Source organism: Pempheris klunzingeri, chromosome 19 (assembly GCF_042242105.1).
Source record: "Pempheris klunzingeri isolate RE-2024b chromosome 19, fPemKlu1.hap1, whole genome shotgun sequence".
Taxonomy (NCBI): domain Eukaryota; kingdom Metazoa; phylum Chordata; class Actinopteri; order Acropomatiformes; family Pempheridae; genus Pempheris; species Pempheris klunzingeri.
The window spans coordinates 1125552-1189294 of NC_092030.1; the positions used below are offsets into that span (position 1 = coordinate 1125552).

General features: G+C 45.6%; 3 protein-coding genes across 4 annotated transcripts in view; 2 read left to right on the forward strand and 1 right to left on the reverse strand.

Annotated features, from left to right (window-relative positions):
• dbh (dopamine beta-hydroxylase (dopamine beta-monooxygenase)) overlaps positions 1-6909 on the reverse strand; it is a 12867-nt gene extending 5958 nt beyond the window's left edge. Inside the window, exons 1-4 of the mRNA XM_070850997.1 lie at positions 6541-6909; positions 2854-3000; positions 1845-2102; positions 1340-1516 (exon numbers count right to left, since the gene is read on the reverse strand). Of these exons, the coding sequence (XP_070707098.1) occupies positions 1340-1516; positions 1845-2102; positions 2854-3000; positions 6541-6909 (951 nt within the window). The remainder of the gene's footprint in view (positions 1-1339; positions 1517-1844; positions 2103-2853; positions 3001-6540) is intronic.
• A 22264-nt stretch (positions 6910-29173) lies between these two features.
• Positions 29174-32984, forward strand: fam163ba (family with sequence similarity 163 member B, genome duplicate a). The gene is made up of 2 exons (XM_070851092.1): positions 29174-29266; positions 32432-32984. Exons 1-2 carry the CDS (start codon positions 29174-29176, stop codon positions 32867-32869), a joined length of 531 nt encoding a protein of 176 aa, XP_070707193.1. The 3' UTR covers positions 32870-32984.
• Positions 32985-41281: 8297 nt separating this feature from the next.
• slc27a4 (solute carrier family 27 member 4) lies at positions 41282-60669 on the forward strand. Of its 2 annotated transcripts, XM_070850676.1 has the most exons (15): positions 41282-41376; positions 45370-45464; positions 49183-49344; positions 51917-52127; positions 52387-52570; positions 53579-53737; positions 56164-56233; positions 56353-56444; positions 57136-57245; positions 57467-57676; positions 57981-58107; positions 58337-58474; positions 58574-58738; positions 59240-59386; positions 60312-60669. In XM_070850676.1, the coding sequence occupies exons 2-15, from the start codon at positions 45427-45429 to the stop codon at positions 60467-60469; spliced, it is 1971 nt and encodes a 656-aa protein (XP_070706777.1). In that variant the 5' UTR covers positions 41282-41376; positions 45370-45426; the 3' UTR covers positions 60470-60669. The 2 variants fall into 2 exon arrangements, with proteins under 2 accessions (XP_070706777.1, XP_070706778.1); XM_070850677.1 differs by lacking the exons at positions 41282-41376; positions 45370-45464 and adding an exon at positions 47407-47770 and having other exon boundaries at positions 60312-60668.
• The last annotated feature ends 3074 nt before the right edge of the window (positions 60670-63743 follow it).

Genomic DNA, 63743 nt, shown 5'->3' on the forward strand with positions numbered 1-63743 from the left:
ATGGAAGAAAGGATTGTTTTATTTCATCATGTCCTAAAAGCTGGATCCTTTAGAGACTTTCTTTCTCCACTGCACACACACACACACACACACACACACACACACACACGTCTGTTTCTCCCCTCTTTGCATTCTGACACTGTCATGCATTATTGTTTCTCTCCTTCTCTAAACTCCCCCCCTCCACTCTATTGTCCCCGTTCTCTCTTGTTTTGTGTTTCTGCAAGGCCACGTTTCCCGTCTGATGCGGTGCCGGAGAGAATGAAACAACACTATTAAGAGGTGATGAAAGAGGCCTGAATATTTCCCACCTAATCTTGTCTTCACAGCTCACAGCTCACAGAAGGCATCCTGCTTGTTTTTGTTTGGCTGGCAGATAATCCAATCAGAGAGGGGCCAGGCGGGCTGTGATACAGTGGGGAGCAGAGCAGAGAAATATGGTGACAGGCTCACCGTTCCCTGTCCTCTCTGCTTTATGTGACTAGCAGGCTGCTTGCTTGGTCAGCCGGCCGGTCGCTAGCCGTAGTACATGAGTGGGTGATTTAATGCCGGATACACGAGCGACTGGCTGAGCCGGCTGAACAAACAGGTGCCTTTCTCCTGTGCTGAATATTTCAGCGGGAGCTCCACCTTGAAAAGGCAAAGCTGCAATGTTGGGTTTCCCAAAACAGTTCAGAAAAAAGTTCATCATCATCAGTTGTTTCCAGTAAAATTCAGCTGATCAGGTCTTTTCTGGCTTTAGCAGTGCCCATAACTGTGGTTGGTATGTTATCGGTTGAATGAGGATGTCAGCCATGATGAAGTCTCTTTCTAAGTGTGCGTGGAAATGTGGTTTTTAGTCGTGTTTGTGTTGAGTGTTGAAGTTTGTGAATATGTGCATGTGAGTGTTCTTCCCACATACAGACTGTCTCTAAGCTCTTAATAGACCTGCGCTGCGTGTGGGATCATCTCTACAAGGCTCTCTGCTCGCAGCTCCAGGCTTGGATATCACTCTCGTAGGAGTTTTTGTTTATCTGCTATAATAGGACTGGACCAAAGTCGGGCTTTATTCCAACTCTTTTTCAATTAGACACCTGTTATGTGTATTAAAGACTTGTCAGCGCCCATGTTTATTCTGCTTCATGAAGGTGTGTGTGTGTGGGTGCTCCTCTATTTTTGTGAGTCTTGAATCTTTTGCAGAATGATCCCATTCTGGTTGACTGTTTCACCTTCGAGGGGCAGTTTTAGTGTCGGGACTTGGGTTTATTTGTATCATGAAAGGGAATGAATGTAGTCAGCGGAGGGTCCTCGGCGGGGGAGATAAAAGAGGATGTGTGTGGGTGTCTGTTTCCCATCATACCTCAGCACCCATAGCCCATGCAGCTAGCACATGGCGGCAGAAGTTGAGCTTGCCAGGCTTCATCTTGTCATCACAGGAGCCGCTGTAGTTTGGAACGTCGCGGATATCCGGAGAACATTCAAACACTTCCATGTGATGCACGATGGCCTCGTTACCTGGAGTTATCACTGACTCATACTGACAGACACCGAGAGAGGTGGAAAAAGAAACAAGTGGAAAAGAGAGTCACGTTGTTTTGTGTGTTTTTAAAAGCTTCGGCAATATTACTTCCTCAAACAGGTGTATACGTTTATATACCCAATCTACCCAATCTGTGATGTGGTTGTTGTGTCTATGCATTTCTTTAGATTGATGCTCTGTCTTGCTAACCCTAGCATTGTGCCTCTTGTTTTTCAGGCCCAGCTGGTAAACAAGGAACAACAATAATGATCATCTAAAACACCCACTCTGCCGTGTGCACACATACACTCTGTGTTAGAGTCTCCATTTTTAGAGGCATTTGTACCATAACTATGTGGTTCTTGGGCATGTTTTCTGGCAGCTTCTGAATGAAGCACCAGTAGGTGGTCTCTTGATTTGGGATGGTGACATCCCGCGCCAAGACGTCCAGCGTCCGCACGTCTGGAGGCAGGGTGGGCGAGGGCGTGTCGGGCCGCAGCATCAGCACCCTCTGGACGCCAGTGTGGATCCGGGACAGGTTCAGCTGCTCCAACGAGGCAAGCGGTTGATCCAACAGTCCGTAGATGACGTGCACAGTTCCCTCCTGACCGACCAAAACAACCAGACAAGAGAGCAGAGCGTGAACGGCAGGAATGTGTATCCAGAATTAATAGTCTCTTTTATTTGGTGGAGATGCGTCCAAGGCAAACACAGAGAACTTTTCATTTCGTCGTCATAGTGATGAGCATTGCTTTTGTGTCTCCAACTTTGAAGTCTGATGTGGTGCCATGGAAACCATAATCATTATAATGAATGCTTCAGTGGAAGTTGAGTATTTTATGTGTACACGTGAAAGCATGAGCTCGGTCTCATTTCTTTTTTTATATACACTAAAGACGGCAGTAAGAATATCACAAAAGCGCAGACACACCCTCCCACACACACACATGGCCGCCGTGCAAACACACACTCATGCAGCCGTTCTTTAGGTTACACACATGCGTGCACTCAAACACCGCCTTTCCCGCCTTCCCACCACCTGTGAACTGTCATGTTCAGTCAGCTCAGGATTGACAGACGTTATTTTGGCTTTGAGGCTGCATGTAACATATAATTCAACAGGTGTGCTTGTCCTGTACATGTGCTCAGGTGGAGAGGAGGAGGAAATCCAGCTGGAAGCAGTCAGACACTGTGTGCAGAGCACCTCTCATACAGGTTAGTGCAGTTCAAAGTGCTTCACAGGTTCTAAGACAGCAGAGAGGAAGATGAGAACTTTTTGAATGTCTGCAAACTGAAGATACACACACACACACACACACACACACACAGAGAGAGTGAAAAAGGACTTCACACACCTCTATGAGGTAGTCTCTGGGATCGCAGGTACTGAATGGTCTTTTGAAGAGCAGGTGGAATCCGTCAGGTGTCTGTTTGGCTTCAATTAACTCGTAGTCTTGTTGGCTGTCCAGTGAAACGTGACCCTCGCTGTCGCTCCACGCGTCCTGAGGGAGAACACACACACTTCGACGAGTCAAACCTGGAAACAGGATAAACTCGTTGTGCTCTTAAAGATGTCAGATAACTTAGACAATGCACATAGAAGGTTAACTAATGAACTAATTTAAGGGAAACAGCAGTTCCCTGTTAAAAACGGGTGCTGTTGGTGCTGTTGGGTGTAGAGGAGCTCTTCATCCAGCCATTACTGACACATCTCAGGGCTGGAGAGTGGAGGGATCATCACACACAGATACAAACCTCAGAAAAAAAAATCACATAGATCATAGAGAAAAATAACCAGTAGTTTGAGAGAAAGTTTGAGACACAAAAGAATGTTTTTGTGCTGAAATGTCACTTTTCTAACAAACGACAGCTAGAGGAAAAATAATGCTGCAGCCGTTTGTGTTAAAATGAGCACAAAGCTGCTGTGGACGGTTTCACTGTGGACGGTTTCACTGTGGACTGTTTCACTGTGGACTGTTTCTCAGTGGACTGTGGTGCCGTACAAGGAATCAGTGAAACTGGGGAGGCTTACGTTGTGAAACCTTCCCAACCTTATGTACAAGACGACTCCGCTTCTGTGCCAGGAGGCTTTGCAACAGCTCATTCTATCCACTCCTGTTATGTTTCTCACATTCATATCTGTCCAGAATAGCACCTAAGATCTCTCTCTTTATTTCCGTCTCCCTCCCTGTCCCTCTTATGTAACTGTTCTACACTAACTGCAAAGAATCTGAGGCCAAAGATTTTCAAAATATAAACCGTACATATAAATCTAAAAACTCAGTGTGCAGTGTGGGTTAAGTGCAGTCACTTAATTAGTGTTGGTATCTTTAAGAAAAAGATTAAAGGATGAGTCCACATTGCATCAACATGTGTTTTTCCCTCTCCAGCCTCACATTGTGTGTTAAAAAAAGAAAAAGATGCCTGACTTTGTTTCTTTGCTTCTGTGGAAATTGTTTCCTCACTACTGGTGGAGAGAAAGAGGGAATTCTGTAGTGAAATGACTGTAACGTTAGAGGTTAAAGAGGTTAAAGGCTGATTTGTCTTACTCAGACAGAGGAGGAACCCGATCACCTTCGTTAGAATCGCTTTATATCCTCAAGGCCAGCGTGGAGAGCAGCGACACTTACTTTGATTTAAAACATTAATACATCGTGTGTGTGAGCATGTGGTTATCATTTTCAAATTTGAAGCTATCCTCTGCTGCTTTAGGTCCCCATGGGGAGTCATGTTTCCCACCTGCTTGTCCATCTGAGAATTCCTGAAGGTGTCCAGACACTGTGAGTATTTCTCCTGCTAAATAATGTACATACCTTTAAAGTCACACCTAACCCGACAGAAGAGGGAGAGATGTCTCCATGTCTCTGGTATAAATGGGGCTTAGGATTCAAGTCTCCATGGACTGATCTGAATACTTGATGTAAAAAGAAATCCATGAACTAGAGCATATCTGCCTGCTTTTGTGATAAGCAGTGTGTGTGTGTGTGTGTTGTAGCTCTGCAGTGACCTTTCTTCTGCTCGTAGTTTTGCTCTCTTGAGAGACGACAGACGGATGTAACAAAGGGAGGAAGACGGAGCGATAGCAGGGAGATCAGTTTAGCTGGAAAATACTTTTCAGGGATGTGAGTGTTTATCATTATCATGGATTGATTGTGAACTGCAGGGATATGCTGCAGAGGGATTTAGGAAACTTAAAGGGAAACTAGGCTGAGGTCTGAGATGAGATAGAAATTAAAGCTGCAGTAGGCAGGATGAACACAACTCCAATCACACGCTAAGCCCCTCCCACCAAACAGCGTACCAAACGTGACGTGTCGCTGGGTTTGGAGCAAAAACATCAAGGTTGTAACGAACTAGCAAACAAGAGCTAGTTGGTAATAACCGCTACAGCGTCATAACGTCTGCAAGCAGAGCGAGGGAGCCAGCTGCTGCTGTTTGTGCAGAGTCGCTGTGATCGACTGTTTCCATGCTGGCTAACCCTGACTGGTTGTTTGATTTGGACAGTAAATACCAACGAGCGAGCATTCACAGACAAGTCAGTAACATACAAAGGTCAAAATGGGTGTTTTCATCTAAATTATAATGAAATAATATTGCTTACTGCAGCTTTAATGTGAGGGTCCATGCTACTGCTTCTGCTACTTTAATTACATGAATTTAATTTGGTAAAAGATAATCATAAAGCACCAAAATGCAGAAAAATAAACCAAACCATCCATCGCTCCCAGCCTTCCTGAAACTCTGATGTGCATCAGTAGCCTTCCTGAGAGCCGTCTCTGCAGTCCCTCTGGCCTCAGATCGAATCACAGCAGAGATTCCCAGCTAAGATTTCTTATTTAATATCTGCTGAAAAACTCAATAAAATTACAAATACAGTTGACTGCCCTTTCTCTGTTTTAAGAAAAATGTCTATTCCAATCCCAGAGATATCAGTCAGCATCAAAATAAACTGTGCATGGCTCCACCACCCTGAAGATTAATGGTCTTTATGATTAAAAAAGACTGAACTGGTTTACTGAAAGGTTTAAAATGCCTTTATTTAAATGCACTGATGGGAGGAACTACTTATCACTACGCCTGTAGCTGTGAGTGACTGTTCAGTGCGGTGGAGCGATACGCCTCATGTTTTATAGAAGAAAAGAGATGAGTGATGTGATAGACGGTGGTTTGGTTGTCATTAAAGAACAAATTGGGCTCCTTGTGCTTTACTTTACATTAACCCCGCCCGTCTCTCTGCGATGAAACGGGCAGAAAAAAACCACAGAAGAAGACAGATTAACTATTTATTTGCTGATGGCTTTCACCATAGTTTTTAAATTATAAATACTCTGACAAGCCAGAAGCTGCTTCTGGTGAAAAATGTCACCCATTTACCAACCAATCAGATCAGAGATCAGAGTTACTAATTAATACCACTAAGAGTATCCGTTTAATTAGTAATGACCCTGTTTTCTCACTAACATTTCCACATAAACCCTTTGAACAACATGCAAATGAAGCAGAATTTAAATGGGGTTTTTATACATTTCAGGAGAAGAAACTCTTTTGTGTGGCAGAATGAAAATGAGGCATTTTACACGTCTTAATCACTGCAGGATTCAATTTTGATATGCTAATATCTGCTAATGATTCCAAGATGAACTTCAGCTATTAGTGCAATCCGACTGATTTCCAATTAGCAGAGGCCGATAACATCCTTTGTGACTGTGAGATCATGAAGCAAGCCGTCGGCCGGCTCCTCGTCCAGAAACACCAATCTCACACCCCAGGGACCACATGCAGGTGAGGAAAAGCCTCCACTCCTTAAGGTCTGTCGTGTCTCCCCCTGCATTCCCCCTTCCTCTGCTGCTACTACCTTTTTCCTTACTGTGTATTTATTTCATTTAACTGTCTATCTATCTATCAATGTTGATCATATAGAGATAAAACTGGAAGAGACAATGAGAAAGTGATCCTTCTTGTCTATTTTTTAAAAATGTAAACCTCCAGATTTTATCAAAATCAATGATTTGGAAGATTGTTCACATTCCTGGGCTGCTTACCCCAAAGTAGCTGTTAGTCCCAGAGCTCCACAGCACCACCAGGTCAGCGTTGGTCAGCTCCCCGCGGTCGGACATCCCCAGGAGCACGCCGTGTCTCAGCTCTGCAACCCTCAGCTCCATGTAAACCTCCTGCTGAGCGTAGCTGATGTTCCAGGCCAGCTGGAGCTCCCCGCGCGGGTCAAGGGGCACGCGGAAGGGCATGGGGAGAGGCGGGAGAGGGCTGGAGGGGCTCAATTTAAGGCCGGACAGTTCGACAGCGTTGGTGGGCGCCTGATAAGAAGCCACCAGGATGACCATCAGAGCAGCCAGGGCGGTGAAGTACATGATGGTGACGTCTTTGAGGCGAAGGTTCTTATTGAAGATCCTCATCACCACAATCACAGACCTCAGTCTTCTACCTGGACTGATTTTTTTTTTTCTTTTTGGCTTTCCACCACTCGTTTGTCTCTCAGTCCTCAGTGTCTCCAGCCAGAGCTGATCTGGAGTTCGATCCGAAGAGTTTTCCTCCAGTAACAATGCTGTACTTCTGGAACAACTCTCCAAAGTCAGACACTCTGGTTCTGTTCGCCTCGTCAGCTCTGCTCTGCTCTCTGGCCTCAGTGGACTCAGCTTCTCCTTTGCAGTGGTCAGGTGTTTATTCTTCCCTTCACATGCCCTCTATCCTCTCAGGCCCTCAGTTTTCTGATAAGTCTGACAGTTTTGTTGGGTATCACCAACTTTCCAGTCTCTCTGTTTCTGTGGGTTCTGTCTCTTTCCTCTGAGAAGCTGCTCCGTCTCTCTCCGTCTTGTCCCCCTCCCTGCTTTTTAAGAGACTCCTCCCTTGCGAGTTGTCTGTTTTTATCCATCCTAATGGCATTACATTTGTTGAGGGAAATTGGATTGTATCCTTTAAGCCCTGGAGTCAACCATGATTCTGCACATCTGCCAGCCCCTAATTGATCCAAATTCACCCATGGACATTATCAACGACAATCGGCTTAGACGAACTAAACTTTATTGCTCGCTCCGTCTCTGCCTCTTTCTGCTTTGCTGGGCATGCATCAAACCTTTTCTTGTATATTTTCCTGACAAAAAGAGTTCCACACATTATGCCTCTCACCTGGCTGGCTGTATATTTGCTTCAAAGAGGATTTAGGGGGCAGTGAGCTCTTTGAGGAGGCATAAACAAGGCATTAATGCATTTGGCCCTTTCCTTAACCCGCCGCCGAAGGCTGCAGAAGACCTAATCGAACTGCCAATTATGGCTTTCAAAAGCAAGACGGACACATTCAGGTTGGCTTCAAAGGTTAGCAAAGCCCCCGTAGAAAAGTGTGTTCCGCTGAGTGTTTGTGCTTGGTGAGAAATCGGTCAGTTACAGTGGACAAATGGATTTTAATGGATTTAAAGTGGAAATGAATCACTGCTCCCGGCCGTCTGCACACATTTAAGAATCAATACAGTGTAAAAATATTACACACATGGAGTAATAACACATTGTAGACAATCAAAATGTAGAAAATCAAAATTAATTCAAATCTATCTAACACATATACCGTTGATAGAGTTCTCCATACACAGTAAAGTGCTGACAGCAAAACACAAACACAGGAATAAAACCAACAAATCAGAACAACATAAAAAAAATCTATAATATGTGTTATATAAAGCTCAGCGGTGACCAACACTGTGCTGTTTGCACCCTGCAGGTTTTAATAGACCTTTTTCACAGAAGACTCTTTGACATGTACCAGTGGGAAAAGCACAGGTGTAAAAAACAAAAGTGAGAGAAGCTGAATCCCCGACTTTCTAGAGGAGATTTAAAGGAGACACAGCCCAAAGGTTCCCGTCTGAGGGCCTCAGGCTGCTCACAGGCTGGTATCAGAGAACCGTGTGGCTCAAAACATGTTTTTGTGTGTTTAATGAGTCATTTGTGGCTTGTGAGTATCTTGTTCTTGCTGACCTCCAGTGGCTGAACTTCTCACCTTGCTGCAGTGATGCACAGGTGTACACTTTAAAACAGCAGCCAGTATTTTACATGTCTGTGGCTCAGTGGTGGAGTGAGTGGGTCGTCCATTAATCGGAGGATCAATACTTCGGCATTCTTGGGGAAGATCCTGAGATCCTGATGAGCCAGTTGGCACCATTGAGCGGTCAAAAAGACTGTAAAGGTGCTGTACGAGTAGACCAGTGAACCAGTTTCACCTGTGGCCTGGTGACGCAGCATTAAGGCCGATATAGTCTGTAAAAGGTGGAGATTTGTTTTATTGAACTGAAGTTGATTTATTATTGTATTGCTAATATCTCAGCTCCAGTTCGGTTAGGTTTAGGCAGCAAAACCACTGGGTTAAGTTTAGGAAAAGATGCTGGTTTGAGTTGGAATAATAAGTCAACAGACACAGGTGTTAGTAGCTGCACTGACTATTGGATGGACGGACAGTTTTTAGGAAATACATCCTCATTTGTACATTAACTTTTATTGATTTAGTGAATTCAAAGTTCCTGTGGATTGCAGGGAAAGCACAACAACATCAAATGAGCTGTGGGACGAATGCAAATTCTGCGTGCGTTGGATTAAATTTTGTTCATGACGTCAAACCATTGAGTGGTTTTTCTGGAAGAGGCTCATAAAGGCAGAGGTTTGGAACAGAGAGCAGAGCAGCCTGGTGTCGTGTTGGTTAATGTAATAAAGACAGTTAGTCCCTGAGGCTACAGCAGAGAGAGTGTGTGTGTGTGTGTGTGTGTGTGTGTGTGTGTGTGTGTGTGTGTGTGTGTGTGTGTGTGTGTGTGTGTGTGTGTGTGTGTGTGTGTGTCTCTGGTCTTCACGTGAGGCTCGATAATCTTTTTTCTGTGCGTCTTTGTTTCTTTTCATCTTTCCCACCGTCACACGTCTGTCACTTCTCTCTGCTGCTGGCCTCTCCTCTCCTCTCCTCTCCTCCTCTCCTCTCCTCTCCTCTCCTCTCCTCTCCTCTCCTCTCCTCTCCTCTCCTCTTCCTCTCCTCTCCTCTCCTCTCCTCTCCTCTCCTCTCCTCTCCTCTCCCTCTTCCTGCCTTCTCATTTCTCTTACATGCACACTTATCTTCCTGCTGCCGCTACTGATGTGTCAGCAAACACAAACGAGACAAGACGCCGTAAAGTCGGCTGTGATCCAGAGGGAACGACAGAGCAGGAGAGAAAGTGGGGGAGGGGGTGGAGGAGCAGATTTAGGGAGAGGATGACGGTCCTTTGTGTAATCGTGTGTGTGTGTGTGTGTGTTTATGCAAAAAGCCTGAGGGTCTATCTGACATTATCCTGCCTAGAACAATCCACATATTGCCCCCAAAACTCTCCCATCATGCTTCGCTCTCAGTCTGGGAGAAGCTCATGCGTGGAAACACGTAGTTTTATGTTTTGTGGGGAGTGCTGCTGTTTTCTGTGGTGCTGTTGTTTGCACTGAATTCAGGCTCTGGTCTTATCATCATGTTTATCTTTTCCAGACATTCATGGTGTTGATTTATCTCAGTGGTCATTTAACAGACACGTATTCTCTTTTATTAACCTTCAGGACTGCATTCCCCATCAGGTTTGCTAAATACTGTATATTCTCTCTCAAACTAACATCACAGCAACACGTTTCAATAAATGTAGCGTCATAAAAAACTCCAGCCACTACAGCCTCAATGATTTGGAGAGAGCTGACTCAACAGCTTCCTGATAAATTCTCAAACACGCTTCACCAACAGAGCGGCCTCCTGTTGAACCCCCCCACCCACATCGTTATACGCCCACAGTCACTGTGCAGAAATCTGATTGGACACAACTTTATTTAGACATCCTCAAAAGTCAAAGGGCTTTTAACTGGATTTTCACAGTTAGGTCAGAATACAGAATCCGTGCTAGTTGTGGCTTTTTCCAGTTAGAGCATGATGGGGAATGATAAAAAGTGGTGAAACCGCAAAACCACAAGTCTCGAGGTATAAAATCCACCATGAGCTGCTAATGAATGCAGCTTTTTCTGTGTGTGGTTATTTCTTCTTGATTTTACTGACACAACCTCAGGAATCTATGTGAAGATATATGTGAAGGTGATCTGTGTATGTCTGAAGTGCTTCACTCTCAGGGTGGCAGGCTCATGCTGAGGAGGTGTTCGTTCTGTCCCCTCCTGAATACATGAGCAATACTTGATGTGAAGTCTCGGTCAAGAGCAGGGGAGAGGCTGTTCCACGTTGTTACCGCGGAGACGAGAGAGCTCCTGTCAAGGCTTTAGGTGTTGGCTCCGGGGAGGAAGCGGGCCCGACAGGCCCTCCCGGTGGTTCGGTCTGGAGCTGAAGGCGGCAGTGCTGGACTGTTGTTAGTGTGCACCATGAAAAGGACAGTTGTTGCAGCGACGGTTGTGCGATGGCTCAGCTTGGTGATAATCCTTTAGGGCAAAGTCCTCATCCCGCCCAATGATCCTTAGTGCCTTTTAATGGATGATAGGTAGCTGCCTGAGAGCAGTTAGTGAGGCATTCATCCAGGCGAGGCAGGAGTCCTCTTAAAGTTACACAGGCTCACTTTAAATGGTGCAAATTTATGGTGCCAATTCATCTGTAGGGAACCTGAGACATTTGTGGCCCCCTAGAGGACTGGGCCCTCCAGGCAGTGGCCCACTTTGCCTGCTCAGTAATCCAGATTTGATGAAAAGATTGTTCTCAGTTGCAGGGTTGATGTTCTCGTGCACAGCCAACGAAAGCTCGATTCGAATTCAGCAATTCAGTCTTAATTCATTTGGAGGAAAAAAGAATAAAGGCTGCGAATATGAGCTGACACACACACACACACACACACACACACACACACACACACACACACACAGAGGAATGGATAAAAGCAGAATTCACCTCGGTATGACCAATCCAACCATCTCATTCTCTCCTAACATAAATATTTCAGCGCCGCACACTCTCAAAGTGCACTAATCTCCACTTCTGCCAGTCTGAATAATGAATGCAATAAAAACTCACACTGCTACTCTTAACGTTGCTCCTCGTGTGATCTGAATGGGAGAGGCGAGTGGTTGTAGGGGTGGATCGGATCATTAGAGGAGACGATGAGTGGAGAGTTTGGAGAGGAGGGAAAAGAGAGAGAGAGAGAGGAGTGATGGAGAAAGAATGAAAGTGGTGAACCAGGTCAGGTCCAGAGGCTACAGCAGAGGACTACTGCAGCATGAAGAGAGGAGCAGGGATCACATGGCAGAGGGTAACAAGAGCGACACTTTGACATCCATGGATGGATTCCTAACTAGCTGTCCTGTAGTCAGAGCGACAGACAGAGGAAAGACAGGAGACGGTCAGACAGGGAGAGAAAAATGATCCTTCCAGGGTCAGGTGTGTCAGTCGTCCTAATGGAACCTAATGAACGTTTTGTTCCAGACGGAGGGCCAGTTTGTTTTTCCTCCTTGGCTGAACCTCTGCCAGAGGACAGGTGTAACTTGTTAATTATCTTTATAGAGTTGGCCGACACAGGTGCATACGGCCCGCATGATTAACTGCTGTGACTGTAAGTGAGAAGCTTAATGAATCTCCTCTAAATGCTGCTTCTGGTTTCCAGTGCAACTGGAGGACAGGTTGACTTTCAGGTTTGGGCTACAGATGGAGGGTTTGCTGGTCTGAGGACTCACTCACACACACACACACACACTTCCTCCTCTGTCTGTTATCTCTCCAGACTTGTGATGATAACTGTTTGCTTTATTTCCCATGCAGTGTAGATGTGTCTGTGCAACTCAGAGCTCAGCAATTAGTTTTCTTTTCCATGTAATGAACATTTCTGGCCACTGATGAGACATCCTCACATGTCAGCAAAGGCTCACAGCTCACACACTGTAGCTTGGAGGTGAAAAGGAACCTCATCCAGCACCTTGTCCCCCTGTTTTTGCTCACTTCCCCCTCTCTCTGTTGTCTCTTCTAGCACCCACAGCCAATCTGAGCCTGTGACTAAAGCGCCATCTCTCAGGCTGCGCTCGCAGAGTCTGCAGGCACTCACAGCCACCTCTGGATTTAAAGCGCATTGTCTCCGCTCTCCGCGCAGCGCCGGACGTCTGTCTGCAGGAATCAGCAGATCTACGGAGATCCACCAACCGTGCATCCGATCTAAAGTAGCCTTTATTCTGTGGGACTCTGCGGCCACAGAGCCGCCGGCCAGCCTGCTGTTCGCCAAACATGGGATGCAAAGAGAGAAACACCGCGGAGGGAGGGAGGAGATAGAAAAACAGATTGATAGGAAGACCAGAAAAGGGAAGCGTGCAAAACAAAGAATCGATTGTCCGGAGCAGCGCTACAGCAGATATCTGACCTCGACCTGCTCGGACGGTGGAAGCTGCTTGCTGAAATGGAGATGTGGAGATTTTCCATGATTCCGTCTCCTCCTCCGAGCCGAGGCTGATGATGGTGTTTGCGTAGGAGTGTTTCAGCGTTGGTGAAGCAGCATCCACTGTTCAAACAACTCCAGACCAGCGGTGGAAGGAGGAGTGTGTGTGTGTGTGTGAGTGTGTGTGTGTGTGCGGCTGGCTGCCTGCTCCAAACTCCTCTTTCCACACGTATTATCACCGTTATCATCCTCTGTGTCGGAGCCCGGCTGGTTCCCTCATCTTTGGAGTGCTCCCCGGGTCTGGAAGTGAACAGATGGTGTTTTGCGCACGAATGTTGTGGGGAAAGTAGTCCAGAAGCAGAGTGAGGTGACAACACGTTCATCTGCTGTTTAATCTTCTTAATGAACAACTAAAGAGGAGGAGGCCAGCAGCAGCAGCCACTTCCGTCTCTGCCTGATTACTTTGCCGACATTTGGGGGCTTTTCTCTCTCCAGTGCTGGTTTCATTATTCAGTGACTGAGGTCGAGACAAACTACAAGCAGCAGAGGTCGGGACCTGAGCTGCAGGCAGCCACCACCACCCTCGATGTGACCCGGTCAGTTCCTCTTATCTCTGAAGGTAAGATCAGCCCCCTCCCCTAAAGAGAGAACCTCTGTCTTCTGCTGCATTCACGCTTTCATATGTTGGATTTCTCTGTTGGCTTTAATTGTAGGAAAAATAGATGCATCTGCTTGTTGAGTCATGGAGAGAAGTTTGTTAGGAAATAGACATGATCAACTGCTGAGGCAGACAATGGGACTAGACAGATGGATGGATGGATATATGGATAGATGGATAGATGTAGAGCGCCTCACGAGTGTCTCGCTTCAGCACCATGGACAGAGCCACGCTGGTGGAGCAGCAGGAGGGAGGAATCTGCTCTTCTTCTCCTTATTTCTCCCAGAACATTTATAATTCATCACAGTCCATATAGCCAACACTCAGAGCAATGTACACGGAGCAGATTGTGATTCTAGAAGCTGAAATAACACCAGAGCCAAGACACTGTGGTGGATATACAACAGATGCACAAACAGGCAGAGAGATGGATGAGAAGGAGGGGAAAGGCGAGGGAGAGGTCCGGAGCGGTGCTTTGTACGACAGACTTGCTGGCTGGCCGGCTTGCCACATGCTGACAAAACAGCATGGCTTGTGAGCCACAGCTACTGTCACCAACTGTTAGCCATGGTCGCATCCAAAGCGGTGGCTCCAGATATTTTTAGGCAGGGTGGAAATGCATCTCAAGCAGCATTAAAGCCCTGCAACATGAAAACAGTCCACTGAATGCGGTTAAGATGACAAAATATTTTAGGCGAGGACCCAACACCCCCGGGGTGTTTTGGAAACACTGTGGTGGATGAAGCAATAACTAACCAGCTAACATGTGAACCCATGAATGTAGCTGCGAGGATTAAATTGCAACACAAAATATTTGCTGTGTCTCCAAACGGCACAGAGAGCCGATGAACGGGGCCTCAGAGCAGAGCTGTGCACAAGCTCACATGTTCAGCTTCACATCTGACTGATGTGTTGTGTGTTTATGTCGTGCTGAGAACTCATGACCTCTACGAGCCAAAAGAGAGAACAGAAACCTTTCTTGGATCTTTTACTAAAAGTGTATTTCACATCTTCTGAGACTGAAAAATAACTTATTTGAAAGTTTAGTCTCGATAAAATGGTGATGCTGCTACCTGTTAGAGTATCAAAGCCCCACTGTGCTGCTTCAGTCCAGCTCAGGCTCCATCGTGTGCTTGAACACCAAAGGAGGAGGACTAGTTCCTCTGTGCTGTGCTTGATTTGGATGTTAGGGGTTCTGGATTGACTTTACCTCAGCTGATCTCCCTGAATGCTTCTTCCTCACGCGCTGAAAAGTTTGAACTCTTTCCACAGAGGTACATGCGTCCAGCAGAGTAACCGTGATGCTCCGCAGGCTCGCGGTGACTCCAGCACTAATGTGGGCTTTTGTCTTTAATTTCCCAGAAGGCTGCACACTCTCTCAGACTGATACCTGGGAGCCCTCTGCCGTGCGGCTGCTCATTGAGCTGCAGGGAATCCAGTTAAGACGTCAGTCAGCGTCGTTTTAGCATCGCAGAGACTGTTTTTAAACGCTCCCCATCATATCATATCATATCATATCATATTGCTGAGGCATATAAGGCAGTGAGGCCTAAAGCCAGCACAGGGAGTGACAACGAGGACTGAATTCATGTTCTGGACTGAAAAAGAAATGAACACACACACACACACACACATAAATACTGTGTTTTTAGAGGGCCCACAACAGTGAAAGACAAGGCGGGGCTTGTGTTCCCATGGCGACTTCCTCAATGACCCTCGGAACAACCTTGGCCCCGTGGGAGATCAGTCATACTCACACACACACACACACACACACAGAGAGAGAGCCCCCCTCGGAGCGTGACCACGAGTGACTGTGTGTTTCTCGTCTGCTTGCTGCTGCTCTGCCAGCCTCTCAGCCATTACAGCAGGAGAGAGAGACGAGGAGGACAGAGGGGGAGTTGAAGGACAAGCAGATGAGTGGGAAGAAAAAGCAAATTTCAAAGAGTGATGGGTGGTGAAAAATTATGACGAAAGGTGTAGAGAGAAGAAGAAGGCATGTGAAATAAGGAGAAGAGGAGGAGGAGGAGGAGGAGGAGGAGGAGGAGGGAAGGTTTACATACTGACAGAATAGTCACGCATTACAGAGGCAGCACATCCACTCCTTTATTCTGTCCATTTAAAGTGTGCTCACATATCAGCTTAATTACCTTTAAAATGCACCGCTGGGGGGGGAGTCATGATGGATCCGCTGTGTGTGATAGGAGGTAAGAGGAGAGGTGGAGTGGATGGATTGAGGCTGGGGGAAGGGAGTGTGGCTGCTCAATGATCATGTTAAACAGTCACCACCCGTTCCTCCCCTCCTCCACCCGCCTCTCCTCTCCTCTCCTCTCCCCTCCCCCCTCAGGACCGCTCTCCCCTCGCAGCTACACCCTGACATGCTCACACACACACACACACACACACACACACACACAGACAGACACGTGCACATGCAAGCCGCTGGTCAGCTGCCCTCATCCCAATGAGTGATTGTAAAAAACTGGAGCTCATTCCAAAGAGTAGAAGGGAGGTGAGGGAGGAAGGGGAGGAAGAGGAGGAAGGAGAAGCAGCAGCAGAGGAACCACTACTGTGTCTGAGTCCCTTCCTGTGCTTCATCCATGGAAGCTTGACTGACTTGAATTGCATTTGTTGCTATGGTAAACAGAGGCCTTCTTCCTCGGTGAGATTATAGCAACATCGTGTGTTGTCTTCCCAGATGAGCCTCGTTTCCACAGTCTTGACCATCATTCCTACTTTGACATTTTACTCAGCAACTTACTTGCTGAGATCAAGATGAGACAAGATGACAACAACAGCCTCGTCTCAGAGTTAGTCAGACGGGTCATAAACCAGCCCCAGTTTAACCCAGTTATCAAAAACCAGCAAGTTTGAAGAGAAAACTCAGCTGAAATCTCCTTTAGTCAGTCTTTGCACTGAAAAGCTGCACACTCACAGCCACAGTAAGTCAGTGGCAGTGAAGCTGATCCTGGAAGGAGCTCTGCAAAGACTAATGAGTGCTGATGATGGACAGTTAATGATGTAAAGAGTCACCTCAGTCTAACCTCTAAAAAGACGACAGGGTGAAACCTGTCAGGCCGTCAGACTGTCTGTGCTGTCCTCTCAGATCTCAGCTCCAGGTTTGGTGAAATGTTAAAAGAACTGGTGGAATGATGGCTGACGCTACAAAAATACGACACATGTTGTTAAAACGTACAGGTTTCCTTTCATCCTTGCACGACCGGCCTGTCTGTGTCTCTGGCCTGCAGCATCCTGCATATATTACACATGTTAAATATCACATTAGTCTCTAAGGATTCTGTCCAATATAAACTGTATTTCTATTATATCACTATATGGTCCAAAGGCTTCTGTCCAAGCCCACAGGCTCATCCTGGGAACAGCCACGTTTAGCCGTGCAACGTTAAATCTGAGACTAAAAAGTTGCAAACGTCAACACGGTCCTTTTGGAAAGTGATGAAGCAAAAAGAATTGAAGAACAAGCAAACTCAGCGAGCTCATGACTTAGAGCTGATCACAACAACAGTGCACATGAGCAAAGAGCTTCTCATTCCTACGTTCCTCTCTTTCCAGTGTGTTGTATCTTATTAAGCGTCTCTGTGTTTCTGCCTGACTGCGCTGTGCTTCATTTGATCTCAGCTTGGGTATTAGCATACAGCGAGCCAGCTGAGGAAAGTTGGTTCAAGTGCAGTAAGGCTGCAACTTTTGAGCGTGAAGCAGCCAAACAGAAACGACGGCGATAAAATGTCAGTCTGTAATAGCCCCGTCGCCATAGTAACTGAAGACCTGCTCATGCTTGCACACACACTGGCTCTTGAGCACTGACCATTAGCGCTAACAACCAAGCAATCATCAGCCGTGAGCTTTTAACACCTTCAACCTTCTATACGTTTCACCGGTGACGTGCATCCATTCTCTCATCCTCTCCGACGCTCCCTCGGCCTTTTCTTCATCTATTCTCACTCATTTTCACATCTTCTGCTCATTTCCTGTCCCTGCGTGGAGGTGAACTCTCTAAGAAGGCCAAGTATTCGAGCGAGTCACACAACTGATGATATTTTGTGTGCGTGCATGTTCTTGTGTGTGTCTGTGGGTCTCCTCTCCCACAGTGCACGTCGCCTTATGCCACAGCTGTGTGATGTTTCATCAGTGCCTCAGATTCGTAGTGACATCTGACTCTCCTGTGGCTCCTCTGAGTTGTGTAACTACCGTGTTTGCATGACAACACGACGTACAGCAGGATCCTTCAGTCTCCGTGTCAGAGGGGCCGTCTTTGCTTGTGGGTGGCACCGCTGTTCAAAGCGATGTTTGAAACAGAGGCCGGCTCGTGCTCCCTAAGGCAGAGCACGTCAGCTGAGCAGACAGAGAGGGAGACAAAGAGGGCAAAGTTAATGGAAGGGGACGCTGAGCAGACAGAGAGAGAGACCAAAAGTGTGCAGGTGGAGACGGAGAGCGAGGCAGCAGAAAGCAAACGCAAGTGAAAGATGACAAAAAGTGAATGACATGACGGGCGGCGTGCCAAGAATGTGGATGGAGATATAAAAAGATGTGGGAGAGCAGCAGAGCAGCGCAGGTGGCCAGGTGTCCTTACAGAAAGCTTTCTGCTGGGTCGAGACAAACACACACACACATCTGTAAAAAAAAAATATATCCACAGATCATTTTAACAGAACTACTGACAGGACTGATTCTCTGCTCTTCTCTGGATGCTCTGTCAGGTGTGTGCAGCAGCTGGGGTTATGTAGCGGTGAGCTCTGAGGTAACCAGGTTATGATGTTATAATACGACTTGACCTTCACTACACCACCTCTTGTTTCTCTACATTTACTGTGGCATCTGCCCAGCTGTGTGTGTGTGTGTGTGTGATGTGGATACTTATCCTTCAGGTTCTGTATGGTGCATTTTAATGCACACATTTAGATTAAATATCAGATGAAATGTCCATTATCCAGTATAGGAACATCAGGACTGATCAGGTTACGTGTCCTTGACGTATCAGGACTTTACATTCACACAGTCTGCAGAAATCTGTCTCAACCCTCTCTACCTGATGCAGGCATTTCCCCTCTGATTTAAAGGAATTACAGAGACAGACATTTTGTTATAGCTATGAAACATGACAAGTCCTTCTGTGTGGGCTGCTGCAAACTGCTGCAATAGCCATCAAGGACAGTTGATAATAAGAAAAGTTTGGTATAAAGTGTTGCTCTAAGCTTTGGTTCAGAGATGTGCAGTAAAATATGATAATTATGCGTCTAAATACTGGCTTTATGCGCCCACACTTTCAAGATCCTCACCTGGTGCTGAAAATGGTGGGTGTATTCTTTCTATTCACAGCAAAACTTAGTTTGACAGGTTGACAGGCAGTCACACTGGGGGTGACCACGCATGGAAACCGTAAACAGCAGGAGCTTTGAACGCACTGCAAACATGATAGGAAGAGAAGGCTAGCATCAGCTGTGAACTGCGAAGCGACTACCTGCAGATTGTAACTTCTCCGAGTTGACTGGCTCCAAACAAAAAGAGGGTTGAAGCTGCTTTTGTGTGAGAACTCTGCAGGAAAGCAGAGATTTATAATACAACTACTGTGCCGTAGATCCCAGAGTCACACTCATGTAGCGAGAGGACGTGTCCTCCATACAGCCAGTGACACTGAGGGTGGTTCCTCATGTTAAGAGCAGCTGTTGATCCAAACAGATCCTGATGTGATCATACTGAACCATTCGGGCATATGTGACGTTGCATCCCTGCCAAGTATTTTACTTATTAATGTAACTCTATACAAATTTAATTCAGAGCTGCTTCTCGTGGCCTCGTTGGCTGTGAAACACGCTGCGTCTCCAAACAAGGACTTGTGCTTGTTTACACGGGTTTACGCCTCTCTCGTTATGTCATTGGCAGCTTGTCTCAGACCCGTGGAGACGTTTCCAGACACATTGTCACCAGTCAACCCAAAGCAACAGGGCTGAAGTCATACGTACCGCCCTGCTGCTGGGGGAGAGGAAAGAAAAAGTCCAAAATTGGAACCATCTCATTGTCAAGTGTCAAGGAGCAAATGTAATTTAATGGTGTCTTATCTAATTCAGCAAGAGGAAAAGGAATTACCCTGACCAGATCATGTAGCCAAAGGGAAGCTCTGTGTGTGTGTGTGTGTGTGTGTGTGTGTATTACAACACTTATAGCACTGTTGCAGTAACGTCACAGACTCAGCGTAGCTTCGCCTGCCTGCTGTTTGCCTGGCTAACGTTTTTCGCACCAGGATGTCCTCACAGAGATCCGAGTGTCACAACAACCCAGCTCCTCTGTCACTGCGATTTCTCAGGAGCAGACCTGACTGACACTGAACTTATAAACCAGGAGCGAACCAGCGGCAGCATCTACTGCTGTTATATTATGTTTGGAGCTGGAACAGCGTCGAACAGACTCACCTGTGTGCACACAACACACATTCAGACATGCACAGATTATGCATCGCCAGAGGGCAACGACACATGCTGAGATCTGCTTCGTTTGTTGCTTTCATTATTGGTGCCGTTATGATTGAATATGAAGGAACAAACAGTGCTGAGAGTTAAGCATAAATATCTGACTGATTCTTATTTCTACGCTGTCGATTTGTAGCTCCTGTCTGCTGTGTGAAGATACATGCACATGTCTCAACTATGAGCTGTATATTAAACACAAGTGCAGCCTTCCATCTATGCACGCCCTGTTTTCACTCAGTGCGCTGGCTGCTTTTGTAGCGTGGTTATCGTGTGTATCTAACGGCCTTGATGCACCAAGCTGACGTTCATCCGTCCGGTGGCGCTGGGCCACCGTGGAGCCTCTAGCAGACCACTGGCTGCAGTTTTTGCAGAGTGTCCTCATCAGTGGCTGATTGAGCATGTTGAATCGGCAGCCGAGGCAGTCAGTGAGATACTGTATCCATTAGACACACACGGTAAAATACCTCTGATTCAAAAACCTGTTGCAGCTTTTTTGGAGCGTGACTTGTTCCCTTCACTAGTGGGTTGGAGCTGTTAATGTATCCAGATGCTCATCAGCTTATTTTGTTGCTTTAGGTGTTTAGCACCAATCTGTGTGCAAAGGTTATTATTGAGAGTGATGACATTTGCTTATTATTCAGGCCAACAGTAAAGATTAGAGCCTTCACAGTATCCGTCAAACCTTTTTGAAAACCCTGCACTTGTCCATGTATATCCATGACGAGAGCCTGAGTGCACCTTTTTACTGCTTGCATCACTCCGTTTCAGGGCTAAGAAGTGCTCTTCAATCAATCAACTGTAAAGTTCAGATGACTGTTATATCTCTGAGCCAACCTCGGCCCCTGCTGGTGCCAAGATTACAGCCTGTCACACACAAACTAGCAGTATTATTTGCACAGCAGAGGGTAGAGCATGGCGTGGCAGAGGGGAGGAGCAGGAAGTGCAGTGGCAGGCCGACAAAATGTGATTATATGCAATTATTTTGAGATGATTTGAATGTGAAAGCACATTTTGTGAAACTCTTCTGAGGAAAAGACAATTTTAGAGGAAAAAATGGACTCAGACTGACAGATAAATAGATGTCATCCTTCTTTTTTTGTTTGATTTTTATCTGCAGTTCAAAATGAGACATTTAAAGATGAAAGAGGGAGGAAACAAAGGCTTCTACATGGTTTGCTCCGAACACCAGAAGGACACCCTTCTGAGATGATGACGTGACCCTCACACCAAACACAGGGCGCACATATGCTCTGACACAGAACTGCTTCTGTTGCTGCTGACGTGATGGGAGCCATGATCTGAGCTACTGATGTGACTCGTAAAATCAGAAAAACAGGAGCCGATTGACAGCTGGGAAACATTTCACTTGCCATGGCGTTTCTGTCCAAACTTGTAGAGCTGACTGCTTCGGCCCTCACATGTTGAGTTTGTATGTAAAAGAGTTTAGATGATGTGAAGAAATGTTTTCAGCAGATTCTTCTTGGAACGAGAAGTTTGTTGTTGTCAGCATCAACAATATGGAACATGTGAGTTTTTCTTCACTGGAATATTGTATCGAGAACATTTCGTTTATTTCCCCTATTTTATTATTACTTCTTACCCATAGTGGTTTAGTCCGAAACTGAGACAAAGGGCAAAGTGCCAAGGGATGACGCTCCCCTTAAAAGGCTTCATTTTCTACAATTTGACAACATTACAGTGCCACAACATTCCCAAACACTGCTAAAAATGGATTGGTGCTCCAGAGGAAAACCTGTAAGAACCCTGTCTGCGGTGGATGTGGAAGGGCGTTCATGCTGCGTTGCTTCCAGTGCAGGCACAACACGTTTAGAGTTACAGCGGCGCTTCTTACATCAGCAGGCAATTTGAACTGGAAGAACAACGAAGCAAGGTCACTGAGATGGACGAGAGACATTTAGTGAGCTGTATAATTAAATGAAGAGACCCCCGGGTCACTGCTAAGTTTTTTTCAAACGTCCTCATGGTGCTATATTCATGCTGGCCGAGAGCCATTTTTATGATATATGGTTCACAGAGGGGCGCTAATTACAGAACCTCCCCCCGGCAATACCAGGACACATGAAGGGATAGAAACTATTCCTGGGCTCCGGCCGTCGCTGCACAGAAAAACTAGTTCCCCTCTTTTCTTCATCTAAAACCCCAAACTGTCCCCTCGCCTGCTCTCCGACAGCTCTTGGGATTTCCCAGGTACCTGATTTAAGGTCAGAGTCGGGGGCGAGCTGAGCTGGGCAGAACTACAGCAGGAGGATGAGGAAGGAGGGGTTTACCTCAGTTTTCTTGGAGGAGGGTGCAGGGATACGGCGAAACGGTGGCGAAGGAAATGTTTGTTTTCCCGGTGAGTTTTTCTGCAGGAACACGGTGATCCTGACTGCAGTCAGGCTCAGTGCAGCCACACGGGATAATACTGTGACAAGGCTTAAGGAGGCATGTGTAAGCTTATTTAAAAATGTGTACTTCAGTCTATTAGCGAAGATTTTAATTTTTTTTTTTTTTTTTTTGGGGGGGGGTCTATATTAGCACTTGCTTTGGGGCTTAATGGAGATTTAAAAAAATAAAAAAATAAACATCCAGTCAAATCAATGTTCCACTGTCGCATCACAGCTAAAGCTCATCCTCACTCATTTAACTTCCTCATCATGTTAATGTTTAGTGAACTCCTTTCCTCCCTCTTGGGGAACATTTGCACATGCGCACAGGCTTCACTATCATTTGTATTCTTAATTGTATCGACACACTGACATTTCATGGATCCTCCAGCCTCAAAGTGACTGTTTGAACTAATCAGTTTAATTAAAACTTCAACGTCGGTTGCCTTTATTTTGGACTGAAGATTTACTTTCATTTTTGCAGAATTTAAGTGTTAAAGAGATGGTGAGCACTTATTCCGTACAACAGGAGCAAGGGCATGTGTTCATTTTAAAGTTTTAAAGAGCTAAAGTCCTCCTCTCAGAGAGTTAGATAAGAGGATTGATACCACTCTCATTCCTCATCTGCTCAGCTTAGCATTAAGACTCAACGCAGCTCTGTCAGGAGTTCAGAAATACACCTACCAACACCTCTGAAACTCAATAATTAACATGCTACATCTCTTCTTTTTAATTAGGACACAGATAACAGGAATGCAGAAGCAGAAATGTGGTGTTAAGGGGAAGTGTGTGTCAGGAGCGTGTCACAGCCGGACAGGTTGTGCTCCGCAGACACAGCCATGAAATGTGCAAAGTGGATCACAGTGGCACTTCATTATCCTCATGACGGAGCACACATCAGTATTAACCGATGGCAGATGTGATGAACGTTGCGTAATGGAAACATGGATTCATTTAATTTCTACTGATGCGACGGTGCAGGTGGAAGTTATGTAAGTTATGGAATTATTTTGGCAAATATCAGTTGACTGATTGCACAGTTTATCAGAGGCTGGACAAAGACAGGTCTGATGGAGGAGGCTCTGCCATCACAGACGGGCCCAGAGGAGGAAAACAAACTCTGACGGGCGTCATTCACAAAACTTTTGAACAAATCTATTTTCACGACTGTTTGCTTTGTGTTATTTCCTCAGAGAACCGTGTGTGTGTGGGTAAAAGGCTGCAAATACATGTGTGTGAAATCTCTCTCTGACAGTTACAGCTGTAACGGAGCTCATCCCATTGTTCCTCAGGCAGTGTTATTGTCTCCTGTGTGAGTCGAACCCGCCACCCACTGTGTGCGTCTCCCCCCACTCAGCTGAAAGCCTGACAACAGCCATTATTCCTAGCAAGACCTCTGCTGTGATCCCTGCCATGTTTCATCAGAGCGTGGCAATTTATTCCAAAGCCCACTGTCTGAGCATGTTAGCGAGTACTAAAATTATTGCATTTGAGTGTGTGTGTGTGTGTGTGTGTGTGTGTGTCTGTGTGTGTGTGTGTGTGTGTGTGTGTGTGTGTGTGTGTGTGTGTGTGTCTGTGTGTCTGTGTGTCTGTGTGTGTGTGTGTGTGTGTGTGTGTGTGTGTGTGTGTGTGTGTGTGTGTGTGTGTGTGCGCCCACTGCTGTTCCTCTTTCGCCCCTAACCTCTTGTCATTCCTGTGGACGAACACCAGCACAGGGAGCTGAGCAGACAAGTTTGCTCTCCTCCACTAGTATTTCACAGTGGAGTCAGAGTTGCGTGTTCATGTGTGTGTGTGTGTGTGTGTGTGTGTGTGAGGTTAAATAATTAACGCTGTTCGTCGCCTTGCTGCAGCACATCCCTCACACACTGTTCTGATTAAGGGAGCCCTGGGAGATGCTCATTGCCTGCATACCCTGCACAAAGACTAATGCATGTACATGTCTGTGTGTGTGTGTGTGTGTGCTGGAGGATCGTTAAGACACTCCGTATGTGTGTGTGTGTGTGTGTGTGTGTGTAAACATGAGTAACGACTTTTCCCCTGTCACTGGTTGTGTGCATTAATGTTTGCTTTTTTGCAATAGTGCTACACAGACTTCTTTACAACACATGATATCATTCTGCCGTGTGACTGTGTGTTGTACCCCTGCATTATGTATGGCTTTGAGTGTGTGTGTGTGTGTGTGTGTGTTTTGTGTGAGATAGTACTGTTTGTGTGCACCTAGATGGGTCAGAGCTTAATCACACCCACAAGACTCCATTGACAAAAACAGCAATTTTACCTTGAAGTTCACAAGACTGGCTGCTCTACCGCTGCCTCCATTGGTAAGTTTGTTTGTGTTATTGTGTGTTATTCAGATATTATGTTACATCCAAACTAACCTTTTTAAACACCACAGTCACAAAAGCACATAAAAAAAACTAATTGATCAAGACAGGAGTAGACCAACAGCTCCCATGTAAAATTACTGTTTTTGTCAATGAGATCTGGTGGCTTTAAATAGAATTATATAACCAAAAGGATCTTACAGGTCTATCTCTGCAGCCATTACAGCTTGTTCTTTTTGTACCTTCAGTTAGACACCAAAATATGTAAAATCAGGATCCAGGTTTAAAAATACTGGAGTTCTCCTTTAAGGCCAAGCCGCTCAGCTGTTGTTGTTCCTCCGTATTGATTTGGTTGGAGGACTGTGTGGCCTCCAGATTGGATTAGAGTCCAGCTGTAGTCCAGCCTGAGGGGAGAGTAGCTGTCCTGTGTTTGCAGACAGGGCAGATAGCTGCTGTAGAGACAGTCTGATCCAACCTTAACTTCACAGAGTCGGGATGGAAGTTCATGTGGTTGAGACCAGCTGTCCATGAAGAAAGGAATTCAGTGTGATGCAGAGGTGTTTCGGGGTGAGGAGGTCAGAGCTGTCAGTCGCCTGGTGAACAGTGCTCACTCTGTCTTGCAGTAACGTGTCTGTGAGCAGGCTGAGGGATGCTGATGTAGAGCACTGTTAACACCAGGATGTAGAAGTGGAAACTGGAGCAACGTCAATATAAATTGCATTCCGGGTAAGCAGGAAGTGGCGTGACTGCTCGTTTACATTTACCTCACAGTGCTCCATATTTGGTGTCCTGGCTTTGACAGTCCTGAGCCTTTTTTGTCCACTCTCTCTATTTTAGGGTGTGTCCATGTCACAGTTGAGTCCGATCTTGACAACGCAGCCCCATGCTGCTGCGTGCTCGCTGCTGATAATGGCCTGCACCATTGAGTCATAGCTTAGCAACAAGCCTGCTGGCCTATTTTTGGTTTCAGGCAATTATCCACAATGCAGTGTGATGGCGTGGTCTCGTGACACTTCCAGATTGTGGATGTAATGAAGGTAAAAGGTCTGTGCTCAGTGACACATGGGAGGGTCAAAGGGTTATTATAGGAATGCACATTTTTAGAAATCTACCTCAAACACGGTCTTCTTTCTTGTGGCATCCTTAAGCTTTTGGTGGGTGTTTTAGTGTTTTAATTGTGCACACCACACAATATATACAGTACATCCGGTTTATATGATATACTCATGATGCTGCACTATGATTAATGTGCCACACTCAACTATAACTTTAACTGACCACGGGTTGTCATCATTAACAAAACTAACGAAATAACAAAAACTAAAAGTGGAAAAACATGTGCATGTATTTCATACCTACACCTGCCCAGTGCTTTGGTTGATATGAAATCTGTTTTGGCTGTGACAGTTTTTTACCTCTCAGCCTGTGACGTGTCTCCAGTCCATCCACGGGGAGCATCAAGGCGGCAGTGAAAAGTCAGGGAAAGCACCAGAGTCCCAAAAAACTGAAACTAACTATTAAAAACTAAACTAAAACTAAGCATTTTAAGAACTGAAAACAACAAATGAAATAAAGACAAACCTTTAATGACCTTGACGTTGAGATCAGCAGGATTCCCTGTTACCTGCCGGTGAACAGGTGAGGGTCGGATGGGCTGTTGATCAAAATCCTCAGTTTATGTCATAACCTCAGACTCCTTCCTGCTTCACAGCAACAGAAAGGCAGAACAAAAACATGCTTCAACAGTTTCTCTGACATGGTAGTGTTTGTGATTAATGTGCGTTACTTTCAGGAGTAAAATGAATATTTAAAGCCTCCAGGCTCCGGGCTGCTTCTGGTAATCCAGCTGCTGTAGAGACTGAAAAGGGGTAATTAAAGGGAGGCGTTGATCTAATAAATGTGAGAATGAGGTCAGTTCAGTCTCTAGTCACAGTCACACTGCTGCACATGTTCACCTGCAGGCATTTCTACCTAAACCACTGTGCAGGTAAGATTACACGGTGCTCAAACTGTGACAGTGCCGACTATGTTCACATCGGAATCGACAAAATCGTTTATTCTCATGTAGATCGCATGGAGGTCGTGGCTTGGGCTTTATGAATCACACCAAAGGATGGCGTGTTAAAGCTGGGGGAGGCGGAAATGTGGAGAAAGCAAAAAAAAAAAAGCCCCTCCATTCAGACGAGAACAGCTTGCTAACGTGTGGAGCTGTGAAGCACTTTGAGAAGATCAACTGTGATGCTCTAACAGTTAGCTTCAGCTGCTGGAACATGAACTGGAAAGAGCTGCAGCCTCAAGCAGAAGACTAAACTATTAGCTCGTCGCCTGCTCTCACGGTAAATCTACGAACACAAGCTAACGAAGCCGTCAGCACATCCAGATGTTCCAGGAACACGAAGCTTCATGGGGAACTTCTCTTCATCTCTGAGACTCTCTGAGAGTCTGTCCTTTATGAGTCCGTCTTCCTTTGTTCAGGTCGCTCTGCAGTGAACACAGATGCTTCAAAACGCTGGAGTAGAAACTTTTCCTGCAGGACTTTCCTCCATTGAATCAGACTTTCAGCCACATCTGAAGGGACGTGTGTGGAGCAGCCAATAGGATCGCTCTCTCTCTCTGTCACCGGGTAGATTTAGTAAAACCTGAAAACAGCCCAGAGGAGGAGCACAAGGCCAGTTTACTGTCAGACCACGTGAACACGATGACAGATATTTTCTCCAATACACCAAAAATAAGCTGCCTATCTCAGCTTTAAAGGCACAGCTACTCTACTCACCTGGACTAAATCACATAGAAATACAAATGACACATGAATTTTTGAGTAAGCACTTAAAAAGAAAGTGCCATCGCGGAGAGAGGACGGATAAATCACAGTGAATGTAGATGTGTGCTGTGATTGCGCTTAATGAATCTGACTCTCCGTCTCCATTCGTCTGTGTTGGGAGCTCTGGTTGAAGGTCAGAGTTCACAGGTTGCCAGCAGCGATTTTTCCCACTGATTGATGCGACAAAGGTCGTCATCCTTCTCTGTCTGCAGCTCTCTGTCACATTATTCTGTTTCCTTCCTGGTGTCTGTTTCTTTTTGTTGTGCTCGCTGTAGAATCACAGCAAAATTAAAAATGTCTCTGTCACCTCGTTGGCAAATTTTACCAGTCATGCCATTCATCTATCACATAAGGTCGTTCTCCCTGTGCCTCGTCGGTTATTCCCTTGGTCTTGAATTTTAAGTAACCCTTTGTTTCATCAGGAGTTGAATCTGATTAAGGAACCAGTGCTCTAGAAATGCTGTCTCTCTGTCCTGTTAAAACCCTGTCAGGAGTGTCTGAACGGGAAACAGACGCTTTTCACGTCATTATTATATATTATTATATGTTTTTATAGATATTTCATCTAACTCAAAGGTTTAAATGTAACTTGAAGGTTTTTGTGTTGCGTTGTGTATGAACATGTTTCAAGCATAGACTGTACCCGAGAAGGGGGCGTGGCCACCATGACGACACCCGCTGGTCTGTAGACCGCCGTTTCCACGCCTCAAGTTTGGTGTTTTGGCCACCACCATCTTGATACTGGAGCCAGAAGTGACGTTCAGTCTGTGAAGACCTCGTCTCTGATTGGTTAGGTTTAGATATGACCCCCGTCTGATTAGTTAGCAGGTCTTTATACAGACTGACACCGACCAATCAGAGGACGCGACACTTCTTTATACTGACTGTGGTTCCACATTGAGGTGTTTTAAACTGTTATGTCCTAATAATTGTCCTCCCAAACTTTGTGGCATGTAGAACTTATATCACTTCACTATCACTTATTTATGGACTGCACTGTATTTTTCTGTTACTGTGGACCTACGGGTCTGTTCTTTGCCGTTTTTAAACAGTCTGCATGAAGAGAAGCCTCTGTGATTAGGACTTTATGAGTCCTTCAACCCTCAGACGTCTTCTTTGTTTACGTTTCACCTCTCTTCGTCCATCTCTCTCACCACCTTCATCCCCTCCATCACTTTGTTCCTCCATTTTACATCCATTCATCACCATGCTTATTACGTGGCTCATCTCGGCCTCTGTCTCCATCTCGCTCCATGCCCACTCACTCTGTCTTTGTTCCTCTCACCTGCTCAGCCACTTCCACTCTCCCCACCTTCCATTTATCTTCCAGGGTTCCTGTCATTTTTATTGCTCTAACGCTGGTTTCCCTCCCTCTCACGCTTCTCTTTTCTATGTGTTGCAGCCCGAGATCCCGTCTATATTATGAGCAGCACTTGTAGGATGATTCTATTACTTGTCTCCTAACTGCTGGATAATTCAATAAGCACCACTGAGATGACACACAGTTCTAATCTACTTAATGAAGCCGCTGTACTGATGAATTGTGCGCTTTCTCCTCTGTCATTTCTTCTTTCACTCACTCCCTTTTTCTGCTGCTCTCCTCCCACCCCTCCCTCCTCTGGCTCTCTGCAGGGTGTTGATGGAGAGCCATTCGAATGACAGCCGGGACAGTGGTCATCACTGGTGGAATTCTAGCTACAGTAATATTACTCCTTATCATCGCCGTACTGTGCTACTGTAGGCTGCAGGTGAGCCCACGGCCGCTTCAACTCACTGTGTTTCCTCTGAATGTTTGCCGTCCCGGTGTATCGCCCTTTGTTCATAGTCAGGGGATGGTTTCGAATAACAAGTATGGCTGTTTTAATAGGTGAAAGGTAGGACGATAGAGGAGAGGAGGATAATCTTCTCTCTTTCAACCAAAAACTGGAGTTTATGACTAGAGCTGCTCTCTGTGTGTGCTCCCCTGTGTTACAGTCAATGGAAAATAGTTATAAATGTTCACTGCATCAAACCGCAGTGATATACAGATGAGTGGGGAACGGTGGCCATCATTTTTAAAGCACTTGTAAAGCTTGTAAAGTAGAATATTAGAGCTTTACGAGGATCGCACACTGCCTCCTGACCTCTGAGTAATGGCCTTTTAAAGCGATCGTGTTCCTGTGAGCCATTTAATATAAAGCGTCAACAGATTCTCCTCTCACCAAATTTGATGGGAGCCTGTTTTTGAGATTCCATAATGGCTGATGTTGTGTCACTAAAGTAGCCTAAAATGTACATTTATGGTAATGCAGCAAAAATGCACCAAACCCCCACCCCCAGTAGATCCAGTTCTCTGGGACTCAGAGGCTGCTGTCCATTAAATCTAGGAACAGATCATATTTTGGACGTCAGCTGAATCTTCTGTTCTACAGCTAGACAACTAGACTGAAAATGTCCTCAATGTTTACAGCAGTGTGAGGAATAAAAGCCACATCTGTACCCGCCAAAATACTAATTATTAACTATTACAGTAATAATAATAGTAGTAGTAATACTCCTCATGTCAAACCGGTTGGCTTTCAGCACCTCCGCCTCCAGTTTAACAAATGAATCCCCGAGATGTCACGTTAGTTGAGTCACAGGCTGATTTTGACAGATCCGTCCACCTTATGTGGCTGCGCTCTGATGTTCAGATCACTGCTTGTGGGCAGGTTCTCTGTGTTGTGTGAGAATGAAATGAAATTGGAATTAGGTGAGAAGAACTGCTTCGTGCTTTCATGCTCGACAAACTCCAGTTAGGTGGAAACATCACAGTAATAACACCAGTGGGAACCATCACTGCAGTTTGTGGAATACCAGTCAAGTATGTGGGTTTGTTTCTGTTTTACATCATATTCTGAGCTTCCTGTTGCTCTGAGCTAATCTCCGGTGCATTGCACTGCTTGGACTTGCAATGGAGCGTTAAAAATCTTTTCAGCATACAGAAAATGCAACAAATGAGTTTCAATTGAACCCACACTCATTACATCTTAGCCATTTTCTTAAAGGAGGAGTTCGACATTACAACCGATTAACACCTTATGTCTCATTTATTGAATCAGCTGAAGTGTAAAAACATCAGGGTGGTTTTGTGCTGGACTATTTCTTGGCCACAACCTGTAACTTCCTGAAGTCTCTGCTAGTTGCCTGGCAACTATTCAGAGCCAAGAAATAGTCCAAGACATGTAGCCCCTGTTAAATCAGCAAATTGTTGTTTTTGCACATCAGCTTTCATGGACATGTTGATTAGTTTGCTTCAGTGGTGCTGTGGGTGGGTTTCATGCTAAGCTAACCAGCTGCTCCCCTACAAGCATGAGAGTGGTATCTCCCCTCTAACTAAAGTCAAAGTTTGCCTTTAATTCATCAGCTTCGACCACAAATCTGCATCATCTTGTGCAGCTCTGAACAAGCTGTAACAGAAACAGTCTCACTGCCCTGAAAGTGAACCCTAGAAATCACAATGCATCACACCCACTAAGAGCAAAGTGGTTCGAATTGACAAAAAGACAGCTGCACTACCACGGCCCCCGTCTCAGGGCCCGAAGCTCTCAGCAGCAGAGCGAAAATCGACTTTAAGTTTAAGCACTAAAAGGCTGTGGGACCGAACTACCATCCAGGATCAGAATATCTGTGTAGCTCCTCATTTGAATCTGTGGTAATCATGAATCATCATCAGTCCTGTAGCTCTGACACAGAAGAGTTGTTTCTCAACCGTTCAGGCTACAGACATGAAATATACATGAATATATGTTTCGTAATAATTGCATCAAGAATTCCAAAATCCTGCTCAGAATCAGTTTCAAAAGCTTTTTTATTTTTTTTACCCTTTCCTCCAAATGCTCAAATCTTATAAGAATCATTACAAGAGCAGTTTCTAAGTCTATTTTATTCAGCCCATCTTAAAGGTTGGAACATAAAGCTCTTATTGGCATCATTTCAAGACTGGGCTGGAGCTAAATGGCTAAATGCCACAGAATGAGGAGGTGACTTTTAGTGCCAGAAATCTTTATTGTCAAAAATAATAATTAATGGAGTATAAAACAGAGCAAATGAAAAAATTATATGAGGTTAATGATCCATGTGCACACTAATATGTATGACTATGAGGTTGAGGTCGTACACATGGAGATTCAAAATAGAGACATTTGCATCTTTAAAACCTGGACTGTAAACTAAGAGGGGTGCCGGTGGCTCAGCAGACAGAGCATTGTTCGCAGAGTTAGTGGTTCATAAGTGTCAAAGTGTCCTTGGCAAAGACGCTGAAGTCCAAATTGTTCCCAATGGAAACAGTAGCCTGGTGTGGCAGCTCCCTGCCAGCGGCGTGTAAACGTGTGTGGATGGATGAATAAGAGGGAAACTGTGAAGCACTTTGGATAAAAGCACCATATCAGTGCGGTCGAGGCGGTTAGAGTAGTAGTACTGAGGAAATGATGTGGTCCTTTCAACTGATTACAGTTCCTGGGATTGTTGTATTTAACAGGAAAATCAGAAGTGATCCCCAAATTACGGCTTCGTACGAGCTGGCAGGATGCCTGGAATGTGAAAGCTATATTTTGTCAGGCAGAAATAGCAACTATCAATTCTCCTCTGAGATTCTGTACACAGGTCTGTTCGAACTGTAGCTGCAGAGGATTTGGCTCCAGAAGCCAAATCACCCAGAGACAAGACCTCTCAAGCAGGCAGCACATGTGCAGCGTCACTGAGGCCTCACACTGAGCATCGAGGCTCGAGTGGAGAGCACCTCGTGGAGGAACGTGCTGCCGTGGGGTTACCTGATGAGGGGCTTCCTACGCTGAGGATGAACGTGTAGATGCATTCGTTTAGGCTCATCTCTCTTACATTTTGCATCATCTGTACCTTTCTGGCCTAACATTCTCCTCCTCTCCCGCCACCAGTATTATTGCTGCAAGAAGGAGGAGTCCGAGTCGGAGGAGGAGGAGCCAGACTTTGCCGTTACGTCCCGCCTCCCACCGGTCCATTCCAACCACAACATTGTGGCGGCGACGGCCGCCGCCTCCACCATCCCCAATGGCCCGGCCCTTTTCTCCACCCCTCCGCTGGCCAGGAAACTAACCCGCTCACAGACCTTCTGTCCGTCCTGTACACACTATGAGCTGCCTTTCTACCTGCAGCCCCCTCAGCCGCAGCTCCACCATCAGCCAGATGGGTTGAGGAACGGAGGCGACCGCATCAGCTACCGCAGCGTCCAGCAGCAGGATCTGGACCTGCCAGTGCCTGTGAACATTTCAAACTACCGTAAACCCAACCTCGCCCGCTCGGTCACCATGAGGGACATGTTCACACGCAGCTGTAGCATCAGCACTGACGTTTAGCTGGGTTTAGCATGCTTTAACGGACCAGGAAGGCCGAGGCTGGGCTGGGCCTGAGTCAGACTGTGTTTCAGTCCGGTCCGGTGGGGTCTGATCTGGTCTGGTCTCCGCTGGAGGACTCAGATGGCTCTCAGGACAGGCACTACGCTCAGGTCCAGGACCTCACACTTGGGCCACTGTAGAGTTTAAAGTATTGAAGAGATGTTGGATTATCAATAACATGAACTTCTTGGTTTGCTTCATTTTGAATTGTTCTTTTTTTACCAATGAGAAGAGAATTTGTTTTAAGATTTGATAAAGTTTGTGCGGCCCTGCTTCCTCTGGACTCTTCGCCCCACGGCCTAAAAGCTAGTCAGATTCCCGCCATGTCAAAGTGACGTACTCGGCAGGGATTTTCTCTCCGCCATAGCTGCTACAAACAAAATATGATTAGGTGAAGTCCAGTGTCTCCCCCTCCTGTGACGGGATGATCTGCCCATTCCTCCATCCACAGATTACAGAGATTATAAAATATCACTCACCACCAGTGGGAAGACTAGAGGAGGAAGGGGGACGTCGTGTTTCAGCTGCCACCCACAGACATTTTTTTAGACAGACTAATCGTAGGCCATAATATTTTCAGATATAAAGGGCTCACAGAAGATGGAGATCTGATCCACGTCCTCTCTTAGAGGTCTCTGTCTGACGGGAGGCTGGTTTCTCTGAGCGTCTGCTGACGACAACACAAAGTGTACATACGGTGAGCTACACCTTGGCAGAGGAAGACCTCGCAGGCAGGGAGGACAAGGTGCCAAAGGGGGACTGGTTTTTGCATTTGTGTGCATTTGTGTGTGTGTGTGTGTGTGCTTGCATGCATGTGTGTGTGTGTGTCTGTGTGTATAAGTCAATTGGTTGCTATACCAGGATTCTTATTGCACACAGTCTGTCACCCCTGTGGAAACTGAACCCAGCAGTGGGTTGCAATAACATTTTAAACATTTATTGTAAAGGGTGAAGGGATCGTTTTAGTTTTCTTGTGCCACTTTACCTTTAAATCCATGTTAATGCTCGTAACGACCCGACCAGACCACCTGACAAACTCTGAGTGGGTCTGCAGCTATTTTGTAAATGTTTTATTTTACTCAGACTGGAGCTGCAGGGGTCGGAGGAGCAAAAAGTTTCTACTGCAGCTCTTTAAAATGTGATATTCATTGTAGTTCTTCACTGAAGTTTCATTTTGTGGACTCTTCACTGCATTTCCTCGTGTTGTCTCTGATTTGTTGATCTATGGATTCGTGGGCTAAAGATTAATTCACCTCTAAAGGCACATCTATAAATATTTAACAGGCCATAACATACACTCCGGTCTCCCTCTCTTCTCTCGACTCGTTGGACTGAGGAATATTTGCTCTGGCTCTGAGGTACTCGGCGAGCTCCTTCTTCGGATAGTTTTTATTTCCTGCGCTTGGCTGAGCCGCCCGGCTGGAGGCCTCATATTCAGACTGGAGCTTTATGGACACACACTTAATGAATGAAGTTATTTACTGCTTGGAGAAGAAATGCTTGTGGTTGTGTGAGAGGGGCTTGAAGCTTGATGCCCCCCCCCATTTTAAAATGGATGGTAAATGCTGTTGTAACCCCCCCACCCCTCTTTCTCTTACATTTAATTTATTTATTTTCCCAAAGGGGTGAAACAGTGAGTGATTTTGTTTAAACTTTTTTTCTTCTTGTGACAAGTATGTCCCCACAGATACACACACACACACACACACACACACACACACACACACACACACACACACACACACACACACACACACACACACACACACACAGGTCTCAGTGCTATGCTTTCCTTATTTTTAAACAGAAACTATGTGACAGTTGCACAAGAAATGTAGTGCCATAAAGAATTATGAGAGAAATGTATTATTATTATTATTATTATTATTAATGAAGTGTTTCTTCAAATGCTATGTTGCTTTTGCCCTAAAGTATTTGAATGACTTGCTTTATTTTATGATCCTGCTGGTTTTTCAGACTCGGTACCAGTACAGCAGAAATGTTTCTGTCCTTGTTTCTAATGTATAACTAACAGACACATTGTTGCTAATAAAATGGTGTGAAAATCCCCATCTGATCTGTTTTATTGATTCCTTCAAAACGTTTGTATTGTGTACCTTCATATGAAGGTTTATGAATGGACGTTTACTGTAATGAGAATGTGTACTCCACAGGTCCACGCCTCTGCTGGCTGCCAAATGTTGGACAGTGGATTGAACTAAAAGCATGGTGCATCATCCCGGATTATCGTATTTGGTGGGCCGCTAAGCGCAGGGTAAATATCGGCTAACTGGAATGTACGCTTTGGTCGCTTGTTTTGATGCGTCTGTCTGGGCCGTGGGATTTAGACCATTTGTTTCCTGACCAAAGTAGCTTTGTTTGTATGTCTCTTTGAAGAAAAATGAATTTGTGCCACCCTAGACTGAACACAGCCGTCTAATTCTGCTTTATTTGGTGCATATGTTGTTGCTGATGACTCTAATGAAGCAACATCTGCTCATCATCTCAACTCATAGAGGAAAAGTAATTCTCACTCAGCCAAAAGTTAGATTCTCTCAAAGCTTATGAGAGAGAAGTGAACCTGCTAATGTGTTTTTCCTGTTAGAAGTCAAACAGCAGACGTACTTTCACCGATAAAGTGTTCACATGAAGAAACGGTGGCACCTGCCAAACCTCTAACCACAGCCAGTCTGTTTGCTCACAGAGCCGGACGGCCCCCAGGCGACGAGGTGAGCGTCATGACAGCAAACATCTTTGAATGGGAAAGGTAAAAAAACAAGAATGGGATGCTTAAGTGCGATGATAAACCAACCTGACAGCTGGAGGCGAGAGGATGATCGTCACAATGAAAAGTCATCTGTGCAGGAAGGCTAAATGATGAAAATGGGACGCTTTATTCTGACAGTAAACTGAGTGAGTCAGAGAGGCAGGAGGACTAATCATACAATAACAACTGAAAACTATTTCAGGGAGGAAATAGAGGTAGTTATTAGAAGGATGAGTCATATGAGCACATAGCGCAGATGGAGGCATAGAGGAGCTGATATCAAACCGAGGCCTCCCAGAGACATGAATAGCCATTTTGTGACGGCATTAATACAACAGCACTGCTTCCGACATGAAAAACCTCTCAGATTATGATGGATTCCCTTTGATGTGGATGCAGTCAAACTCCCACTTATTTCTGCATGAATTGCAAGTACTGTAACAGGGAATTACTGTCACACTCGCTTTCCACCCACAAGGCAAATGTATTTATTGATTCTCTCTGCAGTCGCCATAATTTACATATAATGATACTCGGACCGCTTGTCTGGTACTATTAGTTTGTGGTCTGGAACATGTTTAGCATGCTGGAGCCTGTCCAGCTCTGTCAGGAGCAGTGAGGGGGGGTCAAAGTACAATTACGCCATAAACACCTACGCAACCAGCAAAGAAACCAGCAAAAGTGACTAGATTCTGAAAGTATCCAGCCGAAAATATCCCATCCCCTCCCTGCAGGGTTTCCTCCACAACCCATGAACTCGCTGCCTGCTAACGTTACTGCTGGAGGACATCTCCATGATGAGGAGACCTGCCGCCCGGTCCCACATTTGTTCTGTACACAGCCACAGCCTGACCTGACCGACCACATCTCTGAGCTTCTCAGTCTAACAAACAAACAATTATATTAAATGTCCCAATCGTGCAAACACAAACTGAGGATTGTCAGGTGACCTTTAGCTCCCAGCTCCTGCTCCAGGCTAACAGGTTAGCTCTGTCGTTCTTTACAGACCTGTGACAGCCACGGACAACAGATTTCTTTCTCTTTTCCTGGTCAGATTGTTTTATTTCATTGAGAGCTGTTGTGCTGTTTTGAGAATTACAACAAATTTAACAAAAAGTGCCTCTAAAATAAGTTGCAGACCCTGCCTTTAATAAATTACTCAAGTACAAGTTACTCTCCATTTTAAGATTTTTAACATCCCAGTACTTTTTGGTTAAAGTTTTAAAAGGAGTAGTCAGGGATTGGTCTGGGTTTTGTTCTGTCATCACTGCATCCAGGTCAGAAGACGGGTGGTTATTGGTTATTTTCTCTCCCACAGTTTGATATCTGTAGCAGAGCTGCTCCTCTGCAGAGTCTCCCTCCACCGTGGCTGACATCGTCCATCTCAGCGTGTCCTCCTGTGTGACAGTCCGTCGCCCCGGCTGAGCCGGTCTGGATCACTGAGTTTACATCTGTCTCTGAGCTCTACTCCAAAATGTGCTTCTATTTCAAAGGAGCCACTCATCTGTAATGACATGGAGAATAGCGTATACACATTTCTTGACTGTTTGCATGCGTGCACCGCAGGAGCGTACGGTTCTGTGTGCAGATGCTCGGTGGAGTGTGTGTTTTTGTGTATTTGCATGCATTTCCTATTTGCATAAGTGTCTGTATACAGAGCGTCTATGTGAATAAGCGCCTGCACAGGCCGTGTGAATTATTTAGAGGCAGAATCACGTCCAGAGTAAGCAGAGCTGGTCGCTCGGCCTTCAGAGGTGTGCCGATGTTTTATGACATGCTTTGAATCATCCTCCTCATCCAGCCTGCAGCTGTGTGCTCACTCACTCTTCCTCTGTCTGTCTCTTCTTCTTCTCTTCCTCTGCTTCCTCTTTATACTACATGCTGTGTGTCTCCCTGGGTTTAATACTCCTGCATTAGCTGCTCAGATTTCATGACTTATGAGCATGATGGATGTGAGACTTTCCAACCAACATCACCTCCTCCTCCTCCTCCTCCTCCTCCTCATTATGCTGCTGGTTTGGTCCTGTCCTGTTCCTCCCAGTGTTTCTCCTGCTCTGACTTCCTCCTCTCCACCTCGTCCCTCTTGTGCTCTCTCTCCAAATTCTTCAGCCAGACATGAAACTGTCAACAGTGAAAGATTAATAGGTAGTCTGGATTTCATTTTTTGACGTTATGAGATATCTGTTTCAAAGATATCTGCCGCCATTTCTCTAATTTTGTTTATGCGACTCAGAGCATCGGAAGATAACAACTCTCTCTGACACTGGACAGGGAACCAAACAATCATTATAGTCCAAGAAAATAAGTAAATGTGTTGAGTCTGAAAGTTCATTCCCAATCTTGGAAACAGTGGTTTGACAGAAGAGAAATTAAAATCAAGGTCACCTTACTTCTGTTTTTCAGAGATTCCAACCACATCTAACAAGCTAGTAAGTGACTTAGAGTTAAGTACAGCAAATAACAGCAACTTATTCCTCTATTACAGAACGTTTACAGTCCTCGCCAACACTTCAGTCCTTTATTTGGGCCTTCCTGAGACCTGTCACCGCCAGTCTGGACGCCAAAAACACACAGCAGGCGGCCAGGCTTAAAAAACAGGCTCTTTCCTCAGACTACAGACAAAAGACACTTCCACCTGCAGATGTTATATGTTTAAATGTCCCTGTCATCACTGCAGGATTTTGTTTAACCCTCTCACAGACTTTGAGTCCCTAATTAACACAACTCAGAGCTACAGCAGCCACTCAGAATATGTCACAGAGTAAAACACACACACACACACACACACACACACGCTTACTGTGGAGTCAGAGATTTGTGGAGGGTAGCCATCCCTCTCCCTGTCTGTCTCAAACACACACACATGACTGCGTACAGGAGCCATTACCACCCAGTGTGTGTAATCTTGTGATTTCTAAAAGGAGAAAAGGCCGTGCCTCCCGTCTGAATTTTTCATTCCCCACCCTCTCTGTCTCTGTATAACAACTGATAAATAAGCAATGACTCCTGTGGACACAACGCAGAGTGGACTTGATGTTATGTCCTCCACACCCCAACACCAGCTCCCCCAGACACACATTTTGTCTCCTCTTCCTGTCTCACTCTCCTCTTTTCTCTATGAACCCTGTCTCTCTCTCTCTCTCTCTCTCTCTCTCTCTCTGTTTTAAGAGCTAAATCTTTTGCTGTCTGCCTCTTCCTTTGGTTCTCGCCCAGTGAACCGTACTAAGACTAAGTCTCTGGCCCCAATATGTGTGTGGTGGAGAGTGTGTGTGACTCTGAGTGTGTGCGCATCTGTTTTTGTGGATTGAATGTGACCTTTTGCTTTGTTAATCCACTACCGATTTAGATTTAGAGCCCTGGTGGCTTTGAAGAGGCACCTTGCTTGGTGAGCAGCTCAGAGCACCCTCAGTGTAGATTAGCACATTAATATATGCCACAACATCGCTCTCTGATTATGTAATTTTCTTCTCAGTCAACAAGTGCGTGGGCTGTTTCAGACAGGGAGAAGGAGAGGGTGAAAGAGAGAGAGAGAGAGAGAGAGAGTCTGTGTGTGAGTGTTGAGAGAAATCAATGGAGAGAAGTGATGAAGACAGAAATAAAGGAGCCAACTTAAGTGCTACCTTGTTGCCATCTGGTGGTCTGATAGTGAGGACACAGTTCAGCCAAGAATAACGTCTAGCAGTTCATTATCTTAATTAACTAAAAGTTTGAGCAGAAGATCGCTCTAAATGGGATTTAAAACTATTATTATCATTATTATTATTATTATTAATGGTGATAATAATTTAAAAAATAAACATATTTGCTAACGATATAACAATAATAATGATAATATTATTATTATTATTATTATTATTATTATTATTATGATTACTAATAATCATAATAATAACAATAACAACAACAACAACAACAACAATAATAATAATAATAATAATAATAAATAGTCCAAATGAGTCGCCATTTTCACCCGGTTGTTACCACGGTAACCAGACTCCTGCAAGTCCCGCCTCTCGGTGTCAACAACCAATCAGGTTTTAGTTTGAGTCTGTTTGTCATCAGCCGCGAATTGTGAACTTCCTTGTTGCCTCCGTGTTGGTGTTGCTGCTCTGACTGCTCCACATCAGCCACAGCACACACGTTGTCATGACAGTTGAGGCAGTATGAGCGCAGAACAGTCCGCTGAGACTCGCTTTAGCGCAAATACGAGTCCAGCTTCGACGCCGAAGGGGAACGACTCGAATAAGGGAGCAGTGAAAAGGTAACTTATTAGCAGTTAGCCCTAACGCTAGCTAGCTAGCTAGCTAGCTGACACACCGTCTACTGCTAACACTGTTGTCAGGCGGTACTGATTAGTTGTAATCATGTGTTGTTCTCAGCCTTGGCCCTCATGTCTCGCTGTGATATGACCACTGAGACCATATGTGGTATAACTGCAACCATAAGTTAGTTGTGGCTGTAACGGTAGAGCTCTTCAGGGATGTCACTAGTGTTAAATGGGCAGATTAAACTCTGCTTTCCCACTTTATTATTAACAGGAAGGCCTTTGATAAAGACAGGAGTCTTTATTAGATAACCTCAGACATCTTTTCGGTTATTAATGACTTAATTAATGCATTTTCTTGTAGCTGGCCAATGATCATCCATTAGAAGTTCACGTTTCTTGTTGACTACAATAAAACCTAACCATCTTTTCACCCCACTTATTCTGTTTAAGATGATAAATGTGGTAAATATACCTTTTACCTTACCCTTTGTAACTAAAAACACAACATGCGATATATTTATTATATATATATATATTATATATTTGAGTTATTTAGTCATTATTTATCCTTAGAAGCAGATGAAGACTTGGCTTTGAAGACCCAAATGTATGTTAATGGGGGCTACACTTTAATTAACTTAAGTCATAGGATGTGTCTATTGGCTGTTTGTGTGTGACATGTTGGAAAAGGGCTCAGTGCTGACAGACTAATTAACCATTAGGAACTTTGTGAGAGTTAAATTAAGCCACTTCACAGAAACGTTATTTTTCATACATTCTTTTTATCAAGTGAAGCAAATAATCAGTACTTTCCCTCCTCTCTCTGTTCAGAACTCCATCCTCAAAGTTCAGGAGAGTACACTCCAACTTCAAATCACCTGTAAGTGAGCCCCCTCCTCTGTCTGTAACACACACACACACAGATCCTATACGAGTGCCACATGTGCGTCCCAGTATCATGTCTGTCTGTTTTCCTCCTCACAGCTTCAAGTAAGCGAGAGTGCTAAAGTTAGCCCAGCAGAGGAGGTGGCAGAGCTGGAGAGGAGAAGAGAGCAGCTGGACACAGAGATCGCACAGCTGGAGGCCGAGTGAGTACAGCTGTGTGTGTGTTTGTCTTTGAGGTCCAACTTGAATGGTCTGAGTCGAGGTTAAGCATGTCAGTGAAGGATTAAGAGACAGGGAGTCCATCGTGTTGATGGTGTGATAATGCATGTGAGTTTTGTCAGTATTAATCAGACGTGCCTCTGTTTGAAATGTTCGTCTTTATTTGTATAAGTGTATAAGCATTTGCACAGATCTGCTTTTACATGAGACATGATGTGTGTGTGTGTTTCTTCAGGGGCTACAGGGTCGAGGAGCTGGAGCATCATATTGATATGCTGCATGAATACAATGACATCAAAGATATTGGACAGATGCTCCTGGGTCGTATTGGTAAGACGTTTCAGTCTAGTTTTTAGTTGTGTGTAAATGGCGAGTAGTTGTAGCTTAGGCCTGCAGAATTTACAACGCCAAGATAACATTTTTAAGGTCTAAATTTTAGGACTGAATATTGTGGGTAAGCTACATTAAAGGAATTGGAATGGGTCTAATTTTTCTTCTAAAGACTTTAGTGAACCGCCACAGTATACAGGTGATGCCCAACATGTCTGCTGATCACAGCAGCCATTTATTTATCGGACGCATCCTCTCCTCCCCCTGTAAGCTGCAGCCTTTTTCTACCCATGACAGATTAAGTCCAGTTATTTTCACCACACACACAAAATAGAGTTGCTAGATGACAGCTAACCAAAACAGTCAGTCGAATGAGTTGTCTGTCTGTCTGTCTGTCTGTCTGTCTGTGTGACTCATGTTTACACCTCTTGGCTCATTTATGATAAAACAGTGTGAACTCTCAACAGACTAGATGAGACATACAACAGTATGTCCTCTTCTGGTGTGATTTGGAGCAAAGAAAACAAACTGCACAAAGGTGTGATCAAATCCTTAAAAACCACTTAAAAGACTGAGAAGAATGTAAATAGAATAACTTACCACACTAGCTGTCACAGTCTAATACACAGTCTAATGATTGTTGGATGTGAATTTACCAATTAGATATTATAATAGGTATGATAGGTGTGTGCTCAAATCTACATTCAAGTGATTTAAATTGAAAAAACTTTATTTGTCCCCAGGGGGCAATTAAAAGGCACATAGAGCAGGCAGTGCAACAAACACATGTCATTGAAGGAAACACTTGAATCAGCTATTATCCGAGTAGACATTTCAGCTGTAGCTTGTGGGAAACGTGAACTAAAAACAAAAGGGCTGCGCTCAGTGTCTGGTTACAATATTTTTCAAACTACGTGAGATTGAAGCCACCAGAGGGCAACGGAGCAGTTTCCCTCTGTTGGCTGAGTCACAGGGTCAGGCCAGTCTTTCATTTGACTTTTGACAGTATTTACACAACGCTGATCATGTTTGCACTGTGATTGCACTGATCTGCCTGTAAAACATGCAATCTCATTAGATTAACCCTCACCCGAATTAAAGGTCAGGTTGAACTGCCTCTTTTATTTGAGCCAGCTTGAGTATACTTTGATTCCCACCTCATCTAGCTTAAATACAGCAGCCACTGGAAGCCCTTTACTTTCCTGTGTCCAGTCATATGTTGGATATCTGATGACTCATTTTGTTAAGACATAACTCAAATCACAGATGGGATAGTAGCTAGTACAACAGTGACACATGACTTTGCTTTCTCAGAGAGATCAGAAAGTTGTCTTGGTCTTTCACCTTGTCCCTAGCCTCTGTTTTTATAAATGTATTTAGTCATTGCACAGGCAAAATGAAATGGATGATGCACTGAACATGAAGGCCTCATTTCTTTACATTTACCTATTAAAGGGGAGGTTTTCTTGCCGTTGTGTCCTAGTTGTTGGGGACGAGATTTGGCTTCAAATTCACATCAGTGTAACGTCGGTTTCTGGATCCAAAGGGTCATTTTGTGGCTTCTGGTCACTCAGTAATAGTTTATTAAATCAGGAAGCACCATCCACCTGCAGATCTATGCCTTTGTAAAAAAGTCTTTCTTGGTTCTGGTAGTCCTGCCTTTCCATAGAAAAGATCAAATTCAAAAAAGGATTTTGGTAAGAAGAGTGGCAAGTATTGGAAAAGATAACGGTAGGAAACTGTTTTTTATAAAGGTCTGATTATTGTCAGCCAATATTTCAACCCTTAATAGTTGAAGTAGCTCCCAGATATATTAAAGGGGAAGTCCTTGTCAGGGATCTGATGTTCACTCTTTTATTCATTTTATGCCCTAATAAAAGTTCCAAAATCTGCGTAGCAGTTTAATTGTCTGGGTGGGTGGTAGATATCAGGTCAGACATGAACATAAAAGAATAAGGAAGGATACGTTATATCAAAGCATTCCTCGACTTAAACTGGCAGATTTAAGTGTGGCCAATGCAAATTCTTCTGCCTGCAACTTTTTATATTGTTGAATGTCAAGGGTCACACCAGTGTGAGGAAATGGGTTCCAGTGAGTGAAATGATGCAAGTCTGCATGTCCTCAAAATACATTCATCTGCTGCAACTGCTTGAGGTTGAGGAAGTGTGGAGGAGTTCACACATTTCACGCTGTCAGTGAGGTTTCGGTGCATCGCGGCCAAGTCACATTATGGTCTGAGCGTGTGTCATAACAAACACGACTTTTTACCTACTTTAACATGCACACGCTGGCGTGAGTGGTGTTAAATAAACATCTGGACATTCCCTGATTCAGCCTGCCGCTCTCTGTAAAGCTGCACGGATAGTTATACACCCTCTGAGTGCTCTCGTGTCACTTATATCCCACTTCTGTAGCAGCCTGTGCAGGAAAAGCTGGGAGATCTCTAATTTTAAACAAATACTGTGAGTTAAAAGCTGACTATCTCTTTAAATTCTCTCTCAGTACAGTGGAAAGTCAGGATGATAATGACCTCTTAGTGAATGGAGGTGGCGTTTCCCCTCTGACACAATGGCAGTCTTTCACATCACTTACGCACACGCACACACAATTACAATCTCTGTCTGTCATGCAGACACATACACACACACACACACTCTCACTGTTAACTGTCAAATACAAGCACATGCTATCATCCGCTCTTTCCCCCCTTCTGCACTCTCACGTACACACACACACACTTTCACAAAGAGAGTACACTTTAACAGTGAGTTGCTGTTGTGTGCTGTTATTCTGAGGGGGAGGAGACGGGTGGGCAGGCAGTAGAATGAGAGAGGAGACGAGGAGAGATGCCCTGCAGTACCCTCCAAACACAACTGTCCCTTTGTCTCTTACCTCTGTCTGTCTGTCTGTCCGTCGGACAACTTAAAGGTCATTGTCACAACTCTTAAGAAATATTTTTTTTCCCCCTAATTGGTGTTCACAAGTTTAGAGTCATTTATGTAGTCTCTGACTTTCCCTGAGCATGTGTTCAGTGACTGATGGAATGATGACTGTGTTTGTCTTTCCAATATAACGTGAAAAAGCAAATGCAAACAGATTTTGGGAACGAGACAGGAAAAAGTATAGTTTTGAAAGGAAACCTTGTGCTCCAGGGTGATGGTCGATCCAGCGGCACAAAGACTGTTGACAAACCAAGTGAAAAGACTGAGCCTCTCCGATGCTTCAGGCCTTCAGACACCCTTATTCCAACAGCCCTGCACGTACACACCTTTACAAACAAATATAATGTGCATGTAGGAGAAAGAGCTGCAGCACTTCAGGACTGAGCTCTTGTTTATTATCCCCAAGGCTGGTGAGAAGACCAGGTTAAGATATTTATATACGAGGGAGGAAATAAACAGACTTTTTTCCTGTTGATGTATCTCGTGTGTTTGTCTGCAGGTCAAACAGAGTCATAACTGATCTAATACTGACGTGAGATACAATCATTTCCAGCCCCGGCAGCATCCGACCAGCACAGCACATTAGCATCCTATAGCAACAAATGCTGCAGCTTTGTGAGCCCCGTCCATAGGAAAACACAGGCCAAGCCAGCGGGTCTCTGTGTCAGGCTCAGCCCGGCACGGCTCAGCATGGCTTGGCTCTGCATGCTGTAAGAGGCAGAGGTCCAGCTGACGGGGCTGAATTGTCAGATATGTTAGGTGTCGTGTAGGAAGCACGGTTCATTCATGAGGCCAAGGATGATTTTAAACTTCAGGCTGCAGTCAGAGTGTGTGTGTGTGTGTGGAGCACAGATGGTGAGACGTCTGCTTTGTTTTTCAGCAGCGGCCGTATCAAACCCTTTTGAGCCGTATGTTTAAAGCGATTCGTCTGAATGGTGCTGTGATCGTGGTCTGTTCAGTGTTTTGAGGACTGTTTGAAAAGTAGACCGGAGGGAGTTGACCCTGTAATCTGCCAGAGGGGCCTTACCCCCACTTTGCTCTGTGTTGCAGCTGCTCTGAGGGGGACCACCACGAGAGATCTCTACGGCCACTTTGGTCTGGAGCTCCATGACTGAAGAAAAACAAGGACTGCAAAAAATACAGCGGTGAGAGTGACTCCTCAGACCGGGAGGAGGATGGCCCTCTGTACGATGCTGCTCTCAGCTCTTTGCAGAGGGAGATGAAATTACCAAGATGTTTAAAATAAGCCGGCTACTCGGACCATTAACTGAAGGCTGCGACAGAAAACAGACGCTTATACGGCATTATATTCTTGGCTTTGCAAAGAATATAAATGCTTTAGAGACTCCTTTGACAGGACCTGTTTTGTTTTTGACGTTTGAGCTTAAATCGAATTTGGAACCAGTACACATGCTGGCAGTTATTATTTCTGACTTTGAGAAGAGGGAATGCTGGAGTGTCCACTTAAAGTGTCAAATAAAACATTCAAAATGCTTGTATGCACTCAGAGCACAGCGTGGAAACTCACAAGAGTTCAATCGTAGCTACAGTATTTCGTTTGGTGAAACCGTGGAGCTGAAGTGTGTCAGACGGTATCAGCACCCTCCACTTATTGAAGTAAACGCATGCATTTATCTGAGTGAAAGTGGAACTGTTAAAAAGTGTCCCACCCACCAGAAATATTATCAAACTCATGTACAGCTTCCTGTCTGTCTCCACGGGATCGTCTGAGAGTTTAGCTTCACAGAAAGGGTTGGATTCCTGCTTCCTTTATTAAGAAAACGTCCCCAGTGCAGGTCTCTTTGCCGGAAATGTTCAGCACACTTTAGTCACTGGGCAGAAAACAGAGCAGAGGCTTAATACACTGGGTGTGCCCTTATCTGTCTGAGAGGCACTGATAGTGTGTCTTCTTGGACTGATAGCGGCAGAGGACTTCTGAAGATGCTCCATCTATTTGACTGTGTGGAAAATAATGAGTGTATGAGTGTGTGTGTGCTCTTTTATCTCTCATCCACAGGTCAAAGTTGATCCTGGTTTCTTATCTGTACATCTCCTATCGTTCGGTTTACAATCTCACACACCGGGGTCAGCGTGGTGCGTACAGCACGGCCCGTCCACGGCCCAGAGGATAGACACCGATCAAGGGGCTCACTTGCTAAACTGTGACTTTTATCCCAGTGGTCTTAGCAGATGCAGTCAGCTGTGTGAAAATGGGTTAAATGTGACATATTTTGCCAGAGTTAACAAATGAGCGTGTCTTCATCAGAGCTCTCTAATTCCACTGGGAAATAACCTTTAGTTAACCTGCAGCAGTGTGTTATAGTACTGATTATGCAACGAGCTTCCTGACATGACGCACTGCTGTGATGATCAGTGTGTGAAGTGTCAGTCGACTTGTGTCACTCTCTTCTTGACATAAAGTCACTTTCGTTTAAAATAAAAAAAAAAGTCCCCAGGATGTGGTTGTTGAACAGCCACAGAGGGTTGGTACATCATCCTGCACACTAACCGCCACCTGACCCTGGAGCCCACATATTATTTCAGTATATGTGAACCACATGTACAGCACTTTCACATGTGCAAAGCTACTGCAGGTTATTAGTTGAACAGATGCCAGTTTCCTCCTCCAGCTCACAGCTGATGTAGCGTTTGGTTGCGGTGAAAACCTGCAGGCTGGAGGCTAACGGCGTTTGGTTTTCATTGGCCCACGGTGGCACATGATGATGGTAGAGTCCGGCTTCTGTCTGGCACCCTGCTCTCCCTCATAGCTCGCTCCTCCGCGGGTCCTCTCCCCGCAGTGAGGCGCGCTCTCCGGGCAGAGGCACGGCGCGCTCCGGCCACACGGTCCGGCATCGGGGCCTCGTCTCTGCCGGGTGGAAACTCGCTGTGTGTCGGCAAGCAGGCAGGGCCGCACCGCATTTCCTCCTCACCAGTGCCGCAAACCCCGCCCCTGCCGGATGGGAGGTTTAAAAATCCTCCGTCCCGGATTGGCGCAGACGCCCGTCCGTCAGCGCTTATTCGTGATACACTGACGGGACGCTGACGGCGATGGGCGGGCGCAGCTAAGAAAATTATAAGGTCATTTGAATTACGCTTGCTAGCGAGCTTATCGGCTACAATGAGCCCAGAAATGATATCAGTGAGTGTGACAATGAACGGATGATGATCGCGGGGGCAAAGTCGACGCGCACAGCCAGGCGAATTTAGTGCGGACGCGCCGGAGGAGAGGAGCAGCAGCCCGCTGCGCCGCCGTATTAACAACAGGAGGGGATCCCGGTGCGTGTGTCCGAGTCTCTGTGCGTTTCTGTGAAGCCTCTGTCAAGCCAGGCGAGGAGCGGAGGGGGCGACCAGGCTGGCCCATAAGCCGATCAAGGCGGAATTGGACACGACGAGTTTCACGTCTGGGATTTCTGCGCATCTACATGCTGTAACGGCGCGAGCCAGGTGAAAGGTATGTGAGCCAACAAAAAAAAAAAAAAAAAAAAAACGGTCATCAGCAGCCACAGCCCGAGCTGACCGTGCGTCCACCTCCACGGAAGGGTCCGGCTCACACGACTCCATTGTCCTCTGTCAACCTTGTGGGCGATCGACCCACTGACGGGACTGGAGAGGCGGCTCCACGCGTTAATATGAGGCGGCTGCTCTCGGTCCACTACGGGTGATTTGTGTGAACGTGGAGGCACAATGAGCATGCCCCTTCCTCCTAAAACAGGCTGCTGCTGCTGCTGCTGCTGTCACACTGTCCATCCGCTTCCTTGCTAAGCCGATGCGCGCAATACGCTGCGCATCCTGCCTCCCCGGCGCGCCTGTCACCATGATTCCCCACATCAGGTCAGCCCGGTAAACGTGCTCCAGCCGGGCTTCGGTCTGGAGGCCCAGCCTGCGCACATGGCCCAGTGGTGAGGCGTAGTCTAACCGGCCGTGGGCTGAGCCTCTCTATCATTTCCCCATCCACTACCGCAGTGTGATGCTACGCGCCTTTTAAATTTCCGGGTGCAGCAGCAGCAGCAGCAGCAGCGAATGGTGAAGCTTTTCTTTTTTTCTGACTGTGAGGTGGCTTCTGCCCTCTCAGAGCTGTGCCTCTGCCCTGACGTGTGATAAATCCTCTCCTGTCGACATTCACAGTCATGTAATCGTCCACAACAAGCCGCGTTTGACCACAGTGCGTCTTTGAAGCAGCAGCAGACTTGTTGAGCTGCTGCGACCATCACAGCCACATGCAGTAAACATCTACTCAGCATCTTGGCTGCAGGAAAAGAGGCTGCACTGTCATAAAGCAGAAATCTCCCAGCTGATCCATGATGATAGATAGAAATAACACCCCTGCAGTGTTTTTCTTGCAGGCTAATGAATAGATAATAAGCAGTCCTGTAAACTTATCCCTCACCGCTTTAGGATCATCTTCCTGGTGGCACTCAACACCAATGTCAACACAGGCTGTCCTCTGCTGTTCTCAGCTGTCACCATACACAGTCTGCTTTCAGTTGGGTTTCTCCCAAGGCCTCAGCGCCGCCGGCTTCATTCACCCGCCAGGCAAAAGAAAACTCAAGGATTTTTCATCAATTCTGCCCATGTGACAAACTATAGGGCACTCCAATGTGTGCATGTGTGACCAAAGTGTTTGTGTGTTAGATGCTAATGATCATTACAGTATCATATGTGTAACCTCTTCCTCCTCTATTACAGACACTCAGCCAGAGCTCAGTCAGTGGAATGAAATGTGTAAACACAAGCAAAAGAAGATAAAAGTCTAAAGTGGTTGGCTTGAGATGGGTTTTTTTGCTCTCTCTAACCACATGTAACCTCCCTCCTACATGTTTGGTCTGAAATGTTTGTGTGTTGTGTGTGTTTGCATTCTTTTAGGATGATGCGTCTAGCGTGTTGCACGGCCCTGCTGTTTGTGCTGAGGCTGCTGGTGGGCCTGCCTTGGTACCAGGTTGTCCCAGCCATCCTGATCTTCTACCTGGGAAGCGGAGGATGGAGCTTCCTGCAGATTTTTGCCAAAACAGTTAGCAGAGACTTGCAGTAAGTCAAGGGATCGTGTGTGTGTGTGTGTGTGTGTGTGTGTTTGCATGATTCCAGTCTTAATGAAACCTAGCAAACCCACAGAACTTGAATATTCATGTTCCTCCGAGCAAAACTAGTGCTTCTGAATAGTTTATTTTTCTTCCTTTCCTCTCTTTTTTGTTGCTGTACTGTCTGCTGTCAAAGGGAGCTACAGGACTGTATTCTCACAGTGACACATCTTCTTTTTGTTTTGGCTCTACATCCTGGAACATTGGACCTGAAGTGAAACAATGACTGCGCGGGTGAAGTGCTGACTTTCAGCTTTAATCACAGCGTGTTAACATCCAGATTGGGTGAACAGTGTTGGGACAGGAGCCCAATCATGGTCTCAATGTACTGCTAAAAATTGGGGCAGTCACAGCCCTTCTGCTGTATGAAAGGGTCATAATTCCCACGATATCCGTTCAACGTGAATGGGAGAGGAGCTAAAAGTCCCTCTGTCCAATCCAAAGCCCTGGATACACAGCCAAAGCAATATTAAATGTGTCACTGTCCCAACAATAACAGGCACCTCAACAATCAAAGGTCCTTAGAAGTCAGATAAAACAAGATGTTGGACATCCAGTAATACATCTGAGCACATTGGAGTTTCTAATCAGTGGGCATGAAGCCACATGTCACTGAGAATCACAATAGAAGGATCATAAATGTTTGCTCAGATCAGTGGAGAGAGCAGGTCTGTTGATCGCCTGTTGACAGAATGAAACGATGATATCGACTCACAGTGATGCACAGAAATGTTGTCTGGGTTAATTATTAAAGCAACTACGACCAGAGTAAATAACATTAAAATCAGAGTTTCATTACTGTAGAAAGCCTTCTGTTGTAACACCACATCAGTTTGATTATTCACCCTTTGGTTTTGCTTGTTCCTTTGAAAGCAGCCCTTTAAAGTCCTGAAGCCCCCCCCCCCCCCCCCCCCCCCTGGATTTCAATGCAAAAAAGGCTGATGTTCCTGTCATGCTTGTTTTAAAACCTGAAATATTTCAGACAGAACAATAGAGGGGGAGGGGGAGGAGCAGGTCTGTTAACCGTCTCACCTAAAGCCAATATTTACAGTAGGGTGGGGGGGGTTACCATGGTAATTGGTTTGTGGTTAACTTCCTTTTTTATCCTCAATAGTTCCACTAATAGCAAACCAGAAAGTTGCACGATGGGTTTTTATGACTCCTCCAAAAGTGACCCGGCCAGCAGCGATGAGCGCTCGTCTTCAACCCCTCATGGACAAAAGTGTTTCCTATTGGTTAGAGAGACAAAGACAACAGTTTAATGTTAAAGACATACCTTTGCCTCCTCTACCGAGCTGGGATCACCTGCTCCATAACTGCAGGCCTGACTCTGTTATTTGTCTCCGTTTTGAGTCTCAAGGTTAAATATCCATATCTGACCCTGTCAAAGCAGTAAACTCAAAGTCCTATTGTGTAACGTCTGCGACAGGGTGCAGGTATTTACCCCACGAGAAGCACTACGGCTCACATCTTAATGCCTCTTATGAACTAAACCAGCCTTTAATGTGCACATTTGTGTGCCTGCGGACTCCAGTGACTGTCGCTGGGCGGTTTAGTGGGCGTGAAGCATCTGTGTTTGCTAGCATTGGTTGTAAATTGAGGTTTTTTTTTCTTAATGGTGCCGTTTGTTGCCACTGTGAAGCTCTCAAGAAACCAGCATTTCAAATTGTAGAATATCAGATTTATTATGGATCACTCAGCTAACAGCAGGCCAGCTTCATAAGAGGGTATCTTAACAAAAGAAATGACACAGGATGGAGTCCGTGTAGCTCCGCTGTTGCAGCAGAATGAGCTCCAAACGTCTGCTCCATCAAGAAACTAACTCCTTGTGTGGCAATAAAGATATTATCACCACCACAATCTGATCCGTCATGTCAATCAGCCAGATTAGATTGTTACTATCATTGCTGAGGACAATATCACTATCTGTATCTTTGCGCCATGAATCTAAATTATCAAGTGAGATCCCTTCACTTAGGCAGACTTTGCCCCCTGGAGCCGCCCAGCCATCTGTGGCCGGGTTTAAGTGGTGAACTTAAGATGTGGATGAGCTTCAACGTGTTTTTGCTTCTAACATCAAATTACTATGAATGACAGAACGAGTGTTTCTCTGTATTTTAGCCCCTTAGCTACAAGTTAGGAACGCTGCATATCACTGCTGACCATCACCCAAAGAATATCCAAGGTTTTTAGTTTGATTTCTCCCCAGTCAGTCCATACATGTCACCATGAGCATTCAGTTAGCTTGATATTTCTGTAAAAGTCGTGTTAATGTTGCTGACATGTGCCAAACGGACACCTTTTAGCTCAAGAACAATAAGAAAATCAGTGTGAAAGCTGCTGTTGCTTGGGATGGCTGGCAGTACTGAAAGTTAATGGGCTAAAACAACACAAAACCAATGACACGGTCTCCTGGTGAAGTGGATCAGGTTTTACGTCAAAGAGCTCGTGGTGCTCCTTACAGGAAGAGTTACTTTAACACTCTGTTACTCCCTTAACAACGTTTTGTCTTCCTCCTCCAGTGCGGCAGGCGTGTTATTGCGGGTAAAGATGAACGTCCGGCGCCACCTCAGAGAGAAGAACACTATTCCCAAGATCTTTGCTGAGACGGTGCGCCGCTACGGGGACAAAACGGCGCTGATCTTCGAGGGGACCGGGGAGAGGTGGACCTTCAGACAGCTGGACGAGTTCTCCAACAGAGTGGCTAACCTGCTGCTGGAGCGCGGCTTCAGGGTGGGTCTGCAAAACAAAAGAGTCCAGACAGAATAAGGACAGAACACATTTGTGGCAAATTGATTGTCCTTATTGGGTATAATATGGCATGATGAGGCCACTGCAAATAATTAAATCTGATCTGTAAGTGAATTCACCCTCTGGGGAATGGTGGAAAAACAATCAATAGTGTGAATCCACCCAATAAATGTTTTATTTGTGTTTTGGAAAACGAGAGAGACTCGCGTTAAGTCCCGTCTTTGACCGTTTCCGTCCTCAGGATGGCGACGTGGTGGCTCTCTTCATGGAGAACAGGTCCCAGTACGTGGGCCTCTGGCTGGGCATGGCCAAGATCGGAGTGGAGGCTGCTCTTATCAACTTCAATCTGAGACTAGAGGCCTTGGTCCACTGTGTCACCATCTCCAATGCCAAGGCTGTGGTGTTTGGCTCGGAGCTGACTGATGGTAAGAGGATGGGGGGGGTTGTTGTGCTTCCTCCTCGACGAGAGAGGTAAGTGGTGGAGTGGTGCAGGGAGGAGAAAACAGAGGGCATAAAAGATAAATGGAGGAGGCGTCTTCAGTATCAGGCAGTGGGGCTTTAAATGGCTGAACAGGCAGAAGGGAAGGAGGAAGGAGGAGGGTGGTGCAGAAATGTCTCTGTCATTCATCTGCAGTGTTCAGGGAGTGAGTTGGTCAGAGAAGAGAACTGAGCAGTATTGTTAGTAGAGTCTCTAGTTACTCTAATTTCAGCACATAAAACAATTAAATGTCTCTGTTTTCCTCCCACTTAATACAGCTCATATCTGTTATATTGATTAATAGCCAAACCAATTAGTTGCCAAGCAACCGTTCCATGTGCAGCTATTAGTCGTATTTGTACAACTAATTATCTGTTATAATTCCTAATCTACTAACCCGCTGTGTTTTATTCAACATGCTTGTCAGTGCTCATTAGACTAGATAGAACAATAGAACATTGCAGCAGCGTAGTAGAAGATCAAACCTAAAATTTTGATCTATTTCACCTTTGGGTCCCTGGCCAATCTGAAAAGCCCTGATCTCACCAGCTTTAAAGGCTGAATGCGTTCTGAGCTGGACGCTGTGGGATTGATGGAGCGCTCTCTGTATTGGATCCTGGACTTCTTCATGTGCTTTATGCCTTTAAGTAATTGGAAACGCAGGCCAGAGTCGAGCCAGGAGCATTACAGCACCAAGCCAGCATGACACGAGGCTTTTAGATTAACACACACTGACCGTTTCTTTTGAGGGGAAAGTATGATTCTTCTGTCTGCTTCACTCCTCTTTTCTCTCCACCTGACACCCCAAGTTATTTAAACCTGCTCTGCTCTTCTCTGTCTGTACTAATCCCACTGTATTATGGTGCTTAGTGTTGCACCACCTGACGTCCTCTTGCAGTCTGGATGGACGGAGGAACGGCTCTGACGTGCTGTGATGTGTTTCTGCCTCTTGCAGCGGTGTCTGAGGTCCACAGTTCAATGGGGAAGGCGGTGCAGATGTTTTGTTGTGGAGACATGGACCCCAAACGAGTCCCACAAGGAACCGAGTGCCTCGAGCCCCTGCTGGCTGACGCCCCGTCTCACCTGCCGAGACATCCACAACGCTGCTTCACAGGTGAGAGCGCCACGCCGCCCCCATAACCAACGCTCCAGATAGATCAGACAAAAAGTTCTATTAAGTGATATTTTAACTGGTTTAATAAGAACTCAACCAACGGTTCATGTCCTGATCATCAGTGATTTTAAAAACAGCTCCGCTCTGACTCTTAACGAAGCAACGCAGCACTTTCCAAAAGTCTCATTCACTGATAGTCTGGCAGCACAGACCAGCCGACAAGTGGGGAGAAATACGACTCCCAGTCAAATCACAAACAAATCGATCAAGTCTTAGAGTTGGTACATTTTAAATGACCGATGCTATTTGGGCTTGTTGTTAGAGAGTTTTGTGTTTGATGTGTCCTTTCTTTTATATCTTATTATTTTGACTCAGACTATGATCTTTTCCTAAACTGCAACTGAACACTGATAATAATAAACTGAAATATGTCGGTTAGCAAAGTCTACAAATAAATACATTAAATAAATGACCTATTTTGCAGGTGGTCTCTCACAGTGTCCTGAACCTAAACCGTTAACTCACATCCTCTACGGCAATTTATTTGTCTTTTTATTTCATTCATCGCTCTTTATACTGCGTGACAAGGCGAGTGGAAAAAGCCTCTGGCTATTTGTACCCAGGTGCAAACAGACATACACTTTCAGTGCTGATTACTTTAAATATTACTGTTTTAATGGCGTTTAATGTATTTATGGCTGCAAATAAAAACAGAGCCAGACTGAAACTGTAATTAATTAATATTCTAGTTGAGTAAAAACCTTGTTTAATTATTCATTTGATGCTAATAAGAGAAATGAGAGAAATTATTATGAACCAGACTTCTCTCTTTGTACTGCTGGTTACTGAGAGCTCATCGTCGGAGCTTAAACAGGTTGCTGGTGGGTCAAACGGAGAACAAATTGAATCCACTTTGTTAATAATTAAGTCCTCTATTTTATTTGTAAAACCCACTATCTGCTCAGCACTTCTGTCAGTGGAGCCTTGGTTCAGATCAGAAAACCTGCTACAGAGTTTTTACAGTTTTTAGTGACCGACTCCTTCGTTTAGCAGTCACTCCATCCACAGAGATAATCGTTCAGCTCTTAACGACAAATCGAGTCATACCTGCTCACTCCGTCTCTGTAACACTGCATGTGATCTCTAAAAGCCTCACAGGCTGCTGCAGCAGTAAAACCTGTGACCTTTGGTCACGTTCAGTGTCTCTGCTGATCCTGACAGATTGCGGCCTGAATGCACCACGAATTATGTGTCTTTATGACCACATGGGAAGGACTGTTTCTTATCACATTTTGAATTATATACTCCACAAATAAAAGTACGAGCTCTTGGTTTGTCTCAGCTGGTCACAATCACCCTGTTCTGCGCCGCATTCACTCTCCTCCATGTTTGTCTGTGTTGCACTTGTGCAAATTTCCTGCCTGCGTCCGCACCGTGTTCATACACACTGAGATAATCAGAAAGTTTGAGGAGTCTGAAGGATTTAAAAACACAAGAAGCGTAACATGAAGATGGAATATTTAAGATTTAGTGTCATCTGAACGCAGCTTCAATGGATGACATTGGTAGAAAATAGTGCAGAATTTTAAACATTCCTTCATTTAACATGTCATAATATCTTGTGCTTTTAAATGTTTCTGGCTCCTCAAACTGTCTGATTATTTCCAGGTTTACATGAAAATACAAGATGTTTGATATTGGACTGTATTTATAACAGTAATATCACACAGGACCATGTGAGACGAGCGTCCGACAGCTTCAGAGGTGATTAGACAGATTAAACAGTGTTTGCAGAGTGAATATAAGTGAGCAGCGCTGCACTGAGACGCTGCTCGTCCCACACGGCTGATTTGTTAACGCCAAAGGACTCGGTGAAGGGTTTGAGGTTTGTACATGAGTACAACGGCCCCCATGATCCACGTCTCTATCTGTTTATCAGAGTTCAAAAGTGTGCTTCAGTGTTCAGCAGTGCCTGGAGTTTATTACAGATAAAACCAGTTTAGAGCCGGAGCACCAAGTCCAAACACTTTATGAAGCCAGGGACACAAGCACCACAGCACCCTCCTTACACGTCACACGGTGTCCCTGAGAGCAAAATAGGGACTTTATGGTCTAATTTTCACTGTATTTATTCTGCCTCCATCATTCAGTGCTGCGACTTTGTCAAAATGAGCTTCAGCAATCAAAGCCGTGAATGGGCCCTGATTAAGGATCAAAGCCGAGCATTTACACTCCTGCACAGCTAATCAGAGGACGAGCGTTCAGTCAAATCAGCACATTTCAACATGACAGAGCCTTCATTTTCAAGCACTCGCAACCAGGCAGCGGCACACACTCAGTTATCTGTGTGTGTGTGTGTGTGTGTGTGTGTGTGTGTGTGTGTGTGTGTGTGTGAGCTCACTGTTCCTCTCTGTTGTCTGTTTCAGATCGCCTGTTCTACATCTACACGTCAGGAACCACTGGGATGCCGAAAGCTGCCATTGTTGTGCACAGCAGGTAGGAAGGAGCTGATGCGTGCGGCTTTCATGTGTAGAGTAAACACTGAGAGAAACACATGAGACCTGTTGGTTTTGTTTTGACTTATTTTACTTTCCTCCCTTGCCCTGCTCTTTCAGGTACTACCGCATGGCAGCCTTGGTTTATTATGGCTTCAGGATGACACCCGATGACGTGCTGTATGATTGCCTTCCACTCTACCACTCTGCAGGTAAAACTATAACTGTGTGGAATTAAAGCTTAGATTTATAGTTCCAGTATGCAGCCATGTGAAGTTCCTGATAATGTTCAGCTTAAATGAACTAGTTAAAAACTGTGTCCAGTCCGAGGTAGTGATGCTGATGTTTACCTGTGTCTTTGAACGGCTCTTTTCAGGCACACATTTAGTTTTTGAACGTTCTGAATTTGCTCTGCTAACAGAAAAGCCACAGACGAACAAGATCTGGTTTAACATGTGCTATTTTAAAGAAAGAAGAAGAAGAAGATGCATGCTGTTGCTTTTATATTTTTACATATTCTGGTGCCTGATTGACTGGTAGATATAAAGAATTGGTCCAGTAGACGGTGAGCAAGCCACAGAAAGGATCCCTACAGAGAGAGACCTGGAAGATCCTTCTGGTTTAACCACAAACAGCCGTTATATCGCTCTCTGCACACACACCAGACTACATTCACTAAAACAGTCAGTTTGTCATCAGTCAGTTTGTGTTGTGCTTGTGTTGTTGTGTGTTACACAAATATTGTGTTGGATCCAGTCGAACCCTTTAAAACACACACAAGTCACAAACCTCACCAAACTAACTGATGTAGACGGCAGTAGAGCGCAGCAACTACTGTGTGAAATACCTGTTTTCATTGAAGCCAGCCTTCTGTGTCCCTGACAACTATGTCTTTGTGTGCAGGTAACATTGTGGGAGTGGGCCAGTGTATAATACACGGCATGACTGTAGTCATCAGGAAGAAGTTCTCTGCCTCGCGTTTCTGGGACGACTGTGTCAAATACAACTGCACTGTAAGCATGATGTGGAGTAGCAGCCACAATCTCACAGTTTCACTCAGAGTCTTTCCTGACGCTTTCTAATGATATATAATCTCAAGATTTAATGTTATTCTTCAGCTAATCTCCTTGAATCCCTTTTCATTACTATAAGCTTGGTATTAAGTCAGTAGTTAGTCAGTTCTTTGGCCCCTAACTTCTGTTTCCTCACCACGTCCCGCTCCGTTCTCCCCCAGATTGTGCAGTACATTGGTGAGATCTGCCGATACCTGCTGAACCAGCCTGTTCGGGACACGGAGCAGCAGCACCGGGTGCGCATGGCTCTGGGCAATGGCCTGCGGCAGTCCATCTGGGAGGAGTTCATGAACCGCTTCAACATCCCCCAGATCGCAGAGTTCTACGGAGCCACAGAGTGCAACTGCAGCCTGGGCAACTTCGATAACAAGGTGGGAAAGTGTCCTGCAACAAAGGCCCGATGATGCTTTTTCTGTTTGTTTGCTTAAATTGGCGTCATTGAAATGAAGTACCCTCTTCTGAAAGCTGTAAGACTGCCACCACCCACTCAAGTCCTTCCACCGGGGAGATTCACATTATGTCCAAGTGCTTTTCTCTTTTCTGCTCTGCTCTGAAATCCTCTTCATTTTAAGCCCTCTGTTGTTCTTAAAACGTTGCTTGGACCATATCTGTCTTTCATTTTCTTCACGGCGCTGAGAGCTTTGTGGTTGCTGATATTTTCTGTTTGTGCTCTAGGTTGGAGCGTGTGGCTTCAACAGTCAGATCCTACCCTTCATCTACCCCATCAGACTGGTGAGGGTTGATGAGGAGACCATGGAGCTCATTAGGGGACCCGACGGCGTCTGTATCCCCTGTAAACCTGGTAGGTTTACTGAACACACACAATAAACTCTAGGAGCATACACGACTGCAGCAGAGAGCCTGTTGTCTCTGACTGAGAGTCCAGGGTTTGTAGATCCAGCTCAGCCAAAGAAAAGCCTGAATATGTTGAACTGGCTTGGTAGTCCAGCCGTCTGACGGAACTCAAACTATCCACTCTGAGGGTGAAAACGCCCCTCATACACTCAGTAACTCCTCTGTTCTCTGTTTAGGCGAGCCTGGCCAGCTAGTCGGCAGGATCATTCAGAACGACCCTCTCCGGAGGTTTGACGGTTATGTCAACCAATCAGCAACCAGCAAGAAGATCGCTAACAGCGTCTTCAAGAAGGGAGACAGTGCCTATCTTTCTGGTGAGCCTCACGCACACACACACACTGTAGCATTGTCAGAGTTATTCTCTGTTCTCCACACCGACTAACGGACTCTGATCTTCTGCCGCCGCTCACCAGGCGATGTGTTGATCATGGACGAGTGCGGCCACATGTACTTCAAGGACCGCACGGGAGACACTTTCCGCTGGAAAGGAGAGAACGTCTCCACGACCGAGGTGGAGGGGACGCTCAGCCGGCTGCTAGACATGAAAGATGTAGTCGTCTACGGAGTGGAAGTGCCAGGTAAAGTGATTACATTCAGATTAGAAAGGTGTTTTGGTGAAAGCGGTGACTGCAGCGTGCACAGACAGATGAATGTAGATGGACTCTGGACTGTGTTTAATACCGTCCTGTCGTTATTACTGCTGCAGTATCTTGTCTTACTCTCGACTCAGTGTGACATGAAATGAATTATGCCGATTTTGAATGTCATCACTTATAAAGCTGAGGCTCTGCAGGCTGAGTGACACCAAGAACAAATCACAGATGCCACTTTGCAGCCGCTGTGATTAGATTAAGTAACGTTATTAATCGCCGAAGGGGGAAACTCGTCCGACAAATAACACGACACAGAGGACGGCCCGATCACAGCAGGCATGTGAAAGACACTTTCTGCTGGAGAGGACAAACTATCAGATATTCCAAAAAGACATGAGTGCTGCTGTAAAACAATGTGTTAATGTGTGGATGGTTTAAACGTGTGAAGATTCAGACTCTGACGTGGCCGTCTCTCTGTGAGCACAGGAGCAGAGGGAAAGGCTGGAATGGCAGCCATCGCCGACCCGGCTCAGTCCACCGACCTGGAGAAGTTTGTGAAGGACATGGAAAAGGCTCTCCCCCCGTACGCCAGACCTGTGTTCCTCCGCTTCCTCCCAGAGGTCAACAAGACGGGTAAACCACTCTTTTCATGCCGTTTGTCTTAAAGAATAAAGTCAAAAACATTTCAGAGGCTGATATAGTTTTGTTTCTGTGCAAATGAGTTCAGAGCAGCGGTGTGACGGTAGTGTGCACCTCAGTACGTCTTCAGCAGAGAAGTGACCAAATGACAAAAATGTTGTTCTACATGTTTAGTTTTTCCAACTCTGACTGTAACAGTTGAAACACTCCCGTACTGACACACAGTCGGTAAGAAAAAAGAATAACGAATGCACTAAACGTGTGCAATAGATGTCAGTATGGCTCCATCGTGAACATCGTCTGACCTGCTGATAAACTCAGGACACAATACTTTTATAGCATTAGTTATTTATAGCACTGGTTCTGTCTTTGGCACCGTGTGACTTTGCAGACAGAGGCTGCTGCCTGAGCGCTGCAGGGAGAGGGACTCATCTTCTGTCTCGTTCTGCTTTCCTACACATCCGGATGATGCTGTCCTTAATGACATGTTTCAAGTGTTTCCAGAGGCTTCAGCTCAACGATGTTGGCTCTCCGTTTAATCGTTTGCTGGGGAAGGCAATCGAGAACCGAATCAAATCAAAATCAAAGGCCTCTAATGCTTTTTCTCACAGTAGCACGTTTCACAACAGTGAGGTCAGACTCGTGTGGCATAGAGCGAGGGGAGCAGTCCAAAGTCTGGGCTATTTCCATTTCCACTGGGGTGAAAGCAACACATATACAAGTAGTGGACAGATACAGGCTGTTTTGAAGGTGATTGTTTTGGCCACAGAACGTCCTGTAGCGAAGGGTTCGAGCAGCATCACGGCTCCAGCTTGTGAAGGAGCTCTGATTTAGACCGTGAACACTTCTGACTGAACAGTGGTGTGTGTTGGTGGCAGTCAGACAGTAAATTCTTACATAATGTTTCCTTTTCTTTCAGGAACGTTTAAGTTTCAGAAGATGGAGCTGCGTCGGGACAGCTTTGACCCCAGCGTGGTCTCAGACAGACTGTACTTCCTGGACTCCAGCAGAGGGCGCTATGTGCAGCTGGACGAGGAGACTTACCGCTCCATACTGTCAGGGAAACACAAATTGTGATGACCAGGCTGACCACAACATGTACACACACACACACACACATTTACACACACACACACACACACACACAGATACAGAGAAGAAGACAATATTGTGTGACCAGGATATCAGAGTGCAGGACTTTGTCCCCACATACACAAATAATAAAAACTATAGCCATACACACTCCATATGCACCCACAATCCAAAGCCAACACATTAACACACACACACACACACACACACACACACACACACACACACACACACACACACATTGTATTACCGAAACCACTTTGCTCTTTAAAATCCCTAAAAACAGACTTATGCACGCCGTACACACACACACACACACACACACACACACACACACACACACGTGGCACCACTCCATCCATCCCTCCTGCGATCTCCCCGGCAACTCCTCTCGCTACCTCAGCAAACACGGAGAGGCACAAACCCAGTGACCAGGTCTGCTTGGTAACTTGAAGCCACCCTTCATAGCCACACAGCCGCTGCCCACACCGGCCCCAGGCGGCCACGCGGTCCATCCTGGTCCACCAAACCCAACGTGTCGCTGGGGGACGCTGCTGGGAGGGGTGCCGAGTACATCCTGGCATCCAGAACGCAAACACTTGAGCCTACAGATAACCACGGACTTGAAGGATGCTGAGGAGGAGCGTGGATGCAGTGCGAAGAGCGAGTGGGACCACGGAGGACCTAAGAGGACCTAAACTGTCTCTCGGCTCATTGTCTCATTAGAGAGGCTGCTCCGTGAAAGACTGGAGCCTTTAACGTCGACCACACCTGCACAATCAGCCCACAGTGACACACGCAGCTCTCCTCACTTCGTAGGGACACTTCCTCTCCCTCTCCGGTCTCCTCGTCTTCATTTCCAGCCTCGCTCTGCAGAGCTCGTCTTGAAAATGAGGAAAGGACACCAAAAGTTTTGTTTTTTTTCTTTTCTTTTTAAGGGAACAACGTGAGGATATGAGGGATGTTGGGAAGCCTTTGACATGAAATTAGACCAGTGGTTGAAGCTGAGAGATCCAAGTGCAATAGGACTCCAGCGTTAGCCGTGCAATAATCAGCCGCACCACAGGAGAGCTGATGTAAAACAAAGCTTTGTATTTAAATATGTCTGCATCACACCAAATATATTTAAGTTGTAATGCTTGTTTACATATTTAAGGAAGTTTTAGTAATTTATGTTGTTGTAGGAGCTTTCTCTTCTGTTGTAGTGCAAATGTTTCAGGTTGTTTTTGCTTTATGTTGATCCAAATCTGTGCGGCGTCAGTAGATCATAAATGAAGCTGCAGTGTGCTTTTATATCAGCTGCTGGAACACAAAACATGTGATCGGACTGATTCAACCCTGGGATAAACCCGTCAACAGGACTTGGTCACACGTCTGCGTGGCTGTATTGTGCAGGTTTTGTCCACAAAGGTAGACGTTTCCTACGGTGGACTGTGTGTATGCTCTTCTAAAACACACGAAGAGGATGTGACTGAAGAGGGAGGAGCACCAAATCACCCGATCGGCGAGGACTCGTGTTCTCGTCGTCATTCAGGTGCTAAAGAGGGACGTTCTGCGAGATTAAAGAGAGCCGAAAGATCCAAAGATTCAAAGGGCAGGAGAGGGGACGTCATTCCAGACGGGGAGCGGCGAAATAGAGCAGTAGAAGAAGAGAAACTGTGTGTTGTCGTTGGTGTTTTGTCTGTCGTTTGACATCAGAGGTTGTAGCAGCATGAATGAGCATCATCAACCACAAGCAGAGCACTGTGCCTTACTGTGAGTTCACCTCCCAGATTCACAGGCCCTGGCCCCCCCACGTAGCGCCTCGCACGCCTCCCTGTGTCCGACCTTCGCCTCTTTCATCCAGCTTCTTCACCCCACGTGTCCGCCTCCACGCTCCACGGCCTGAATCTTTGGGAGCTCGTGTTTTGTTCAGAAAATGATCTGTGAGGATCCACAGCGGCGCCTTCGTCCTGCCCGGTGCAGGAAGAGAGTGTGTGGATGTCTGTGAGGCTGCTGTCATGTTCAAGGACCTCTCTTCCTTTCCTTTCGGCCCCCTCTGGTCTTCACTTGGTCCCCTCTGTAGCCGTAACTTGTCTTCTAGCCGTCTTGCTCGTCTCTTTGGTCTCGGGTCGTCTTCTAGGAGCCGTTCCCCCAAGTCTCCGGCTGCTCAGCACCTTTTACTTTACGCCTTTATCGTCTTTATGCCAAGTGGCCCGACCATTCCCCCCCTCTCTGTCCGGGACCCTCCACCCTTTAGTTTCTCTGCCGAGTCTGCTCCCCCCTGCTGTGCTAGTGTTTCAGATCCAACAGCAGCTCAACACCTGGTTGTTGTTTGTCCTGAGCTGCAGCCACACACTCTGTCACACTTCTGTTGCTGATGTTTGCTGTGTGTGTCTGCTGTTGATCATCCTGTGACTGTCTGACCACATCCCCCCCCCCGGTGCAGCCCGGCTGGCTGCTGCGTGGACGACTTCTTCTTCTTCTTCTTCTTCTTCTTCTTCGTCATGAGTTTTAGGCGACTTTGTTCTGTGCAGACCGACTCCTGACACGTTTAAACGGCTTTTCTGACTTTCTACTTTGCACCCACTCCAAGAGTTGTTCTCTCCTCTCGTTTCCCCGTTTGTTGGAAGGAGACGGAAGCTGAGATTCCTCTCTGCTTTTAGTTCAGACTCTCTGTCTCACGTGTGTTTATTCTTTGATGATGAGTGTGAAATGTTCTCATGAATGTCTGAAGAAGCAAACCAGCAGCCGATGACGACGTTATAAAGTGATGTATGTGTCTAAGGGAACACGGTGTGGCTGCTGTGATGCAGCAGAGCACTCTGAATAAGATGTTCACTTCGGTTTTTGTTTTTCTAAATGAGTTTAAATTATTGTTTTTGAAGCAACTGTTAATTATACTTTGATTGTTTCACTGCTAAATGTGTTTGCTTTTGTTTTCTCTGCGTGAAGTCATAGCTTTGTGATTTTTGGTATAAAGAGGGGGTTCATGTGTGGAAGACAATCGAATGGCAGGTGTGTGTTTGTTTGTTTTTTTTTTCTAAAAGGCACCAGGAGGCAGTCGGGGGGGGAAACCTGCTCTGGGTCACACTGGTCCTAGATGTTGACCAGGAGCCAGTTTCCATCCCTAATGGCTAATAAATATTGTTTTGAGAAGTAGACCTCTAACAGCTGATGGTCCGCAGGGAGGGACAGTCTGTCTGTCTGTGGGACAGTCTGTCTGACTGTCTATAGGACTGTCTGTCTAACTGTCTGTGGGACTGTCTGTCTGACAGTC

Coding starts and splice junctions, on each gene's coding strand:
- fam163ba (XM_070851092.1), top strand. CDS start 29,174: ATGACAGCCGGGACAGTGGTCATCACTGGTGGAATTCTAGCTACAGTA. Junction 29,267..32,431: donor TGTGCTACTGTAGGCTGCAG/GTGAGCCCACGG, acceptor TCCCGCCACCAG/TATTATTGCTGCAAGAAGGA.
- slc27a4 (XM_070850676.1), top strand. CDS start 45,427: ATGACTGAAGAAAAACAAGGACTGCAAAAAATACAGCG. Junction 52,128..52,386: donor TGCTGGAGCGCGGCTTCAGG/GTGGGTCTGCAA, acceptor TTCCGTCCTCAG/GATGGCGACGTGGTGGCTCT. Junction 58,475..58,573: donor AGACAGTGCCTATCTTTCTG/GTGAGCCTCACG, acceptor GCCGCTCACCAG/GCGATGTGTTGATCATGGAC.